Source organism: Taudactylus pleione, unplaced genomic scaffold (assembly GCF_031769625.1).
Source record: "Taudactylus pleione unplaced genomic scaffold, aTauple2 ptg000517l, whole genome shotgun sequence".
Lineage (NCBI taxonomy): Eukaryota > Metazoa > Chordata > Amphibia > Anura > Myobatrachidae > Taudactylus > Taudactylus pleione.
Genome location: NW_028284919.1, coordinates 6905533 through 6977621, shown reverse-complemented (window position 1 = coordinate 6977621; position 72089 = coordinate 6905533). Strand labels below are relative to the sequence as shown.

Here is a 72089-nt window from a genome sequence, read left to right as displayed (position 1 = left end):
GTCCAATTGTTGATAAAGCTGAATGTGAACATATTATAAGAACTGTGCAGGTCACAAATCTTTGAGACAACCCTGTCCTGTCCTCTGTGTTTCACTTTTATTTTAGCCTGTTCATCAATAGGAATGTATCATCCCATGAGACTATAGGGCCTTGTATGAATGAATGTTTCTCATGGTTCAATATTATGTTACTAATACCCTTTTTCCACCAAAAAACCCAGGTCTGACTTGGGTTTTCAGACATGGTTCCCACCCAGGTCTGATCCCGTTTACACTGCACTTTCGGTCCGGGTTATTCCTGGGTTACACCCATTCACATTGAACCTGGGTCTGCCCTGCTAAACTTGTGACGTCATGAAAACTATGGTGACTGCTCCACAGCTCATTTTAGGCATCGGGTCGGATAACCTGAGTTGCGCCATTTATACCCCTTTTACACCAGAGCAAAAACCTGGGTTTTTGCTGGGTCTACCTGGGTCGCAGCTCAGTGTAAAAGGGTCCCTGAAAAATAACCCAGGTCAAGTGACCTAAGAATCCAACCAAAGTAGCTATCAGGGTTGGACCCAGGATGGACCCAGGTAATGGTGCAGTGTAAACGATGCGACCCAGGTTATCCGACCTGGGTCATGAATAAAATGAGCTGATTGGTGGTTGTGGAGTAGTCACCTCCCACTTTTTATGACCTCACAGGTTTAGCAGGGCAGACATGGGTTTAGTGTGAACAGGGCTGACCTGGGAGTAACCCAGATCAAAAGTGTAGTGCAAATGAGGTATGACCTGGGTTGGAACCATGTCCAAAAACCCAGGTCGGACCTGGGTTTTTGGTGGAAAAGAGGTATTACACTGCACCATTACCCAGGTCCATCCCAGGTCCAACCCTGGTAGCTACCTGGGTTGGATTCCCAAGTCGATTTACCTGGGTTATTTTTCAGTACCCTGGGTTATTGCAGCAGTGGAAAAGGGGTATAACACAGCTACACAGAAATGTATGTGGATTGGGAATTTGCACTAAAGAATAGAAGGTTACTTATACCCCTTTCACACAGAAAAGTAAATTCCCGGGTCAAGCAATTGGACCTGGTAATTTGCGGATCAACACGGGTCCTTTTACTGTGTGAGAGGGTCAACCCGGGTCAAACTTCCTGGGACTTCGAGCATGTTTTTTACCAGGGTCAAAGTCCCGGGAATTCCAACGCGTGTTGACCCTTTCACACAGAAGAAATACGAGGGTTAATCCGCAAATTAACGGGTCCACATGCTTGACCCAGGAATTTGCTTTTCTGTGTGAAGGGGGGTACAGGCTGGGACCGGCAAGAAAACCTGTGAATCAAATGCCAGGTAAATGCTGGGTTATTGAGGTTTCCTGTGTGAAAGTGGTATTACTAAATCCAAAATGTGTGGAGTTACAGAGGATTTGTGCCTATTTATTCGCTAAGTAGATACAAAGTTACGCACCAACATTCCGCTTTTGTGAACTGCTCTGTAGAATAAGGATGCATCTACTTTTTTAAAAAGTTTAAAAAGTCACTTCAAAGTCCAGGCTTCTTCCACCTTAGGATAACGCATTAATTAATTCCTTTTTTATAAATTATTCTCTAAAAATACCTTGCCTGCATAAAACATACCTGGAAGGCATTATAGCGATCAAGCTGAAATAAGAGGACAATTCTCAATTATTAGCCCCTTCTGAGAATTCTTGAAATCAAAGTCCTTCTGTGTGTGTGCCTGGGGTGGGGGCACTGTCTAACCAGGAATCCTTGTTATTATTATTATTATTATTATTATTATTATTATTATTATCCTTTATTTATATGGTGCCACAAAGGTTCCGCAGCGCCTTACACAGTACCTAAATGAGCACACAAGAAAAAACAGTTAATAGTAATACAAAACAATACAGGACAAGGACATGGTTATAAACATAGCTGCATAACACAAGCAGCAGGACATGAGCAACCAAGTGGTAGGTGCTGTTGTGGGCAGTTAGGAGTAAATGATACTATATGTAGGGGGGAGGAGAAGCACGTGAGGGAAGAGGGCCCTGCTCGTGAGAGCTTATATTCTAAAGGGGAAGGGCAGACAGACAGGGGCGACACAGAAGGGGTAGATAGTGAGGAAGGAGCATGGAGCAGTGGATTAGGATATGTGCTGCGGAATGTGTGTGTATAAGATGACCTGATGTCATGTAAAAATTAAGTCCTTCATACATCTATCTCTATGACAGAAAATAGATTGTTTGTGTTATTTAAATGAGAGATGTATAAAATAAAGTTGTAGCACTTTAATGATTGTGTGTTACATTTTAGCATCTATACAGCCTGATAAAAAATGCAGCTATTATGGGACTGTCCCGCCATCCTAATACAGTAGTGACTACTTTAGTCCCAGCTGCTGGGTGCTATGCCATGCTCCTGTGAGTGGGTGCATCTCACATGCTAGACCCACTCAGAAATGGGTAAACATTGTAAACATCCCCTCTTCACCCATTCAATTTCATTCAAATGTTCTCTGGCAAATCTAATTTACCTTTTTGCACGTGGGTACATGAGTGTGTCCAGCCTACAGTTATGTAAACATATCTGCATGACCCCATAAAATGACATATGTGCTGCTAGCAGGGCCGTAACTAGGGGTGTGCACAATGCTCTGTGGGCAGCACCATCGCCGGCCCACAGCTATTGCTTTCGGCTGGTATTTCGGCTGGAATTGCACCCTGCAGCCAGGGTCACTGCTGCTGCATCGACAGAGCATCCAATAGACGCTCCTGCCAGGCACCCTGCAGCCTGTGCCGCTGATTACAGCATCCTTAAGATGCTCCAATCAGCTCTGCACTTATGGGTGCTGCCAGCCCCGCCCCCTCCACACGACGTAGTGATGTCATGAGCTAGACATCATGACATCAGACGCAAAAGGGACAGGCCAACACAGGGTTCTATTTAGCCCTGTTACGCCGCTGGCTGCTAGGACATGTTTGCGCACATTCTAGGGGGAACCCTTAACACATAGAAGAAAATAGTATTAATGGCCCCATTTAATATCAATGCTTAGGGGTCTATTTACTAAGCTTTGGAAGGAGATAAAGTGAACGGAGATAAGGTACCAGCCAATCAGCTCCTAACTGCCATGTCACAGGCTGTGTTTGAAAAATGACAGTTAGGAGCTGGTTGGCTGGTACTTTAACTCTGTTCACTTTATCTCCATCCAAGGCTTAGTAAATAGACCTCTTATTGCCAGCAGCATATTTTGTTTAGTATTGCAGTGATACTAGTGAATACAATGTTGGAATGTAACATTACTTACTTCTCAGACTCAGGTCCAGTTACCTGACTCTCCTCATCGTCCTCTGCTCTATTGCTGGCAGCCTACCGCTGCCAGTGATGGGCTTTTGTGTCATCTGCAAGCGCAATCGCCAGTGTGTGTATGTGCATTACACCTTCACCCCGCAGGGACTGAGCAATAAAAAATATGCTAAAAAAATCACTGGGAGTAAACAAAATTGTCTAAAAAAAAAAAGGAAATGGAAATAACTTTTTATTGATATTATTATTATTATTATTATTATTATTACAATAAATTATATTATATGTGTATGCTCTATGAAACTATTAAGGTGCCCACACACATTCCGACTTTTCATCCAATTAGGCTGATTTCGACAAATCGTGACGACAGATCATGTAAAAGATAGATCTTAAAGGTGCCCACACACATACCGATGTCCTCACGATACGATTTTATGGCCAATTTCCTCATGAACTTTCACAGGAGCTCCCTTGCCGTCGTGATCACAATTTGGAGTTAAAAATGTCCAATCTGACTAAAGATCTATCTTGCAGCCAATGCATTGTATCCCAGATTGGCTAATCTGCCCTACAGCACGGCAGATCAGAAGATGCGATGTACGACGAGCGGAGACGCGCATCGGCATCGTGCTCGTGAGTATAAACTCACGATTTGTACTTTTTTTACCCAATTCGTCGTTACATTTCTTTGAAATCGGCCAGATCGTGTAAAATGTCGCTATATGTGTGGGCACCTTTAGTCAGATTGGATATTTTTAACTCCAAATCGTGACCACGACTGCCTGGAGAGAGTTCAGGGAGAGTTTAGGGGAAATCGTGTACATCGGCTGATTGGGAGCAAGGCGATATGTGTGTGGGCACCTTTAGTATTATAAGAATAATAATGTAACTTAAAAGCACCAACAAAATTGTTGAAACACAGTAATAGTTTTCTGGGCTGGCTAACTGCCAAGTTCCATTGTAGTGAACAGGGAAGGGAATAAGAAAGCCTTGATAAGGTTTGTTTCACATAAATTGTTTTGTGGTCAGTTTAAATATGTTGAGTAAAAACAACAGGTAAATTACACATCATGTTGCGTGTGTGTGTATAATATTCTTAATAGGGTTGTGTCATTAAACATTTCTCCACAGAGATAAATAAATTCCTGCATTCTTTAATATGTGAGTACTGCAATTATCCTTTACACTGGACTATGGAGCATATTTATCACAATCTACATTTTTTATGCGGATGTGATAAATATTTTTTGCATAAAAAATTAATCATGCAACTCTTGCCCGGAGATTGGCTCCTGGTTCGGGTCCCCGACGTATGTGTTACCAGGGGGCGATGACTCCCTCTCCGTAAAAAGGTGCAAATTAGTAGCCCATAGGCTACTATAAGGCAACGGATTATCCTATTAGGGCCAAGCTCCAGAATGCTTTGAATTCAGAAGCTTGGTAAATACGGTAGCACAGCAGCCCTCATAGAAACCTATGGGGGCTGCATTTGAGGTCGAAAATGGAATGATATCTGCTGCGATCCCTCCATAGTGCATCTGGGGGATACCTAGTATTTGTTGGAACCCCCTGAAACTACTGTTTTCAGGGAATATTCCACAAATATTATTTAATAAAAAGGCCCCCATATGAGTGGTTTCCGGACTCTGGGCCTGATTCAGAGCCGCTCGTAAGCGGACGCTTGTTCGCTCCGAGCGATGTTTGCCCAACTGCACATGCATGCGCGAACCAGTCAGTGCGGCCGAAAATCGTTTGTTCGCTAAATAGCGAATGCCTGCTAATATGAGTGACAGGAGGAGGCGTATGTGGGTGGTAACAGGGGAAGGTGCTTGAAAACGGGGAGTGGAAATCAGAACGCAGGCGTGCTTAAAGGTCAAAATGGGCGTTTTAAGGGTGTGCATAATTAATACTGGAGCGTCATTGACCACATCACTGGGTTATTTTATACCCAGAACTGCTCGCAAATTTGTGATAGCAAACACCAGCCACAAGAATAGCGAGCAGTTCATACACTGTTCAATGTACTCGATTAATCTAATAAATAGCGGACATGACGTATGGTGCGAGCGGCCAGGGGGCGTCTTTTTCAAAATTACAACCACAAGTATTGTTTGCTCGTTCAGACATAGAGGCGTCAACAGTCCGCAAAGAGCGAACGGTTCATTTGAATAGCCACCCCTTTTTGTTGAACGAACGACCTCAAATAGCGACCGGCTCTGAATCAGGCCCTCTCTCCTCTACAGCTTTCAGCACTCAGGACCTGATTCACATTTGGGAATAGAGTAAGGGTGCCCACAGACATAGCGATGTGCTCACAATCAGTCGATGTGTACGATTTCTCTTGAAACTCTCCCCGGCAGCTCTGCACACGATCTGCACACGATTTTGGTGCCCAATCTTCATACGATCTCTCCTGCATCCAGACTTTACAGTGCATCGTGTCCTAGATTGTCAGATCTACCCTACAGCACGGCAGATCTGACGATGCGATGTGCGACCAGCGAGGACGTGCATCGCATCATGATCGTGAGTGGGGACTCACAATTTGGCCATATTTTACACGATCTGTCGTTCCAATGTGTCGGAATCGGCCAGATCAGGTAAAATATCGCTATGTGTGTCGGCAGCTTAAGATAGAGCAAGTAACTGTGCCCCTTGGTAAACCCATGCTGCACTGCAGGTAGGGCAGATGTAAAATGTACAGAAAGATTTAGATTTGGGAGGGGCATGTCCAAAATGAAATCTAAATTGCAGAGTAAAAATAAAGCTGTCCAGCATTTGTGGGCTACATGCAAAAGCAGCCAGTATTTACTCCACATGCAAAAAAAAGTATGTATTTGCACTCCTTGCATTGCAACATAGTTTGTCCAGGTACACAGTTACGTGCTCTATTTTACTCTGGCCCTGATTCAGAGACGGACGCTAATGCGATCGCAGCTGCGATTTCGCACAAAATGCTTCTGCAAAAATGTGCTAATAGTTCCAAAGCTTTCCCAAGCATAGTGACGCCCACTGCTGCCTTCTCATCTGCATACAACGGTGAGTACCAGTGTAAATATCGGTAACACTGACACACATCGACCATCCATGCAGCCCTTGTTGCAGGACTGACCTGTCTCAAATACAGCAGCTTTCTGACATGCAGAGAGCTCTCATGCTGCATAGGACATCGTAATGGCTCATTTATGCATGCACATGTAATGGTGTTTAAATGGTAAATGGTAAGACACGCCTGCGTTTTTCTAACCAACCCCCTGTTACCTCCCCCAAATGCTGCCTACCTGTCACTCACTTTACGAATGGGTTCTCTGTGCATGCGGAACCACAAGACAATGGATGCGCGTGCGCTGTGCGACTTTGACGTATGCTCATTGCGTACATCTCTGAATTGGGCCTTCTATTCCCAAATCTGATTCAGGTCCTATATCCTTTAGGCGATTTAGGTAATAAACCGCTATTCACAAATTTAGAACAATTTGCCAACACAGGTAAGTGGTCGAGTGGAATGAGAGTCAGCTATTCATCAATTCAAGTGTCATAGATGACCACCTTGTCTCATTCCCAGTTCACTCTCCAACTGTTCTCCCCTTCCTTTTAGAATGTAAGCTCTTGGGTAGTGCCCACTACCCTCTTGTTCTACCCCGTGCACTATCCATGCGACTAGAGCCCAAATGTCCTTGTCTACTTGTCTTTTTCAGCAACTATCATACTGTATGCTTACCTATAAATTATGTGGGGAGTTTGTACTTGCATGAGTTTCCTCTGGGTGCTCCGATTTCCACCCACATTCCAAGATGTAGTGGTAGGTTAGTTGTCCTAGTGTGTATACTGTATGTGTGCACATTTAGTAGGGAATATAGGCCCTCATTCAGAGCCGCACGCAAGCGGGCGCACGTACGTTAGGCGTACGTACAAAAATATTTAAATTCAATGGCTCGCTCGTATTTTCGTTCGCATCTAAAATTCCTCCCTAAACTCTGACGACCCCTCCTCTAACTAACGAGCGTACGAAATAGCGAGCGTACATCCCCGAAATGGCTTGAAAGGAACGCACGCACAAGTATAAACAGGAAGTGGCCTTGTCAGATGTCGATTACCTGCTCCTTTATTCTGCCTACCTCCATCAATCGTATCATGCCAATCAATGTATCAATTAGCTTAATTGTTTGTTTTTTTTCAACACAATGCAAGAAACTTTACTCTTGTCTGTGTTTGTGTTTACCCGCAGAATACGTACGGATGAAACATTCGCTTTTATTGTTTAAAAAACATGTGAACCACAATTAAACAATTGTACTATTGCTGTGTATCCCCGCATATTTCCCTGGGTTCATTTCTTTATTTAAATTTGCTTACGCATGTCACTGCATCAAGCCTATCCTAACTCTCCAGAGATTTCTGGCCCTGTCGAACACATGACTCATACACTAACCAATAAAATTGCTCCTGTTAATTTCCAAAATACATTAGCCAATCAGAAAATTTTTACACACTTTATCAAAAATGATTTTTAAGAAAAACACCATTGCCATCATGAGAGCCTCCGCATTCACCAGGCGTGAGCTTCTGGTGCTTACGGAGGTCATGGATCGCCGGATCACCAGCCAGCCAGAACCCATGACCAACCGGCAGAAGCGCTCCGCGTATGCGGAGGTACGGTCCCGCCTGCGGTCCTTCGGATCACGCCGCAACATCGGGCAGCTGGAGCGCAGGTGGTCCGACCTGCAACGGCGAACGCCCCGCTTGCTGGCATGCTTTCGCATGCAGATCCTGGCAAGTAAGTGTTATGTATTGTGGTTTTAATGTTTGTGTTTGTGGGGCAAACTGCGTGTGCATGTTTTCCTGTCTGTTCTATTTATTATTTGTACTCATATCTGCGTGTGCATGTTTTCCTGTCTGTTCTATTTATTATTTGTACTCATATCTGCGTCTGCATGTTTTCCTGTCTGTTCTATTTATTATTTGTACTCATATCTGCGTCTGCATGTTTTCCTGTCTGTTCTATTTATTATTTGTACTCATATCTGCGTGTGCATGTTTTCCTGTCTGTTCTATTTATTATTTGTACTCATATCTGCGTCTGCATGTTTTCCTGTCTGTTCTATTTATTATTTGTACTCATATCTGCGTGTGCATGTTTTCCTGTCTGTTCTATTTATTATTTGTACTCATATCTGCGTCTGCATGTTTTCCTGTCTGTTCTATTTATTATTTGTACTCATATCTGCGTGTGCATGTTTTCCTGTCTGTTCTATTTATTATTTGTACTCATATCTGCGTCTGCATGTTTTCCTGTCTGTTCTATTTATTATTTGTACTCATATCTGCGTCTGCATGTTTTCCTGTCTGTTCTATTTATTATTTGTACTCATATCTGCGTCTGCATGTTTTCCTGTCTGTTCTATTTATTATTTGTACTCATATCTGCGTCTGCATGTTTTCCTGTCTGTTCTATTTATTATTTGTACTCATATCTGCGTGTGCATGTTTTCCTGTCTGTTCTATTTATTATTTGTACTCATATCTGCGTGTGCATGTTTTCCTGTCTGTTCTATTTATTATTTGTACTCATATCTGCGTGTGCATGTTTTCCTGTCTGTTCTATTTATTATTTGTACTCATATCTGCGTCTGCATGTTTTCCTGTCTGTTCTATTTATTATTTGTACTCATATCTGCGTGTGCATGTTTTCTTGTCTGTTCTATTTATTATTTGTACTCATATCTGCGTCTGCATGTTTTCCTGTCTGTTCTATTTATTATTTGTACTCATATCTGCGTCTGCATGTTTTCCCTCTTTTTATGAATTTTTAATTCTACTGCTATTTTTTTTGGTTTTATTTCTTTTTTCTTTTTTTTATTTTGTTTGTTTGCCCGGATTTGTCCATAAACTAAACGCAATTTATTTGACATATTTTAGGGGGACAGCCAAGACTCCGCCGTCAACGTCGGCGTTCCCGCCCACTCTCCCCAACCCCCAGCCAACACTCCACCCCAAATCTTTCGCCTATTCCCCACTCCTCCCCATCCTTCCCAGACCCTCTCCCGGAAATGTCGGGCCTCCTTCCCCTCCGTCCCACTTCCCCCTCTCCTCCACCCACCCCTCTTCCAATTACCCCCTCCCCGGAGTCCAGCATAACTCCGCCCCATTCTTTGGGGAATGACGGATCCTCCGAGGAGGATCATGGAGGTTTTGCCGGAGCTCCCGATTTGTTTCCCGGTATGTTTTTTATTATTTTTTTTTAAAGCACAAACTGTTTGTATGTAATCATGTGTCGTGCCTTTCTTCGTGTTTTTGTGGCTTGACTTTTGTTGATTGTGAAGGTTTGCCTCTACCTCTTCCTGGTGATTTAAGCATACACATATCATACCTGTGGGAATTTGTACCTAGGCCTTGTATTTTTGCCAGCCCACCCTTTTTATTTATGTTTTTGGGTTTAGGAGTGATTTCTTTTTTTTTTTATGTTTTTCTGTGGAGTCCCTATTGTTGTATTAACCCACACACTTTTCTCACCCACAGAGGAACAGAGGCGTCGGCAAGAGGTGGCGGATGTTGTGGGGCAGATGCGCCACCATGTAATCGGCCTTCTGGTGGCCCTCGACCGGCTGTCTGGCCTCCTTCGGCATTAGTTTTTTTTTTTTTGTTGTATTTGCCAAATAAATTTTTAAAGACAAATATACGTTGTGGCTCATTTTTAAAAACCAAAACCAAGATAGTTTAGCCTGACATAAGTTCCTGCAAGGATTTCCCTTTTTTAAAAGTTAGATTGTGTTTTGTCTTTGTATGTCAAACAGACACCAGAAACACATAACAGTAACAATGTAATTTCCCTTTTTGGGTGTAGTGTCAATTTCAGATTTCTACATTTTCCAGGTTCCTACTTGGTGCGCAAGCTGCTTAGGCCAATCTTACAAATCCCAAGGTTGGGCCAGGCTTCCTTTTGGTGTGGATTGGAAAGCTGAAAACATATTTCAGTTTTGCTCAACTGGCGTCAGTACTGGTTTACCCCTTAGTCAAATGTAACTTGTGTTAACCTGGTTACACTTGCTGTTAACGTCCCAAAAAAGGAAGACCATTTCACTCTTCAAACATTTATTCACCACATAACAGAGAAAACAAAGTGGTCACTCCCAAAAAAAATACACAGTGATAAATTCAAATACAACACATACCAAGAAAAAAATAAATAAAAACACAAAATCAAGAACTGGTTGACGAAGGACCATGCCAACATGATTCCACAAACATGGCGTTGCGATATGGGTTCCAGAATATATGCCCAAAAGGACCAGATCCAGGTTTGGTAAGGGTAGCAGGAAGTAGTGAGCGTTGGAGTGCCAAAGATTATGTGAACAAACAGAAGATGGTGAGAAAATTAAAAAAAAATTAGATGTTTGCAAAAAAAAACAAACACATTAGGTATAAACACTGGAGTTTTGAACAAACTTACCTAAAAAATCTGGCCACCACATCATCGCGTATGGCCCCCCCACATACTGACCTTCGACCAACCTCGGGGGGGCCATCCTCAGGTAAGGCATCCTCTGGCTGCATTGGGACACCACTCCTTATGGCAATGTTGTGAAATATCCCACACAGGACCACAATTTTAGACACCATATCCGGCACATACATGAGCTCGCCACCAGAGCGGTGGAGGCATCTGAATCGGCCTTTTAAAAGGCCGATACAGCGCTCCACCACTTGCCTGGTGGCTGTAAGTGCGGAATTATACGCACTTTGTGGCCCTGGTGTGGGAGCCAAATAAGGAGTGAGCAGCCAGGACATGCAAGGGTATCCACTGTCTCCTGTGAACAAAAATAGACCACATCAGGAACACTGTGTATCAAGCTTAACATTGTTATGTACTAAAGGTCTCCACTTACCCAGAAGCCACGCATCACCAGCTTGTAGGTTGGTTAATTTCTGTCATATCCCTGATTGCCGGATGACGAAGGAGTCATGTGCACTTCCTGGTAATTTAGCATTCAGGGACAGGATCTGGAGGGAGGCATCACATACCACCATTACATTCAGGGAGTGATAGTGTTTCCTGTTTCTAAATATTGCCTCCAGCCGTGCTGGAGGCTGAAGTGGTATGTGAGTACCATCCACAACCCCTATGATGTGTGGGAAGCCAGCTATTTGGTAAAAATTGGCCTTGGCCACACTAAGGGCACCCATATCCAAAGGCATTTTAATAAAATGATGGAGGTGCTTGAAAAGTGCCTCCATCACTGCCCTCAGGATCCGGGAAAAGGAGGATTGGGAGATGCCCGCCACTATTCCCACCGTTGTTTGAAACGATCCTGAGGCACAGAAATGTAACACCGCCATAAATTGCGTCAGTGGTGGTATTGCTGTTGGACTGTCAATTTGCCGCTCAAGATCACTTTCTATTAATGAGAGAGTGTCTATGATGATTTTGGGAGGTAGACGGTAGCGTCTTAAAACCTCATCATCGGGCATTCCAAAAAGGGTGACACGTGTTCGAAATATCTGGGGCCTTGCATGCCTACGATGCCTACGCCTGGGACGAGTTTGAGGTTGGTCGTCTTCCGGGAGCAGGGCCAGAACAATTCGCCCCAGATCTACCTGAAATTCAAAGTTTACAATGTAAGGCTTTTGACCCACCACAAAAGTAAGAAAAAACAACTTAGCTTTCTGATACCATCCATAGCTGCTTACATGCCGGGGTATTGTCATGATACGTATAAACTGTAAAAAAGGCAACAATGAGACTTCAAAAATTTAGAGGGTGTTTTTTTTGTTTAAAAATTGTTGCAAGCCAACACAGAAAATAGCGGAAAAACACATTTGGCCATCGATGAAAACTACATTGCACACCGTACGTCAAATAGGGTTCAAATGGACCCAAAAAATGGAAAAGGGAAAAGCAAAACTGGATTATATGATGAATAAGCCGTCAAAAATGCGGTAAATTATTCGCAAATGCAAGTCACTACACCAACAGTCAAAAATGCGGTAAATTATTCGCAAATGCAAGTCACTACACCAACAGTCAAAAATGCGGTAAATTATTCGCAAATGCAAGTCACTACACCAACAGTCAAAAATGCGGTAAATTATTCGCAAATGCAAGTCACTACACCAACAGTCAAAAATGCGGTAAATTATTCGCAAATGCAAGTCACTACACCAACAGTCAAAAATGCGGTAAATTATTCGCAAATGCAAGTCACTACACCAACAGTCAAAAATGCGGTAAATTATTCGCAAATGCAAGTCACTACACCAACAGTCAAAAATGCGGTAAATTATTCGCAAATGCAAGTCACTACACCAACAGTCAAAAATGCGGTAAATTATTCGCAAATGCAAGTCACTACACCAACAGTCAAAAATGCGGTAAATTATTCGCAAATGCAAGTCACTACACCAACAGTCAAAAATGCGGTAAATTATTCGCAAATGCAAGTCACTACACCAACAGTCAAAAATGCGGTAAATTATTCGCAAATGCAAGTCACTACACCAACAGTCAAAAATGCGGTAAATTATTCGCAAATGCAAGTCACTACACCAACAGTCAAAAATGCGGTAAATTATTCGCAAATGCAAGTCACTACACCAACAGTCAAAAATGCAGTAATTCATTCGCAAATGCAAGACAAAAAATGGACTTACCCAACTCGAATATATAAGATGTCCTCAAAAAACTTCTTTGGGTCCGAAAACAAAAAAAAACTAAAAAAGATGAAATGAGTGTTAAACAAATTAACTAACCACAAAACAGAAGAATACACCAATTGGCCACAAATTTGAATGCACAAAACTTACCAAATCAGGAAAGGATGTTGAAAAAATGAAAAAAATGCGAACGGAAAAACCAAAGAAATGTAGCAAAAACAAACAAAAAAACAACTCTCCAAAATCCTCCAAACGCAACCAACCAACCAAATCCAAACCACTTAACCGACAACACTCCAACAACCCCACCTCGAATCCACACACACCAAGCCATAAATAGTGTTTATTTTCCCGCACAAATTAAGGATGAATCATAGGGACGCACAATCAATGATGCGGCCGCAAACTAACAACGCATGTATAAATACGTCACGAAATCACATAGAATTTCTGGATGATTTCATGCTGGAAGCAGAGACATGGCTTCAAACCAGGGAAACAATGGTCAAAATTGCGGCGGTAAGGCCTTCATGCATTTTGTGTCAATGAGTATTTTAAAACATAATATTGTGCAAGTTGTGAAGTGGTTAGATCTGCATATTTACCCAAATAGTTGAGGAGGATGACATGGAAGAGACTGCTGGCCCCAGTCAACCCGCCAAAGCTGCAAAAAAAAAAAGGCAGCCACATTTCACAAGCAAGGAGATGGAGGTTTTGATCCAGAAGTGCGTTGACATCCTGCCCCAGGCAGCCAGGAATATGAGCCAAAGCCAGAAGTGGAGAATGTGGGAGGAGGTCGCCGTTGCTGTCAATAGGGTGGGTGATTATGTCCGTCTAGCCCGGGATGTCAAACGGCGGTAAGTAAACACTTTCCCATCCTATAAACAAACCCCATTGTAAAAAAAAGGATAATGGTTCCAAATTCATTCCACAGATGGGCAGACTTCAAATATCGTCTAAAACAAAAACTTGCCGACAGGGCTAGGCATGCAAGGGGGACAGGTGGGGGTCCCACCCCTGTGTCATTGGAGTTGACAGACTTAGAAGAGATGGCACAGGGGTGTGTGCAGGCTGTGGAGGTGTTTGGCGTGTCCAACATGGATATGGACATGCCAGACTTTGCGGCTCCTCATGTTGGCCAAGGTAAGTCTTGTGATGTCACCAACTCAGAAATGCTATTGTGCCAATATGTAGATTCTAATGTGAGTCTTTTCTCCAATTTCCTAACAGAGACAGAGGCGGATGAGTCTGCTCCAGAGGGGAGCCTTGGCCGCAGAATTTCTGCTGACTCTGCAGGGGAGGAACCAGTACATCCGGCTGAGGACCCTGCAGAAGCCAGTCCAGGGCGTGCCCCCTCGCAGGCAGTGGGCCTCCTCACAGAACTCAATTTTAAATCGGATTGCCATACGGAGATTCTGCAGAGGATGGACGCCAGTCTGATACGGGTGGCTGAGGCCCTGGAGCAAAATGCTGCGGCCAACGTGACCATTGCTCAGGCCCTGGCGGAAAATACCAGGGCCAACATCCGCATCGCCGATGCGCTGGAGCAGCTCGTTCGCCAGCACATGGTGGAGCCGACCTCCCTTCCTGCCGGAACATCCAGATCCTCTACCTCTGGCACAACATCAGGCAATCCTCCAAATGTGCCTAGCCCTGTGCCTAGTCCAGAGGCCACAACATCTGCCTCTGGACAGGCCAGCCCGATGGCATCCCGGACCCGGTCTGGCGCCCACCCTCACCCAGCCAAACGGGCGAGAAAACGGTGACAGCAATGGCGACTTTTCCCACTTTCCTTCTGTGCTTGGCTCATATTCCTTTCTGGTCAAAACTTCCCTCTCCTTTCTTGTGAAATGTTTTTAAATTTTGTATTTACGCTTATGTTAGTAGTTATGTTTTTTTTTTTTTTTGAGCAAATATCTTGGCCACAAAAAAAGGCAATACAATATTATGCCAATTTGTTTGTGTGTAAACAATAAATTAAAAACAAAACACTGACATTGTATTGTGACATTATTGTACAAATGGGTTACATTTAATCCTGGCCTTAAACGCAAAAACTGACCCTCTTTTTAAAAAAAAAAGGCCTCTTTAAGGAACGTTTAAAAAAACACATAGCGATGCAAATTCCACAGTAAACAAAAAAAAAGGGGAGCTAATTAAAAGATGATGACATTATTGTTAAAATAGGCCATAACCACCAAATTGTGGCCAAAATAAAAGCCCAAAAATGTACGCTAATTGATTATGTAATCATGACATTAGCAGCTCTGATTTCCACCTGCGTACGCTTTTGTGCTATCCCAATAAACTGCTTTCCAAACACATACCAAGCCGGATTTCAATCCAACACTAATTACTTTACTGACCAGCCACGATTAATCGCTGCACCATCGTGGAGTCCCGGGACGGAGGAGAAGGCCATCGCCAATGTGGTCGAGTAATCCTGACCCTAAGCTGTGCGAGCATTTTGAAGGGAAAGCGGATGTTTCAGTGACGTATGAGACGGTCCGAACACATTTGACGTTCGCATCTGCTAATGTATGTACGCCCCAAAAACGCCTCGCCACGCCTGCGTTTTTTCATCTCCACCCCCGTCAACACCCAAAAACGCCCTGTTCTGTCAATCACATTTGACATGTCACTTCCTGTACGCTATTTTAGGAACGAGAGAAAAAAAGCTCGCAATCTGCCGTACGCACATGCGCGGTGTAACACCGACGCATGCGCGGTTAGTCAACATCGGAACGCAACGAGCGTACTGTTGTTAACGTGCGGCTCTGAATGAGGGCCATAGACTGTAAGCTTAACTAGGACAGGGAGGGATCTGAATGCCTGAAATACTCTCTGTAAAACACTGTTATATGTGTGCGCTGTATAAATTACTGTTAATAATAAAGTAAATATTATTAAATGTAATTGTTTGGGTACATTCAGACAAGCACATGTGTAATATATGTAAAAAAGGAAGGCCACGTATATGGTGCGCAACACCTGCAGCCCCTATAGGCACAAAATAAGAGTCCCACAAAACTCAAAAATTACAGTACAATAGAAATCTTATTGTGCCCTTAGATGGCGCTGGATATAAAGTGAAAAACACTATAAGATATTAAGACAATACTTAATCCTTTTGAGAGGTGTCTTAATTGTCTTTAATCGCCCACAATCCTTTTTGTGTAGTTTCAAATAATCACAGAGGGCTCCACATGATGCATATGTGAAAAAACATATAAAAAATAATTCTTAACAATATGGAAATAAATATATATATCTTTCAACTTCGTCTATATTTTAGATCAGAAGATCATAAATATTTTGCGTACCAGACTCACATAACAAAGTGTGAATCTGTATGTATCTGGGTATCTTTTATCTTCCCACTTTATATGACAACCGTGCATTTAATCAAAATAAGTGATCAGCCCAGCGCAGAGACGGTACTGCGTACCTTACTCACATTCAGTGTACGCTAACAGTGCCTGTAATGGTTTCTTTTTAGGTGTCATTCCTTAACCCTTCCATCTTCCATCATTCAGCCATGCATCCTCATCATGAAAAGAAAGGGGATGATATATGTAGCTGAACAGCGATTTTATTACAGAAGACAAAACATAAATATAAACAAATATGAAAGATCACGACCTGATACGTTATGAAAGTGAAGTCCGGAATTCACTATCTCCTCCAACCAGGTTGATGCATCCAATGTCAAAATTTTTTTATATATATAGGACAAAAGGAAAGAGGGACTTATATATCCGGGAATGTGGATTTTTAATACTTCTACAATATATGTGGGGGAGTTTTCATATATATATATATACATGGTGAGGTCCAGTATTTAGTTGGTAATTGACTAATTGGCAATTGACTATGTGATTGAAAGGGGTACTTAAGGTATCCATAGTTAGTGTGTCCCATACACCTTGAAAAAGATCCGAACGGACGGGTCGAAATGCGTTGGTTACGGGACTCTGGCTATATAAAAAAAATTTTAACATTGGATGCATCAACCTGGTTGGAGGAGATAGTGAATTCCGGACTTCACTTTCATAACGTATCAGGTCGTGATCTTTCATATTTGTTTATATTTATGTTTTGTCTTCTGTAATAAAATCGCTGTTCAGCTACATATATCATCCCCTTTCTTTTCATGATGAGGATGCATGGCTGAATGATGGAAGATGGAAGGGTTAAGGAATGACACCTAAAAAGAAACCATTACAGGTACTGTTAGCGTACACTGAATGTGAGTAAGGTACGCAGTACCGTCTCTGCGCTGGGCTGATCACTTATTTTGATTAAACGCACGGTTATCATATAAAGTGGGAAGATAAAAGATACCCAGATACATACAGATTCACACTTTGTTATGTGAGTCTGGTACGCAAAATATTTATGATCTTCTGATCTAAAATATAGACGAAGTTGAAAGATATATATATTTATTTCCATATTGTTAAGAATTATTTTTTATATGTTTTTTCACATATGCATCATGTGGAGCCCTCTGTGATTATTTGAAACTACACAAAAAGGATTGTGGGCGATTAAAGACAATTAAGACATCTCTCAAAAGGATTAAGTATTGTCTTAATAGCTTATACTGTTTTTCACTTTATATCCAGCGCCATCTAAAAGCACATGTGTAAAGCTTAAGGGACAGTAACAATTTTCTCTGTGTCGTGGTACATTCGGTAAGAGCTGCATTTCCCGAAACACTGCTAAGCTAACACTATGGAAACTGAATAAAGCACAGTGGCAAACGCAGGATTCTAGAGGGGGGTTTCCAAATGCTTGATTTTAGAGTGAGTGTGGCCTGTCCATGAAGAGGGCATAATTAGCACTTATCCAGCTTTAATATGTTACATACAAAGTATATTGTGTTGCATAATTCCAGCATATACAGAACCAGCAATCACAGTAAGTCATCAGATGCGGTAGTAGGCCATCCTGCCTGAGCAGAATTTTTTTTTCAGATGTGGGCATCATTCCTGAGCATTGGAGCAAGTCCGGGAGCCTGTTTGAGCAGCAGAAGAACTTAGCACTGCCCTGGACATATATGTACATATTGGTCTCCTTATGTACTGGATAGTGTATTATTATACAGTATTAATTATTAACCCTATTGATGGTTTATAGCAGTGCACGCCTAACAGTGCATGTTTTCAACATCTCCTAGTTGGTGCACAGATATATTTATTACTGGCTGACACATTTTAAAAGATCCACAGTTGGTGCTAATCATTAATTTGTGATACTGAAAAGAACATGCAGCACTAGTAACATTCTATTATATTACTATTTCTATTGTGGCCATGGTGTGTGCTGGGAAGGGGGGTTTCCAGGCAGACGGAAACCCCCCTGCGTTTGCCTATGAAGCAAGTTAAATTGAAGCAAACTGAGAGTGTACATGAATGTTCAGAAGTTCAGATGGAACCCTGGATGGATATGGATGTTAGGGAGAACTTGCTGCATCTATTTCCATACTCTGAAATCCTCAACCATCCCCAGCCTTATTTCCCTTGTGCAGTGTGACAGGGAAATAAACATTATTGGGTTCCCCTGCCATAGTGTATTACTGGTACCAGACCCACTATGATAAGCATTGCTGTTTTTGACAACTCCTCAGGGCTATGGGTACTGGGGTAATGAACAATATTGGGACATCTGTAGTGTGGTTTTGCCACCTGAGTGGTCTCTGAAATACGACTAGAGTCCTAGCATATTATACCATTGAATAACCTTTAACTGAATAAATACTGGACTCCCCAAACCCTATGTAACCATTCTTAGGTAAAAGAAACATCTTATGTTCCTCTTTTTTTAGTCCAAATGGAAAAGAAAAGGAAAGTCTCCCTAAAAATGGGGTCACTCACACTATCGCCAGCTGAGCTGGATGGTTCACTCCCAGCTTTAGTAATACCCCTTTTACACTAAGATTACATCATCTCCAAGCACCCACAGGAAGTCACCATGCTGTAAATGAGACCCAAGTCGGACAACCCGGGTTACCCGTTTACACTGCAGGGTTGCACGGGTCGTTCCTGTGTTAACCCGGGTTGGATTGCAGGATCACTCGACCTGGGAATCCAACCTTTGCCCCTTTCAAACCTACCAGCAACTCGGGTTAACCCTGCAATGACCTGGGATTTTGCTGTCAGTCCGTAAGGGGTATAATTTAGTGTCACTTGTGGCTAGTCTATGAGTTTACTTTTTTGTTATTGTTGTTTTTTCCCCTCTATTCGACGAAATTGGATCAAGAAAATAGAAAGGAAAAAAAACAATTTATTAGTGGAGAATGAGGGTTTGGGGAGTGGAGTCTTTTACTGGATTAGTCTATTTTAAACTTGTGTATTTTTAAATTACTTTTTTGGTATAACAGTCAGTGGTTAGAGGAATCCATTACTCTATATTGTGGCCACTGGGTTGGCAAAGTTGTAGGTTCCCTGTGACAATTTACTCTTCCTTGTTATAGTGAAAACCAGACCTCACTACCTGGCCTCGGGGCAGGCTGGAGATTTTGAGGGGACAGCATGCTGTTAGTATTTTTCATTTTGTTTTTCTTTTACTTTAAACAGATATCGATCCCTGTGAAACCAAAGGGGGTCATTTTCCAAGTTTCCTTTTATCAAACATAATTTCTGGCGTATCATACAACCCAACTGTTGTATAAACATGTACGTGTGTGTGTAAGGGAATTAAGAGTGCAAGCTCCAATGAGCCAGGCACTGATGTGATTGACACATTGGGGTCAATCCAATTACACGCGATGTACTCGCGGGTGCGAGTTATCACGACAACAGGCGCACTTGACAGCAGCCCGAATTTGCAAAAAAGTGTTCGCAGTCCCATGGCGCTCTGAGCAAAATTATTTGTGCCATACCGGTGCCAGCGTTTTAACGCCATGGCAACGGTAACTCGCACACTTTGCAAGCAATTGGATTGACCCCATTGTTTGTAATGTTATATACGTAAATGATGATGATAATAATCATACATTATGTACATACTGTACATACTTCTGTTGCTGGGGTTGTATTTGTCTTTAAAATGGTCCCAGAGGCATATGGGAAACACTATATGCTGTAACATAAAACATTACAAGCTGAGCAGATGCTGTGAGGGTGCTGATTTTGGGCACATTTGTCCTGGGCCTCACAGAGAAACAATAGTTCTCTTTTTCATGTAGATGAAACAAGGCCAGAGAGGGGCAGGCAGGAGTCTCATAACAGAAGCAAAAACCTTTCAGGGCAATTTCCCTAAAGAGCTCAAAGCTGTCCAGGGTTACACGGGCACCTTTAACGAGTTCATTAGTCAGATTAACCCAGCCAGTAATAAACAGCCAGCAGTGTCATGCAGAGTACACACAATTCATCTGCAAACAAATCACCAGCATATGCTACAGCTACAAGTGATTAGAATACAGAGGTACCTGACAATCACTTAACTGGATTGGCTGGGGACACAGGGCAGAGTCTCTATGCATGATTACTGTGTATGTGTAGGCAATGGGTGATCAATGGTAGCAAGGGTTTCAGGTTTATAAGTAATGTGTTTTGCCCAGACTCTTTGGCAATGCAATGAGACTCCACAGCCCACCCACTCCTCAATACTCTCTCTCTCTCCCAGGGGGTAATGCAATAGATTGCAATGAAGGGCTTCTAAAGAGATGAAGTGAATATTACATCACTAGGGTGTATTAACTATTAGAAAAACGTGTCTTATTAAGATACATAACTGATATACCATTCATGGTTTTCTACCTAGACATGTTCTAAGTCTATTGGCTCAGTAATATTAGCAGAAAGAGGGTTCATCACGTAATAGATCAGAGTTTATTTATTCCTACCTTAGATGGGACTAGTTTCAGCACAGACTGTTGATCCAGTAATGCTTGCATTGTGCTAACTCTAAGAGGTATATTTACTAAAGTTAGAGTTTTTATAAGTGGAGATGTTGCCCATAGCAACCAATCAGATTCTACTTAACATATAAATAGCAAATTCTAGAATATGATTGGTTGCTATGGGCAACATCTCCACTTCTAAAACCTCTCACTTTAGTAAATTTACCCCTAATTAATTATAAAACTACATTGGATTACACGAGGATTAATAGTAATTCATTGGTGTCGTCATTTCTATCACTTAGGGAAGTTAAATCCATGGAATGATTATATAATATCACAACACTGTATTAGAAAAGGGGGTTTGGAAATAATAAAAATAAATCTCAGTTACGCCAGGGGTGGCATAGGTTAATCAAAGAGTCATGGCTCATTTACACTAGCACATGCAGGGGTTAATCTGTCAGAAAAACGAGTTGGCTGATGACAGCCAGTACTGTGAGGGGTTAATTCAGCAGTGTCTCAGTAATAGGTGACACTGGTCCTCTCTAATACAGCTCTCAGCTGCCCCTTTTAGCTGTATCAGCACCACTAAATATACCAATTAAATGTGTCTTCCTGTCATTAACCACTGCTGATTTCAACATTATAGCTGTTCACTGAAATCTCTCAGCTCTTCCTTTGCTGGAATATCCCAGGTTAAAATGTAAACTTTTAATAAATGAACCCGTTAGGAAAAAAAGAAAATCAATCATATGCTGATAGAATTATATAAATCAATGGGTAATGCGACTGTAAGCTCCTCAGGTCCAACTTGTTAGCCCATGTAAATAAAGCATTAGATATAGATAGTCTTAGGTAATGTAATATTAATTCTTCATAGATAATGCAACAACTAGGTGATGTTGATTTTATTTGGCTAATGTATAATTTGAAGAAAAATAATATTGTTAAAAAAAATTCTTATTACCAAAACGTATAAATAATAATAATAATAATAATAATAATAATAATAATAATAATAATTTAATTCATATAACACATTATATTCCACACGTTCCACAGCACTTTAGGATTGGGAACACAATATTTATACAATACTGGGTATTAAGAAATAGACAAACAAGAGGATATTGTAGACAAACAAGAGGATTTTGGTTGCAGACTTTATATAGTACAAGAGATTTTGATCCATACCTTGGTCTGACCTGATTACAAGGGTATAAACTGCTTTATGGGGCTATGTGATCTACTAACACAGCAATTTAGTTTAGGTCAACAGGGGGCTGTTTGATTATAAAAAGAGAATATGTAGCATACTGAATCATAGAAAACAATCTAATTGAAAACCTCTGCAATATTATATTATTATGACTTTGACAATATATTTTCGTTGTGTGCTGTATTGCTTTAGCTAATCCCAAACTTATAATTGATCCCTAAATACATCACAGCATCCATCTGCCATATACCCCAAGTTATTGCAAGATGTACCAATTGTAGTAACCTTCCATCCCAAGAGAATTGCCCAGGTGATGGACATTTATTGCTTTGTGGGGACGAAGGGGTTAATCCTGCTTCTGATTATTAAGTGTTAATTGGTATTCATTGCGGTTTGACTTGTAATGTGCTAATTGTGAGGACAATAGGTTGTGGGACAATAGTGGATTGTATTCATTAATGTATTTGCATTTAGGCGATAGAGACTAGACCTTAAAATTTCCTAACAGATTAAGAAGTGAGAGGAGATTTGAGCAGTAAGTGGGCAGATAGCAGAGGGTTGGAGGACAAGATGACTGGATGCTTGACTTGAATCCCTGATTACAAGGCAGACAAATATCCTTATGACTAGGACAGTGCGAGTGAACATAATCCAATGTACGATAGATAGATAGATAGATAGATAGATAGATAGATAGATAGATAGATAGATAGATAGATAGATAGATAGATAGATAGATAGATAGATAGAGTGTGTGTGTAGTGAATCTGGCGTGTATACATTATATTATGATATATTGTTTCCATGTTTGGATACTCACAACTATGGGGATATTTTTGTTGAGGATCCTCCGACCCAGGCACTTTTTTTCGTGATCACCCAAGCAGCCGAATGAAGTGGGGAGATTGCAAGCTCTAAGTCCCATTACTTTAGCATATAATGTTATGCGGGTATATACTGTATAACTGTGGTATCGAATTAGTAATGATTTAAAGAGTCATTTAGTGACATTATTTTAATATTATGAGATTCCATTTCTTAACATTGACCCAACGCATTAAATATTATCATTTGTTGATGAAGATATTAAATTGACTATTTTTACTGGTCGCTAGCCCTGAAATATAAGCAGTATACCACCAAGGCATCTGGTGACTCTCCAACTGTTCATAAACCCAAGGATGCTCTTTGGATGTAAGGACATTCTTGGACTTGTTGTACCACAACTGCTGAAGAAACATGGATGTGGCATTGTATAAATACAGATATGGAACTGCCTGGAGCAGATGTGTACATGTTGCATTTGCGCTATTTTATACTGTACCATAAATAGCTTTTATGTACATAGAAGTGATAGCAAATGTATCGTGTTTCATCATTTTGCAAACATGCTTCTTATGTTCTTGCATTAGCACTGTGTAGTCTACAACACTTTTCTTTTTGCTGCATTTTTGACCTTAAAAGCAAATATTGATGTAGAAGCATTAATGCGTTGTGTTTCAGACTGCAAGATTTGCTCGGTCACTGTTACCGAAGTAAATGTTCTATTATATATAGTGAATGAAATAAAAGGCTATTGGAGAGCGTATTGCGACAATGTAATGCATTTCTATATTTGCTAACGGGAATGATAGACTTTACTATGGAATCACATATACAATATACTTATTATGTGTTTCCTGTGTTTTCACTTTCAGAAAACATTGATACAATCCTGCTGTTTTATGAAATGTATGTCACTTATATATTGTATTATAACTGCATTGTATATAGTGTAGATGTGTTGCCTATATTGTTCTATTTGCCAAAAGTAATAAAACCTATTATGTTACCAACCTGTACTGTGTATTTTATCTCAAGTACATTGATGTGGATGTGTATCCGTCTGTAAATAGACTGTTTCCCTTACAGGTTCATATTATGCCTCTATGTACACTGCTGAGCAGTCCGTAGAAGAATAGATAATGGATTAATCTGACGAGAGATTCGCCCAGAATGGTTTATTCACAATTTACATTATTTTTTTCCTTTCAAATTCAGCTTTTAGCGCCATAATTTCCATATCGCTCAATGTAGTGGGAACAGGGCTTTTGGGCAGTGTCTAGTTTGTCAGGATGTGCCAGACAGAATGATGGTAAGGAAAGACATAATTGCACTCATGGGACTATGTGGCAAATGTTCTACAAGTCTTTTATTCTGCATCAGTGCTTCAGCTTCTCTATGGCCTTCATCAGGGAGCATCCGAAACGCGTTGAACCTTAGTGAGCATTTGCTGGGAAGTCAGAGGCAAATGCAGGGGGGTTTCCAAATACTTGATTTTAGAACGAGTGTGGTGAGTCCATGTAGAGGGCATAATTAGCACTTAACTGGCTTTAATATGCGTCATGCAAAGTGTATTGTGTGTCATAATTCCAGCATATACAGGACCAGCGATCATAGTAAGCCATTAGATGCGGCAGTAGGGCCATCCTGCCTGAGCTGAATGTTTTTATTTTAGATGTGTGGGTGCCATTTTAGACTACTGGAGCAAGTCCAGGAGCCTGGAGAAGCAGCAGAAGAACCTAGCACTGCCATGGACATATATGTATATATTGGGCTCTATAGCAGTGCATCCCTAACTGTGCATGTTTTCCAGATCTCCTAGTTGGTGCACAGGTTATTTATCACTGGCTGATATGATACATGTTAAAAGATGCACAGGTGATGCTAATTATTTCATTTCTGATACTGGGGTCTATTTACTAAGCAGTGTTAGGAGACAGAGTGAAAAGTGATAAGGTGCCAGCCAATCAGCTCCCAACTGTCATTTTTCAAACACAGCCTGTGAGATGACAGTTAGGAGCTGATTGGCTAGCACCTTATCACTTTTCACTCTGTCTCCTAACACTGCTTATTAAATAAACCCCACAGAATAGAACATGCAGCACTAGTAACATTCTATTATATTATTACTTCTATTCTGGTCATGGTGTGTACTGTGGAGGGAGGTTTCCAGGCAGCCGGAAACCCCCACTGCGTTTGCCTATGGAAGCCCCGTGACGTCAATCCTCCGAGTGTTTCCTACTAGTCACTGATAGGACTAGGAGACATTTAGCTGTGTGCTGCAAAGGAGAAATTGGTTGAAAAACAAAGACCGTTTCTTTAATAAATTATACCAATGTTACTCCATTGATTGTACATTTGGCACCTTAATGAGTGAAAACTCATATTAATATTTATCAGCTGGAGTAGGGCAATACCAGTATCCGACTGTTAATGGCAGGTAACTAAAAAGTGGATTGGTAATATTCTCAATTAGCGAAATGACTGTTATCTATATTGTATGCAGTGCAATATACAGTACATGTGAGTCATAAATCATCTCAGTCTCCAAGTTGTAGAGGGTTCAATAACCAACTCAGTGCATGCAGTATGGATAACCCAGTATATCAGTAGATCCCTTATTAGGGAAAAAAAAAATATTGAAAAGCTAATTTCCTGTTAGCAGCAATATACAGTATTAGGCTACAAGTTTCACTATAATGTTTTGATACTGAAGATTCGTGATCACATGACAAGCTAATCCTGGAACCCCAGATTAGGAAAACCCAAGTCATCCAGCGCAAGCCCCTACAACGACCATTACTGCTATGTAATATGCACTGTACGGTTTACAATGCTGCACATTACCTATACTGTACTATTCCATTGCTGTCTCTCACACGGTGGTTTGAATGACTGATAATATATGTTTTATCTTTTTGATTAGTGTAATTAGTTGAGCAAACAAACGTGTTAGCATTGTAATGGTTTTTCCCTCTTTAGATATAATACAAGAAATGATTGGGTACAGACCCATCATTTACAGAAAATTAATTACGTTGAATAGTAGTAAATTAAATAAATAATAAGAATAAATAAAGCAAATATAAATCTGAGAAAAATAAACAAAACTAAAACAAAAGGACAATAATGTAAATAACGAATTCATATTTGTGAAGAAGCTCTGATAAATCCTGTATGTCCCAGTCTACTGCTGGTTTACATTGTCTTCTCTATCACATATGCATGATCCCAATATTTATATGACATTACAGTGCTAGGGATAACCAGACATGGGGAAGAGGAAGGGGTCAATCTCTATCATGCTAAAATGACCCACACATAATGACCCACACTTAATGACCCTTTATCACTGTGACGGAGATGAAATGGAAACAAACATTGTATCGCTATTTATATTATTGTTTCTTTTGTGCCAATAAATCGCTTTAGCTGACCTACAGTAGTGGCCAAGGCAGAACACATTAAGTAAGAAACTGTTTTATTTTTGTTTTTGTTTTGTTTTTGTTTTCTAGAATAATGCAATATTAAATATTAAAATGTATTAAACTACAGTCTAGCACAGATTTGTCAAAAATATAGTAAAAATATAGTTCTCACATACCTTATATCTTACATATAAATTATTATTATTATTATTATTATTATTATTATTGTTGTTGTTGTTGTTGTTGTTGTTATTATTATATCTATGGCTGTCACGTTCAGCTATTAGCCATTTGCAATACACATATTTGCTATTTCATGAAGGCCATATTATAACCCATAGCAGAGCCATTTAGTAGAAGGTATAACGCATTTAAAACAAAACGTGAGATTATGATTATTTTGACAAATATTCATGAGCATAATCTAAGGGTATGTAATGTATAGATAACACGTGACAGATTATATAGCAAAAATTAACATAACATGAAACATTTGTCTGATGATACATTAGATTAATATATCATTTCCTCCAAAACAATCTATTTTTCACATTTCTATATATTAATACATTTACAGGGAGTAAATCCATTGAATAAGGAGATTGTGTGGAAAATCATTAAACTAAACAATCTAGACTAGAGCTACAGAGTGTACGATTGTAAATGAGAACAGTATCAGCTTCTACGAGCAACAGTTTTAAATATAGCGTGTATTATACATTGACATAACATCCCAAATATCTGCTCTAGATAGATATATAGATAGATAGATAGATAGATAGATAGATAGATAGATAGATAGATAGATAGATAGATAGATAGATAGATATTTAGCAATTATAATTAAGATAATATGATTATTGTAATTATGTGTATGAATTAAAGCAAAACACGTTGAAGGTCAAATACAACCTATGGGTCTCCAGCTATTCTAAAACTACTGGTCCCAGCATGCTTGTGTCAGCCATAGGCTGCGACATGTCAGCAAACAGCTGGAACTATATACTATATAATAGTATATTTCTGTTTCCTATATACAGAAAGGTTTACACTACTCATATCTACTCCCCCTGAGATGCTCAGCACATTCATAACAAATGATCTGACATTTACCCTTTGGTACAGAAGAGCTAGTATCACATGTATGAGCACATTAATGTCATGTATTAGCAGTAAACTTGTGTATTGCAGAATGCAGGAAAGTGTAGGGTCTGTATATCTGACAAAACATGTATAGGGTCTGTAATATCTGTGCCTGGACTGTATCACATATTGCTGGTGGATCCCTGTGCCACTCGTCTCAGTACATGTGCCGGCGACTGTGCTTTATGTAATTGCACATTATTGTATGGGACCTGCCCAAGTTTTGTGATTGTGCTAATACGTTGTATATGTAGATAGATATAGAGATATATATGAAATGAGGTATATATCTCCCAGTGGTGCTGGTGTTAGTGCCTAGCAGTGATATAGTAGGGGGTAGGTAGGTGCAGACACGTGATGAGGGGCTATCTGTGTCCCCTGCCTCAGTGTTTGGCAGGTCCCCTGCCTGGAGCTGTCCCCACTGATGGGCAGGAATAGGTCAAAGGCACCGCCCACCAGGCACCGCCTACCAATCACAGGCTCAGGCTCAGCTGACCAATAGACGGGCCGGACGGGCCTTGAAGTGAGAAGAGTCTCTCCGGGCCGGTGACACCTGGAGCTGCTCACACTGCGCTCACCTGGCCGCCGCCCGGGACTCTCCTGCTCCGGATCCACCGCTGCCCTGTTCCCGGTTCCCATCAGCAGGATCCATGGAAAAGTCCAAGAATTTCCGGATTGATGCCCTGCTGGCCATAGATCCCCCCAAGGCTCAGACGTCCCCCCTGGCCCTGGTCACCTCGCTGTCCTCCTCGCCCCTGTCCGCCTCCGGGAGCCCGGTCTCCGACCATCCGGACATGAGGACTGAGAGCCCGTCACCCCCCCGGAGCTGCGGGCTGGTGCCCAAACCCGGCTTCCTGAGCAGCCACCAGCACCCTGGCAGCATGATGGGCTTACACCACCCGGGGGGCGCTGGCATACACCCGCAAGCTGCTCTATATGGGCACCCGGTCTACAGCTACTCGGCAGCAGCGGCTCTGGTGGCCGGGCAGCACCCAGCCCTGTCCTACCCCTACTCCCAGATGCAGGGAGTCCACCATGCCCACCAGATGGATCCCATCAAGCTCAGTGCGGGCACCTTCCAGCTGGACCAGTGGCTCAGAGCCTCCACTGCGGGCATGATGCTCCCCAAGATGGCAGACTTCACCTGTAAGTACCCCGGCTTCTTCCCCCCTGTGCCCCTGCTGAGGATGGAGGCTGTAACATCAGCTTTGCCATATACTTATATAAAGGGTAAGCACGATGATATGTCAGGCTTTATATGAGAGTTATATTTGGTGACTTGGAAGGTGCACTGTACTGTACAGAATCATGGTTTCCACATATAACACTCCTCTAAAGTCTGACACAAGTCTCTGCCTCACACATATAGACATCCTGTGCATTACATGTGTGTACAAAGGGGCCCGTCACCATTCACTATGCGATCAACCGGGTGTGTGTCCACAGTATGGCATGTTTTTTAAATATACATATTACACATTAATATTATACATTTTATATATATATATATATATATATATATATATATATATATATATATAAAGTCCTGTGGCCCGGTACACCTAATAACAAGCCACTTATCTGCTAAATGTGCATTCACATAAATATATATATATATATATATATATATATATATATATATATATATATATTTCATGCAACTACCCGTTAACTACTGCTACAGGAATGAGTGTAATATATACGATATTATCAATGCTTCTCGGTACTTAGGCATAGGACATAGCTCTGAATGAGTAATATATATATATATATATATATATATATATATATATATCAAATGCTGTTACAGAACTGCATGTATTGCACATACTGTATGCATCTAGATGATATGTCTGCCACAATCTGTGATTTGCTGTACAGAGCAGACTGTGTGCTTATACTAGCAGTTGATACACAAGCCATGTAGTAATCTGTGTTGTTGGTGGGTGATGTTTGCACTGGGAGATACCACAGAGGTGAGAGATTCTGTCCTTGTACAGAGGGTGTGCTCCTCCTGAAGATGGGCCAGTGTCCCAGATACCTCACGTATTCTGCCCCCAGCCCATTCCCCCCCAGGATGAGCTCTCTTCTCCTACCACTGATTGTGCTGTCACAAGGTCACTTCCCCTTTACTAACCACTGCAGATAAAGCTGATAGCAAAGGCACACAGTGAGGCTTTGTCACCTTGTGGCAGGAGAAATGACACATTTTCCCATTTGTGTCAACAATGCAACTGTCACTTACTGCACAACACTTCCAGGGACCAAGGTCCCCTTTAGTTTCTTTTCAGTTGTGATATAGATCAAGATGCCTGTAATGATGTGAGGTTTTATTACATGTGCAAAGCGTGTCAGAGCTCTCAATGGCATTCTTTTTAAAGCAATGCAAAATACCGATATATACACACGCATGCTCTTTGTATGAATTTACAGATCTCTAGAGAGAGTTAATCAGTGAGTGCAGACCCAGCCTCCATTCCAACCCATAGCACTGCAGTGTATTTTTCCTAAGTGACACTTTAGTTTATCTTTTAATTAATAGCTTAATGTATTGTCAGGTGGGGAACTAAAATGATCCGGTTACCTAAATCTAGACATTCGCAACTGAATCAGACAGATAACCTTCCACAAAATTGAGATCAATGTCGTTAGTTTGTGATTTTATTTCCTTACGTTAACATATTTTCCCGTGTTATTTAAACACACACACACACACACACACACACACACACACACACACACACACACACACACACATATATATATATATATATATATATAATTTTATTTTTTATTTAATTCTATTTTTCCATCATTGCTTTAGTCTTTATCTTTACAGCTGTTTTGATGGGTAAATACGATAACTAGAGGTTTTTAGACTGGATTAAAATCCAAGGATCCTGTTAAATAAACACAGTGTTTATCTGCCTGATTGAGGGTTACAGCAAGGAGTTACATCTTCGAACAAGGCTCTATCACTTATCAGGCTGATTACAAATCAAAGCCCCATTTATACCTCCCTTTCATGTTCTCTAATTGCCCTGAGACAGATTCCCAGCAAGTCATCATCTAAGTGCTAGAGAAATGCTATATATTTCATTGCGATTTCAACTCCCTAAATTAAAACGCAACTGTAACTGAATATTATTTCCTATTAAACTGACACACATATGTATTATGGCTTCAGGGAAGCGCCAGGCGTCCAATATATTTCTATAATGGATAATAGTGAACGCCGACAGATACAAGTTACCTCTTCTTCATGTACTGAAGGCAAAAATGTGTGTACAGTGCGTTATGTGTTGTTTTAGATTTTCTGTTTATGGTATTTATTATTACGATTATTATGATTATTGTTATAATTTTTATTAGGGTGACAATGATGATTATTATTGTTATTATGATTATTATAGACTGGGTTTGTTTTATTTGCAGCCCAGGCTCAGTCCAATCTGCTGGGGAAATGCAGGAGGCCGAGGACAGCTTTCACCAGCCAGCAGCTCCTGGAATTGGAGCATCAGTTTAAGCTGAATAAATACCTGTCTCGGCCGAAACGCTTTGAAGTGGCCACGTCCCTGATGCTGACAGAGACCCAGGTAACAGCACCGTACAGTCTCCCCGTCTGACCCTCTCCCAAATATTTCTCTTGGCTCCTTATTGCTGATGTGTGACAAATGTTAGTATATTAAGGATATCATTGGCAATTTTGTTGATATTCTAGATTGTGTTTTACTGAACTATTTTTCTGTCACCCAACACGTCCCTGTTAAAGTGAGGTGTGTACGGATAATCCATAGTTATATATATATATATATATATATATATGTGTATATATATATATATATATATATATATCACCTACTGCAATCAGACACCCAGGGAATGGCCACGTGACCCATAATAGATCCTAATGCGGACCCGAATTTTACTAGTTATTTATTTCACCTTAATTACTGAAATGTTGTGTGTGCTGAGTGTCACCCTGAGATCTCCCATGCCTGGCACCTCAGTGACCCTAATGGTGACCCTCCCCCCCACATACACACTTGTAGATTGGCCCCAAGTCCACCTTGTTGAGCAGCCACATGGACCCCAGTAACCCTAATAGTGTCATTAGCCAATAAGATTCTGTTGTTTTCAAGATGATGCCAGTCTCTGTATAATAATGTCACCACCAGTACCACTTTATAGCATTAAAATGACCAGCGGCCAGGGATAACAAGGTGTTCTAGAGGTCAGAGAGGTCTGTTCCATCAAACACTGCGCAGAATCAGTCTTATTTATACAAAGATAAAACAGCATTTATGTTATATCATTATGCGACGTTTATCAATAAATGTATTATAGAGTGACGTCTGTTAGAGTTGTGTGCCTTCCATAATTGTACATTGACAGGGAAAGGCGTAACACAGCTCTACGTTAATATCTAATACACGTGTATATATGTATAAGAAGAGTACATTAGTTTTCCTGTATTCAGATCGCGGGTACAAACAGCATCGACGTTTCAGTGGACCGAAAAGTCGATGCCGTCTGTACCCGCGATCTGAATACAGGAAAACTAATGTACTCTTCTTGAAGTCTGGTGAGTGCGCCTCAATTTCCATCTATGCACTTGGAGCCGCTGTGCTCACTTAGGTTGTCATCCCTACAATATTTGGATCTTTGAAGACGTGAGTGTGGACCTACGAGTTGAATAAATATATATGTATATATATATATATATATATATATATATATATATATATACATACATACATACATACACACACACGCGTTTAAATACATCTAAAAGATAAAATAGATTTTGTACTAGTGACACTGATTGTTTGCGGAATGTAAATAAGAATAATGTGTGCAATTGTTTTTGTTGCTTAGAAATAACATGATTAATTCACGTTCTATTAGAATAGGAGCATATTAGCATCTAGTACATACGCAGTTCTATTATATTGTGGAATAATGCATCGTTTCCAATCAAGATCAATCCAAATTTTATAGAGTTAATTAGCTTCCTCGTTATGCATGATTGGTAAGGTTGCTGGTTTTGGTAGTAGTGTGATAACATAGATCCAGCTATATAGTATTGGCCCGAATATGCAGTATATCTCCGCCCCATTATCCATAAGTGGTTATCAACACACACCTTAGTGCATTAGGTTTTTTGAAGAATATTACATATAGTCGTAGAGCTGGGATCTGTCCTCACTAATAGCCCCCTCATACAAGTAAGAGATATATGTGGGTGTATTGTGGATAGATAGATAGATAGATAGATAGATAGATAGATAGATAGATAGATAGATAGATAGATAGATAGATTAACATCAATTCTGTGCAAATTGTAGAACAGCAAGTCCCAGCATGAGCTGTCAGGCCGCCAGGGATTGCTGGAATCTCTATTTCCCCGGCACCTGGAGGGACACTTGTTGCCTTGATTGGCACTATCTGTGCCGGTGCTGCCAAGCTCCGCAATAGTCTTTTTGTTGCGTAAATAACTATAATGCAACGTGTCAGCATGCCGTGCTTGGCAGTGTCAGACAGTGCTCATGTACCATCTGCAGCTACCTCAGTGCGGACCTGGCCTTTCTCCTAACTCCACATAGGGGCGAGTGTTTATTTTATTCATACTAAACTATGCTATTATGTCTAAACCCAACAAACGCTTATACCTTTGGTCACCGTATCCGGGGTTGTCCTGCTGCGCCCCTGTAAGTGTGTGTGTATATATATATATATATATATATATATATATACACATATATGTAAATGCATGGATTTATATGATGAAGATATCTAGATAGATGCAGCAAATGCCCAGTGTAATGACTTAATTACTGGCATTGTTAGGCCAACCAAGTAATTAAAACAGAATACAGTATATTTACAATTGAATTCCTCTCTTTTCCAAGTGTAGAACAAGCCTCATGCAGGCAGATTGGATGGAGGATTGACACACACTCAGGCACCTTTCAGTACAGTATAGAGAATGGTTCTAGGTCTTGAAAACTGACCACTTGGTCAATAGTCTATTTTTTTTCATAATGTCTAATTAATAAAATAGAATCATTGCAGATAAAATGACATAAATTATAAGTATTATATTTTCTTTATAAACGGCTATAATTTTTATATATTTAAACTCCATAATGTTCCAGAGTTTCGTTTGCTCTTTTTTGCTTTTTGTTTTGTTTTATTTATTGTTGTAGCATTAGAGTCGGTTTGGGGTGAATGATTTGTACTTCAGTATGATAGTTTAACAAGGCAACTGTGGATTCAGTGTAACTGGCAAATGCAATATGGATACACAGTTAGTGACTACTACATATAGTACATATACTGTAAGTATGAGCAGATGTACATCTCTATATCTTACTGCTTATACTTCTATATACACATGACAGTGTCAGCCTGGAGTATAAAAGGCTCACTGATAAGTATGTGTATTGTTTGTAAAACGAATCAATGAATAGTGGAATTCAGATCCAGTAAAGGTCTTTCGCTAGGGATATACAGTACATGCAATGATTACTAACAGTAAGGAGGTCACATTTGTTATCATAAAAGATCAAACCAATATTATTCTTGTGCCACACACACACTAATTGTTGCACTAACCATTAATCAAATTCAGTTTCCTATTTGCCAAATTTCTGTAAATGAGAATTGTATATTAGATATTCTAGAAAGTGAAAAGTTGAAAAATAAACATAAACATTAACTTAAATATAATTTAGATACACTTCAATTTAAAACAGTTAATTCACTATATTTTGTTAGGAAAGAGGATTCATTACAAAACAAGGTGTCAGAATATAAATTATGACCTTGTTTACTATTGTTTTCCGTGAAACAGAGGGAAAAGTTTGTTAATCCATTTGAAAATAAGACAATAAAAAACATATATTTTTTCATTATTAAACCCTCACCACCTCATTTGTATGTGTTTCCTACAGTATGTCATAGTAATAATGAAGAGAGGGAGAAGAGAGACCAGTAGGAGATCTCCTCCATGTTCATTATCTATTCACCAACATATTAATAATTTGATAAACTGATTTCTATGATGAAAGTGTGGGAATTATAATCATGCCATAAAATAACATCAGATATTTACCAGAAGCTTTAATCTATGACAAGGTTCCCTACAGAGAACAACAGACATTATGTTGGTGGCACACGCCAACCCTGCCTGCCAGTTTTCACAGTGTGTACATATTAAATGCTTTTGATTGGAATAGGACACATACTGAACACCAGGCCTAAATTAATGTTTATGCAATGTCACATAAGCTGTTCACATCAACAAAATACATAACTCTCTCTAAATATATCTATATATATATATATATATATATACAGTATGGGTGTATGTATATATATATATATATATATATACATATATATATATATACATATGTATATTTATATTTATATATATATATATATATATATATATATATATACACACATACATACATACACAGTACGCGGTGACTGGCACTCCCAGTTAATCGATACAGCTTGGTGCCCCTCCTAAGAATAGGAACAAATCGCATGTTACGTCTTTGAGTGCCGTCCATACCCGTTATATATATATATATATATATATATATATATAGCAAAAGTTCCTGCACTCAAATCACAGAGTCCCAGCAGCGGGGTGCAGCCTCCCAAACCAGTAAACCGGTCATTTTATAGAGCCAGAGTATTTCCCAATATAGGAAAAAAAACAGAGGGCACTCAGCAAAGTAGTAATGCTTTTCATTTAATCATGTAGAGACAATTCAAGCAGCATCATAGTATCATCAACGTTTCAATCCCGTAAGACCTTTGTCAAGACTGCAGCATATTATGCATCATATAGCCAAACATGTGTGCTGCTGTTTGGCTATATGATGCATAATATGCTGCAGTCTTGACAAAGGTCTTGACATTGCAAGTGCAATGTATTATTATTTATTTATTGCCAGTTATTTATATGGTTCACACATATTCCGCAGTGCATTACAGAGAATATTTGGCCATTCACATCAGTCCCTGCCCCAGTGGAGCTTACAACTGCAGATTCTGCATAATTTTATGTATTGTTGCTGTGTACTAATGCAGGAGATTTCTGTGAAATCTCTGGCAAAGTGCTAATTAGCACTTCAGGTCGCAGTCCCCATTATTATCAATGGGGTTACGATCTGACCTCTATGTACTAAACTCCAAAATGCAAAGTTTTTCGGAATTGAGGCCCGGTAGCTTACACCATCTTCAGATGGTGTAAAGTACTGTAATCCTATGGAGGCTCCAGGTGCAGGAGAGAGATATTTCGATCTCTCCTCCGCAAGCCCCTGGCCGGCTCCAGAAGCTGATGTTGTGCGCATGCGCAGTATCAGCTTCTCCCAGAAAAGTCCAGCGCCGGGGGTAAGTAGCGATGTAGCCGGGGACGGGGGTTAGGTTTAGTCCCCAGGGGGACTTAGGGTTAGGCACCCTCCCGGGGAGGGTTAGGGTTAGGCTAGGGAATGGGGAGGTTAGGTTTAGGCACTAAAGGGGGAAGTTAGGTTTAGGGTGCGGGGACGGAGGGTTGGATTTAGGCACTAACGGGGGGATGTTAGGGTTAGGCACTAGCGGGGAGGTTAGAGTTAGGCACCCCTAAATGTGAGTTAGGGTTAGGGGGGTAGAGGGGAAGGTTAGATTACTTACCTCCATTGTCAGGATTTCTTCCGCTTCGGGCTAGCGCTGTCGGGATTTGAACCGGCGGCTACACAGCCGTCGACATTTCAATCCCATTCTGCAGGGACAGCAGTTACTGCCCCTGCAAGTTCCCCTTTATTTGTACATAGCGGGGATATCTTAATTAAAAATGAAAATATCCCCTGCAAGATGGATACATAATAATCGTGGCTGTACCGCGATTATTAGTACATAGACCCCTATGTGACTTTACTAGTACATTTATCACACCTTATGTCAGTTTCAATAACATTGGTCATTCATTTTACCAACTTTCCAGTGAGTGGTAGTAATAATCACAGACTATTCACTGCAGTCCAAGTAGCGATTCAGAACCCTCTTTCCATAATGCAGTCACAATAGGCCCAAATCCAAGCTCTGAACTTTGAGTAACTCCATTATGTACCTTGCCAAATCCTTTGTTTGCCTCACACCAGATAGTCTTATAGTGCAGCGTTCAGCACCAAATAAATATGATCATAAAGCTAAAATTTGTAGAAATAAATATTCCATTTGAAATCTATATTTTTCACATAAAAAAAACAAATATTTGAGTCAGACTTGCTGTACAGAGTATGAGTGAGATATATCAAACCTTCTAAAAAGTGGAGAAGTTTCCCAACCAATCAGCTGCTACCTTTCATTTTATAGAATGGACGTGATAAATGATAGGTAGGAGCTGATCGGTTGCTATGGGCCATTTCTCCAATTGTCCACTTCTCAACTCTTTATAAGCCTTGATACATATCCCCCCCTATATGTTGGCCACACATTATATTATCAAACTCTGTGAGAGTGCATTCATGTGATCATACCAAATGACAGTCACTATTTTTGTCCAGATTAGTCACGATTTCCTATTTTCACAACAGGTAAAGATCTGGTTCCAGAACAGGCGCATGAAATGGAAGAGAAGCAAGAAGGCAAAAGAACAGGCTGTTCAAGATGCAGAGAAACAGCAGAGAGGAAGCAAGGGCAGCTGTGAGGAGAAGTGTCCAGAGGACAACCAGGAAGAAAAGACCTCCACCTACCACCTAAAGTCCAGAGGGGAGTCACTAAAAGCGGGCAGCCGCCTACCCAGAGACTATACAGACAGTGAGGAGGAGGAGGAGGAGGGGGACCAAGACGATGAGGAGGATGAGGAGAACAGAGAGGACAAACACTTCTATCATCATTCATCTGACTGCACATCAGAAGAGGAGGAGAACAATCACCAACAGAACAGTCAGTTGCATTGAGCCCTGTACTGGGACAACAACACTCTAATGGAGAACTCACATAGTGTCCACAAATCTGACCTCTGTTCAATGGCATCTGGTCACAGTATTGCACAGGCGAGCCAGACTCCCTGTCATCATATATATCAGGAAAATTAAAGACAAAGATATTGACTACATTTTATTTTAGCCTCATAATGGACACCCGATGGTGACATTTAATCAGTGTTTTATTTCACCAGTGATCCTCAGTGAGCTTCTAAATATTACCCACGTACAACTACAGTACTACTGGAGATAAATGAAGGACGACATGTTCCCTCCTGCTTTGTGCAGGAGATGAATGTATATAAATGGACTCTATAGACAGTGAGCTATCAATGGAACATGGATTCTCTCTGTCAGAACCACTTGTGCTCACCCTCTGTATATGTTTACTTCATGAATGGTAAACCTGCTGGAGATATTACAGCTATATACTGTATTTTTGTATATTGTATTTATAAAAGAAAAGATACCTCTACTTATGCATGCTAAATTATTATTTAGCTTTCTCCATCTTCATGATGGTGTGTAAAATAAATTTGTTTTATACAAGAACTGTTTATCTAGACTTTTCTTACATGAGATGATTGCACCAGTATTGTCATCAGATCATTGTCCATCTGTTTGTGTGTCTTATCTACATAAAACCAGTTTGTTGGTGATTGCTTATGGAAAATACGATCTTTGGATCTTTTTTTATGAAATCCTATAGTTCATGAAATTTAATGGAGTGATTAGAGAAAACTAGTATCTACAACATTTTTAATATTCTGTGTAAGATATATAGTAAAGCTTTGTAATTTATGCCATTAGGGAAGAATACATGTTCTATACATTGGTTATTTTGTTTCATAGTTAGGGTCATATTTACTAAAGTGCAGTTGTAGAAAAATGGAGCTGTTGCCCATCCCAACCAATCAACAATCATGTAATAGAAGGCACTTGGTAAATGTTAGCCAGAATCCGATTGGTTGCCATTGGTAACTTCTCTACCTTTATAAACCCTAATTTTAGTAAATTTACTCCTTACGGTCTTATTCTGAGTCACAGGCAATCCGCACACAATTGTGATGTTCACCTACAGTAGTTGAGTGATTTTTAGAAAAACATTTCTAAAAACCCCTATGGAGCATGCTTGAAACAGAGTGTACGCACAAGATTCTGTTGCAATCAAGACAGATGATAATGGGGCATTCCTGGGTAGTGACTGGGAGGGGGCCTGTAGTGAACACAAAAAGGGCGTGTAATGGGCGTGTAGCAGGTGTGTCAGTGAAAGCCACAGCCAGGGGCGTAGTAAACCCATCCAGGCTCGGGTGAAAGGAGGGGGCGTGGCCTATTTGCGGGAAGCATGGCCACACCCCCTTAGAATTTTTTATTTAAAAAAAAAGACTTTTGCAGCGCTGCATGCTGGGGAAGGGGATGCTGTGAGCTCCCCAGCCCGGCGCAAATCGCATGGGGACGTGATCAGCATGATCGCTCCCCCCCCCACAGGCATAGCAGACTGCTGTGGCTGCTGCTCAGCAGCCACGAACAGTCTCCAACTGCAGCCCAGCACACAGCAGCGTGGGCTGGGCTGCTGTGATTTAAGAGGGAGGGGGAGTGGTACTAGGCCCCTTCAGCAGCCTGGGCCCAGGAAATTAGTACCCACTTCCCCCCCCTCTCGGCGCCTCTGGCAACAGCCATAGGAAGCCAGAGTCACAGAGACTCAGAGTCAGTGCAGTGAAACTGCACCTGCCAAAGAGCTGGCCCAAGTGTCGATGGTGCGAGCGATGGTGTGCCAATGGTGGAGTCTAAAGAATCACCAGCAGTATTACAGTGTGCAGAGACCCACAAAATGGGCGTCTTAGTCCTTGCACATTCAGATGCTGGCTATTACAGCAGGGGAAGGACTAATACTAGCATTTACTGTACATATACTCACAGCCGCGACTTCTGCAATAGGCGCAAGGGCGAACGTAGCTGCCTCCATCTCTGAATCAGGCCCTAAGTCTCATGCCTGGTCTGCGTTATATCCTGCGAGTGTTACTGACAGTCCTGCTGTACACAGCATGGTTAATTGTTATAACCTCTCATCAAATAATGAAGTCCTAAGAGGAGGGACATGAAAAGAGTATAGCAAAGACATGGGGTCTATTTATTAAGGGTAAATTCTACAAAAATTGGGTTTTCACACGCGGTAACATCATCATGAACATTCTGCATTGCTTCTCTGTGCAAAATATGTACAGCGGTAGTACACATATCTGCGCTGTCCTGAGATCGATGGTGCCATCTCAGGAGTCTGGGCCTCCAGTACCAGTGTGCATGTGGATCTGATACCTTACCCATGAGGTATTTGATACCTAACTGGCCTGCCAAGCTATGAGCGGCAATAGAAAATCTGTCTTTTCAGATCAATTTGATAAATATGCCCCAATAATAAAAATTGTTCCAGATCGTCATATAAAAAAAAATATAGCAAAGTTGAACATTTTTCAGATGCGTGTTTTCCTTTTTCTCTGGTGATTTTAGTGGAAATGCAGGTGGCTAAAGTACTCCCAAGATAAAATATATTGTCATTACTTCCCTGATGGCAGAGCCTTGCCACTGACCATACATATGTATATATTATTTATTGTCTCATATAGTATAGTCTGCAGAATACATGAACAAGGGGTTCCTACATACCATATTTATGTCTGTTACATATTTACAGTGAGATATGTGAAAATAAGTTGTTGCACGTTTTATACTTGGTGCCCCAGCCCCCAAATCAGCATTTATCCTTGGGTCTCCATTATTGATTATATACACCCTATTTTTATGCTACCTTATGTAGCATTACACCCAAGTCCTTTTCGGTCAACATTTAATATTCTTCTTAGATATTACAAGTCACTCAGGAGCTCCGTGACCATATAAAACAACAAACAATAACACAGTTCTATAGTATTTATATATGTTATGGCAATCCAATGTGATTTAACTATAATAATTAAGGTACGTAAGGAGGGGGTTACTCCTTTTAATTCTCACGTTTTCCTAATGAACTCTGACCACAGAACTCACTGCCTATGCAGCTATAATTTACAGGAGTTTATACATTCTAAATGAATTCTATTTGTGGTACTTGTGTATTATAACATGCTATTTCTTATAGACTGTATTATATATTTCACTTTACGTTCCGATACTCATCACTATATTTTAATAGGTAATAAAATATAATTGACTTTGGAGATAAGGGTTGATTACTATCCGCCGATGATGAGAGGTTTTGACTGATGGTTGTAAAACGCCTACAGAAATAAATGCTAAACCAAAATATAATAGGGTGAGAGTTTAGAAAAAGTGAGATTTCTCTCACACTTTGTAAACTCGGTCAATATAATAGAGTCCGAGAACAGGCAAACTCCCATGTTTGTCAGACACAAAAAACTCTCACGATTTAAACTTTCATCCTGATGTTTGAAGATACAACTCGTAATAGTGTTACCGCTAAACTCTCACATTTTCTAAACTCACCCTATTACATTTGACCCCAAATCTGTCAATAAAACAGGGTACTGGGGAGATTGGGGGGTAACATTTTGCCACATTCCATTACTATTCCATTACTATTGCAAAATCATACCTTCCAATCTGCCTCATACACACGCGTGTCTGCTCTGGTTTTCCCATTTTCTTCCTATTGCAATAGCCTGTTCAATCCAAGTTGTTACAATTGGAGAATGAATAATTGGGAAAGCAATCACCTGACCCTAATTTGAGCCATGTGAAATGAGTCAAGTTGGTCGGTATAGGTGCATTATTTTCAAAAATAGCACTACAGTTGCATTTGCTGCTGAGGCATTATGGCAACTGAGAACCTCTCATCTGTAGGACTGGAATGGCTGCTGGTGCAATCCGTGGCTCAGGCCATGATGTAGAAGAATCATATATGTGAATGCCTGCATGTGTACAGCAGATTTGCCCAGGCACTGACATCAATTATCCCTGTAGCAGCGGCATTATTACACAACTTTACTCATGTCATGTTTGGATTGAACGGAAAGAAACGTCTACCCAAGCATTTATTTTCAACTGCCCATTTAGGGGTTAGATTACCAATAATCACTTGACCAGGTAGTAAGCAGGCTTGTCATGGCTGGCATTGAATTTGTCCATTGCCCTCATCACATCTAAATACTGCCCATGTCACATGGAACCCTGTTCTCATTAACATAATCACACAACTGGGGAAGTCACTGCTCCTTCCAGTATTCCAATGTTCTCACTGTGCATTCCGATGATCTGATTGGCTAGGCTGTGTACATTCTGATTATCTGATTGGCTATGCTGTGAACATTATAATGATCTGATGGATAATAAACAGGGCACACTAAGATGAGCAGAAGATAAAGATCAAATACAATAAGTTACTCAGACCCTAGTCAAAAACACCTCTATAACTCTGATTGTTGTCCCTGACCATATAAGTCCATTGTTATTTACTGTTAACTCCTACTGTGAAAAAAAAATCTCAGGTAGGCCCATCATAAAACAATCTAACACTATGGTATTGTTGAGAAGATCCTTGTATAGTCCATTAGTCCATTATAGTGACAAACTGCTAAATATTCTACAGAAACTCATATGGTTCCCCATCATCATTATGACAGTGTTACTAATAGTCTGTGTACAATTGACAAAAGCTCTCAGCCCAATAAAAACCCATTTGCAGCCTTTATCAACTGTTGTTAACACATGTGAGAGATTCCCAAGCAGTAAAGGGGTCAAAGGGTATTTAAACTTGTACAAGGAGGTCATTGTAAGCAGGCACGTCTCACCGTCCATACAATCAACGTGCACTCATTTTATTAACCTGACATACAGCTGTTACTACAACAAGTTTCTCTCTTATTCCATCTGTGTAGTCATTCTGTAACATTTACTAAATACTAGCACAATGGCACTGGCAGAGGTGTTATTCTACGCTGGAAGTCAACATCAATTAGCACATTTCTTTAAAATAACAAGAGGTAAGCAAAACCTGTAATATTGCTAGTTTTTATATATAAGGAACAGAATACAACTGTATATTGGAGAATCCTGTATGAAGAATCTGCAAAGACCAGAGAGTAAATTTACTAATAGGAGTTAGCTTAAAATCGACCAAAATAGAACCAACATCCTCACAAAATTGACCCCAGATCATTTACTAACAGTCGATTTTTGGTTCCATTCTGATTTCGATAGTGCATTGATTTCTATTTAACATTCTAAGCCTGTTCCAATCACACTCAAATAAAAATGGACTCAAAGTCAACTTCATTATACAAATGCATCCCTATTGGCCAAAACAGGTCACATTCACTGTATTACCCACAAACACCTTCATTCGAGTACTAATTTGCATATTTCCAAAAATTTTAAAGCATTACATGCCATAGTTTGGACACCCAGAATGTCCCACGTGCTTGTTTCCCCTGTTATAGGCATCATAATGAGGTTTCAGAAAATTGCATATTTTAGAAGTTAAATAGACCTGTTTCAGATGTTTCTATTCATTTGAATGATTTTGGGTCCATTTTGCGTCGGTTTTCAAACAGAATATTAGTAAATCAGAGATTTGTATAGAACTCTATGTTAAAGTACTAATGTTTTGAGTCTATTTTCTGGTGATTTTTTTAAAGTCAATTTTCAGGTCCATTTTGCCTTTAGTACATACCTGATTTTCAAAATGTACAGAAAATAGACTGAAATCACCTGAAAATCAAAATCAACTATTAGTAAATATTTCCCCAGGATCCAATCTGCTTGAGATACACAGAGAATTTGTCAGACAAGCACAATCACAGAATATTTGCACTTTTTTACATGCACTATTTTATGTTTCATTGGATTACACCAACACCAACAAGTGTGGTTAAATACCTCAGAGACTCTGGACATTTTTAACATTAATAAGTAGATATTAAAAGTTGACTATTGTTATTGATGCATTCATTCACTACATGTTCATCAGTCAGGGGAGCGCAATCCAAATATTTATATTAGACTAAGCTACAATAGAGGAGAACCCTCTTATTTGGTTATGCAGCCACTGATTTAATTATAGTACATTCTATAGTACATTAAACCCGTGTTTCCCAATTTGGGACCTGATTCAGAGTTGTACGCTAATCCTGTCACAACTGCAACATTTTACGCAGCTGCTATGCGAAAAAATATGCAGTGTTGCAGCTGAACATACATATATGGAGACACCCACCAGTGGCGTTCCAAATCCAAGCATCTGCATAAAATGACGTAAAATAACGCAGCGTCTGTGTAGAATGTAGCCACATTGGTCGTAGATCAGTTGATCACCGGCGTTCTGAGTAAGCCTATGGTCCTGCAAAATGAATGACTGAACTAAGATGGTGGCTCAATTGAAACAGCGTTCAAGAGGCAGTCCCTGGCTCCAAAATGCCTATGAAACTGTTACGACACGCCCGCGTTTTTGTAACCACCCCTCCATTACCACCCACAAACGGTCCCTAACTGTCAAAGTCTTCATGTAAATCCTCTCGCAGAGGCACCGGGACACATGCACAGTGCGACTTAGATACATGTGCTGTAATAAAAACATCGGCCTACTGCGTAATATTTGTATAGCCTACAACTCTGAACCAGGCCCTTGTTCCTCAAGGCACCCTAACAGTCCAGGTTTTAAGGACAACCATGCATGCACACAGGTGACTGTGGGCCTCGTTTATCAACAAGTTTTGTCAAACACAACGAGTGATAAAACTCGTTACATATGATAATGGTGCACCAGCCAATCAGCTACTAACTGAGATCTGTGTGAAAAATGACAGTTAGGAGCTCATTGGGTTGAGCACCATTTATGATAAAACTCGTTGATAAATGAGCCTCTTAATTAGTACCTAAAGATGGGTACACAGTGACAGATATATTGGCCGATCAATTGATCTGCCAAAATATCTGGTGCCTGTTGGCCAGTGTGTATGTATATTGTTAGGGTGCCTTGAAGACAGAGTTTGGGGAACCTTGAATTACATCAGTGGTTCCCAAACTGTCTGCCGCGGCTCCCTGGGGTGGCGCGGTGCTCTCACCAGGTTGCCACGACGGCCGGTGGCCTAATGAGGCTGACTATATATATTTTTGTTTAATTTTTTTTTTTGCGCATGGGGAAGAGGGGTTCTGGTGCTCAGCGATGGGAGTGTTCAGGAGTGGTCCTGTTAGTGGAAAGCAGTAGATTAAAGACTGTTTAGACCTTAAAATTCAAGGGCTGGTAAATAATATCTGGACTGATACTTTATATTGCTGGGACTTTAGCGGTTCATTTATGTGGTTACAAATGAGATCTGAAATCACGGTTTTGCGCAAATATATTGCTGTGCATATTTGAATGTGTGCTAATTTGCCTTTTTAATATTGACCTTTTATGTGGAACATTTTATTGTTTTTTATTTAATAAATGCAGAATTATTATTCATATCAGTCACACCATTATATTTATTGAATATCTATATATTTTTATTGGTAATATTCATTAAATTTTTATTAGCAGTTTACCCTCACTAGACCTGTATCTTTACTCCTACTGTGAATTGGGAGACTGCCTGTTGGTAAATGAGGTCCCACAATGTAGTGCGTATTTAATCTCACTTAAGTTAGGTAGACACTGAGACGCAGTGGCGTAACTTGGGTCTTTGGTGCCAAGGGCAAGATGAAAACTGGATGCCCACCAACTGTGTACGTCTGACAAAGGTGCATGCCAAAAATGGGCATGGCCACATGCCACAAGGGGCAAGTCAACATGACATGCCACCATTTCTCGTCACTGTGAGAACATTCCTTTCCATATCAACCTTAATGCCCCCAGTAGTAGTACGACTTATGCAGTGCCCCTTATACAGTGCTCCAGTAATAGTCCCCCTTATACAGTGCCCCCAGTAGTAGTGCCCCTTATACATTGCCCCAGTAGTAGTGCCCCTTATATAGCACCCCCAGTAGAAGTGCCCCTTATGCAGTGCCCCTTATACAGTGCCCCAGTAATAGTGCCCCTTATGCAGTGCCCCCAGTAGTAGTGCCCCTTATACATTGCCCCAGTAGTAGTGCCCCTTATATAGCACCCCCAGTAGAAGTGCCCCTTATGCAGTGCCCCCAGTAGTAGTGCCCCTTATAAATTGCCCCAGTAGTAGTGCCCCTTATATAGCACCCCCAGTAGAAGTGCCCCTTATACAGTGTTCCCAGTAGTAGTGCCCCTTATGCAGTGCCCCCAGTAGTAGTGCACCTTATGCAATGCCCCTTATACAATGCCCCCAGTAGTAGTGCCCCTTATGCAGTGTTCCTTATAAAGTGTCCCCAATAGTAGTGCCCCTTATACAGTGTCTCTCCCATCACCCACTGCAGGAGCCAAAAGGCAAAGCTCATGATTGAGCTCCAGCCCAGCTGCGGCAGTGGGCACAGCATCCAAAGAGTGTCAGTCTGACTCTCATTGTCTTCTGAAACACACACACCGCCGCTGGGTATTACAAGTGTATTACCCAATTCCGGCGGTGGTGTGTTTGTTACTGTGTAGTGCGGACTGCACGCCGTGCGGTCTGAACTACACTGACTACACTACAGTAGTAGTAAGATAGATATACTTGTAACTTAATCACAATTGTTTAAAATGTGAAGAGATTAACAATACATATAACAAATCAGCGGTATATGAAACTTTGGGCCTGATTCAGACCCACTCGCGAGCGGCTGTCCGCTCGCAAGTGGGTCGATGTTATGGACTGAGCATGCGCACGACGGAGGGAGCTCCGTCGTGCGCATGCGCCAGACGCGACGAGCGAAGGAAAGTCCTTCGCTCGTTGTGTCCGATCAAAGGGGGCGTGCTGTCAATGTTGATTGACAGCACGCCCCCTTTGGTGGGCGTGCCGGGGGCGTGCCTCCCTGACGGGGGCGTTCCCACGGGAACGCCTCCCGTCAAAAGCCGGCCCACTGACATCACTAGTGATGTCAGTGGGAGTGATTTTGGCTCTGATAGAGCCAAAATCACTCCGGAGCTTGCGGTTGAAAACCTCAACCGCAGGCTCCGGCTCGCAATTTCGTTGGTCGCGATGGTCACGACCATCGCGGCCATCACAATGCACGCTCGTATAGCCTGTGGGTGGTGACCCACAGCTATACGAGCGTCCAGGAGGACGCTCCATTTTCATGGAGCCCGGCCCTCATTCAGAGCGTGCGCTCTGCTCAGAGCGTACGGCTCTGAATGAGGGCCTTTATTTTTAAATACACTTTTCATATCTTTTTGCACACTATAATAATATCATTTTAACAAATATTTCACCCTTAATGTCCTGAACAATATATTTTAAGAAATATCAATAAAGATTTATTAATTTTTAGTTCAAAATAATATTACTAAATAACTGTTATAATCAGGGATTCTCATTTGTGCACCACATACAATACCCCACTTTCTTCTCTTTTTTTAAAAAGTGCTGGATACAGTGTAGGTTGGATACAGTCCTGGTCGCATACAGTGGAGACAGTGCGGGTCAGATACAGTGCGGGGTGGATACAGTGCGGGTCAGATACAGTGTAGGGCGGATACAGTGCGGGGTGGATACAGTGCGGGTCAGATACAGTGCGGGGCGGATACAGTGCGGGTCAAATACAGTGCGGGTCAGATACAGCGCATACTTGCCTATACTCCCGGGAGGCTCCCAATTTTTAGGGTAGACCCCAACACCCCCGAAAGTGTAGGCAGATCTCCTGCATCCTGTCCACTTCCTAGTGAAGCGGACAGGATGGGGAGAGTTAATGGGGAATTTATGGGTCCGCAATGAGGGGGCGGGCGGTAAATAATGCGATTTGCGTAATTTAGCCCTACCCCCTGTTCACGGATCTGGGAATCGCGGTCTTTTACAGGGAAAGGGTGGGGCCTAATTATGTCACCAGCCTGACCCTGCCCCGAACTAGCCTGCAGAAGCAGCTGTCCAGGCTGCTCCCAGAAAGCTTATCTACAAAGTAGACAAGTATGATACAGCGTGGGTTGGATACAGTGTGGGTCAATTACAGTGCAGGTTGCATACAGTGTGGGTCGTATACAGCACAGTTCGTATACAGTGCAGGTTACAGTGCAGGTCAAATACAGTGCGGGTTGTATACAGTGCAGTTTGGATACACCAATGGTGCACTTACTGTGGCAGAGGGTGCTGGCATTGTCCTCAGTGTGGGGGTACCAACAGTGTTGGCTGTGTGGGGTGCTGGTGGTGTCAGACGTGAGGGGGGCTGTGGTGTCTTCAGTGCGGGAGTGCTGGCGGTGACAGTAGTTCGGGGGTGGCATCGGTTTCCTCAGTGCAGGAGTGCTGGCGGTGTCAGCAGTGCAGGAGTGCCAGCAGTGTTCTCAGTGCAGTGGTGCGAGCAGTTTCGGCAGTGCAGGAGTGTCGGCAGTGTTCTAAGTGCAGAAGTGCCGACATTGTTGGCAGTGCAGGTGTGTCAGTGGTGTCCTTAGTGCGGGGTTGCTGGAAGTGTCGGCAGTTCAGGGGTGGTGGTGGTGTCTTCAGCGCAGGACTGCTTGTGGTGTCGGCAGTGCTGGTGGGCAGTGGTGTTGGCTTTGCGGGGGTGCAGGCAGTGTCAGCCCTGCAGGTGGCGTTGTCCTCGGTGCAGTGGGGGCCAGCAGTATTCTCAATGTGGAGGCGTCAGCAGTGTCGGCAGTGCAGGAGTGCCGGCAGTGTTCTGAGTGCAGAAGTGTCTGCAGTGCGGGGTTGCTGGCGGTGTTGGCAGTGCTGGGGTGCGACTGTGGTGCCGGTGTTGTTGTCACTGTGAGTGGTGGTGTCCTTGGTGCGGTGAGGGCCGCCATGTTGAGCCCATTTGTCCCATTGAAGTCTATGGGGAAGCACTGATTGGCTGAGAGCTGTGACAGATGGCTCTCTGAGTCAATCAGAGGTCAGCCCATTGATTTCAATGGGACTTTAGAAATTGGCAACCAAGCCAACACTGCGAGATCCGACAGCGGGATCTTGAGGTTTTGGCTCGGGTAAGGGTCTGAGGCAGACAGGGAGATCTGAGCTGCAGATTAGATCGCCTTGGATCCCGGAAGTTCAGGCGTGTTCAAATCCGAACCGCTCATCTCTAATATATATATAAATATATGTAAACAAAACAATATCCCTGCTGGGGACTCCATAGGTTTCAGACAAATGCAAACAGAAAAGGAGGGGCGTTTACCCGCACAGATATTATTATAAACATATCTATTTTGAGTCCTTCCTTATCTTAACAAATATCACATTATATGGTAGACATAATGTCTTACAAATTTCACTACTATTATGAGAGGAGGTGCACCCAGGAATATGTATCACAATCTAGCTAAACCAAAGAGAAAAAAAGATAATTCTTTTGTGGGGCACTCACGGACTCAAAAGCTGTATCAATCGATATTAATAATATTAATCAAATTAAGGAATTGTCATGCAATTATTAAAATATAACTTTTATTGGCATTATTAATAAATAAAAGTAGTCTGCGAAATATAATATTACAATACAAAAACAAAAATCATATTAATAAAATTGTGTTGCAACCAAATTGTACTGTGTATTTAATGCTATTATATTACCTCTAAATGGTCATATACCTAGGTGTCTGTAACTAAGGGGACATAACCATTATTCACTAATCTTCATGATAAATTGGATAATGTCTCAAGGGTCCATGAGTCTCATATGCCTTATGATGAATATTTGTAATACGTATCAGAGATCAATGTTATTATCCTTCATAGATCTCTTAAATATAAATACATTTGTCATTAGACTAATATCCTTAGTCAGTGACAGGCTCCGGGCGAGTCTGATTGGCCAGTGAATTGAATAAAAGAACTGTCAGCCCGTGATACGGGTTGATCCTATGATTAAGCAGTTGTAGCGAAACGCGCGTCAGGAGACACTTGGTGCACAAATCACAATCAGACTCGCCCATCATAAGCTGTTGAACTAGACGGCATTTGCATAAAATATATCATATTAAATATATGGTTATTTTTTGTTGAGGTCATGTGAACATGCTTGGCCTATATGATTGAACATACCTAATAAAGTGTAATACTATATTTGAACTTTGTCAATGTTATATAAACTCGGGAATCACCCAAAGATATTTATGATATTGATTCTTTATAGATTTCATAACATCTTTCATAAACGGATGGCACTTGAAGGAAGATTAAGACACTTCCCTTTATTATTAGGATTATGTGAATGTATTTGGTTTAATCATGTCACATTGATAGATGATTAATATATCAGTGGGTGTTTTTCAATCCAGACACTTTTGCAAGAGGTGATTTAATTCCGGGATAATTAGGAGCAAACCTATGAATATTCAATAGTGGCAGTCTATTATTATCTTTATTATTACTATACACCTGATCATTCAGGCGTTTAGGAGTTTGTGATTCCGAATTTTATTCACATTCCATCGAAAATAATTTTCTTCATGATTGTAAAGGCATATGAGACTCATGGACCTTTGAGACATTATCTAATTTATCATGAAGATTATTGAATAATGGTTATGTCCCCTTAGTTACAGACACCTAGGTATATGATCATTTAGAGGTAATATAATAGCATTAAATGCACAGTACAATTTGGTTGCAACACAATTTTATTAATATGATTTTGTTTTTGTATTGTAATATTATATTTCGTGGACTACTTTTTATTTATTAATAATACCAATAAAAGTTATATTTTAATAATTGCATGACAATTCTTTAATTCGATTAATATTATTAATATCGATTGATACAGCTTTTGAGTCCGTGAGTGCCCCACAAAGGAATTATCTTTTTTTCTCTTTGGTTTGACTCCATAGGTTTAGCAGTGTGTGATTTTTGCATACAACCAGTATTCGCACCATCGAAACTTGTACAAGCCTCATGCCAGTAATGCTAAACACTTTGCAGCCCATTATCACCATCAGTGTGTGCTATCCTATACTCGTGCAAGAGATACTCCTTTCATTTACGTCCAACACTGCATAGCCCACAGTTGCGTTAACATGTTGTAAGAGTAGATGTGATCGAAATGCGTACAGCTGTGCAATTCCGTATTTTCTGATCATGTAATACATAATTATCTGTCCATGTAATATATGCAAGATACGTTCTGCATATAGCCATACATTGAATTCTCCCCCACAGTACAGAGGGGAAGCAGGATTGTGCTCACTGACATGTCATGTGAGGTAGGCAATCTATTTACAGACTAGGTGAAATGTCTACAGGTTCCCAGGCTCTCTGTGGCTGTTTCTGAGAAAAGTTGGTAATAGTCCTGTAGGATCTGTGTGAATGTGCAGACAAGCAAACACCAGAGCATAGTCAAACTACAGAAACATTTCACACCAAGGCTGCAATGGTTTTAGGTTAATAAACGACTGCAAAGCTGGCCATCAATCATACGAGAGCGGAAGGGCTGGGAGCAGATGCATTGCACGCTGACACCATAAACTGAAGGGGAACCTTTGTTATCATTATATTACATTAACTAAGAGATCTTAAACAGAATTCTCATAAGACCATCCCTTTGTATTCACAAAGTGCTTAATACTAACTACAATGGACTTTAACATGCAGTATACCATAAACTTCAAAATAATAGTGCTTATGTGATAGAAATACTGTATGGAGATGAGTATAGGATCTTTTTTTCAGGTCCTCCAAACGGGATTCTATTTGGACAAAGGGACAGACCAACTGGCAGAAGGTAAGTATGTGTGAGTGATGTAGGTGTGTAATAAACTTGTACTATTTAAGGTGTGTGTACTGTCTTTATTTAACTATTTATTTTACAGTGGAGGTCCGGGTGCCGACCGCCTGCTGGCACTTGTAGTTCCACAAGTGCCAAAGGGCAGGCATGCTGGCACCTGTAGGTCCACTGTAAAATACAATAGTTTACTTTGATTTTACACTTTATTACCCCCATACCCACAACCCAGGGGTGCGGGGAAGAGCCCCGGACTTCAGACCAAGCCTGGGGTTTTGGGAGAGGGGCGACCCCTTTTTTCAGGAGTCCCCACCTTCCCTGAGATCCCTGGCTTGGCTTGACCAGCTTGGGGTGAGAATGCTTTGGCCCTGGAGACCCAGTAATAAGGTCTCCTGGCTGTGGCATTACACCCCGGTCGGTTTGGGTCCTGTGCTGGTTTTAAATATAGGGGGACCCCTACGCAATTGTTTTCCCCTCTTTATTTAAAACCAGGACTGGCTCTGCAGCCTGGTGCTGGTTCTTAAATTACAGTAGAACCCTACTAATTTTGTTCCCCATAATTTTTGGAACCAGGACTGGCTGATAAGTCCGGACTGGTTAGCCTTTTGGGAGGGGACCCCACATAATTTTTTTAAAGAATTTAACCCATTTTTTACTGGTCTAACACACAAGCAGCCTGCACATATCTCACTGATATGTGCAGGCTGCTAGCTCGGGAGAGATTTGCAGAGAGAAAACACTGCAATCTCGGGTGAGTAATCTCATCTTCACTTGCAATTCGGGGGAGATATCTTGATCTGCTTCACCATCGGCCATCTCACTTTCAGCTAAACTTACTTCTTAGTAAATTTGAGAGATGAAAAATGGGAAAATCACCCGCGATTCGGCGATGCAAATTGAGATAAAAAAACTAAACTCGACCATTCTCGATTCTTAGTAAATTTACCCCTAATACTTTTAGGTGAATAAGGATTCCTTATTGCAGCGAATTGTGGGGACTGGCCGCACCTATTAATAAATATGCCCCCAATTCTCACATTTTTATATGACATCACTTTTGTCAGGAGTTACTTTTTTTTATTTGTAGCACTACAAATGCAATTTAATATAATTTTATGTGGTTATGGATGCACCATGCTGCACTGGCTCCCTGTCCCCTTAGAGTCCAGTTGAAACTTCTCACCCTCACATTTATAAAGCCCTTAATCACTCCTTCCCCTCCTACATCACATTGTGCACATAAGCAATGGAACTGAAAGCTCAGACTTGGGGTTTGAGTTTTATTTGTTAAAACAAATAAAGTATTAAAAGAAGCCACAAAAACATGTACATATAAACAACATTGTATGTAACATATATCTTATTTTAAATATAATGTTGTTGTTGATTTTTCTACATTTACAAGCATGGTCTGATTGGCATATAGAGCTATCTGATGGGTATTTGTAAGAAGTTTTGTGAAGGAGGCCCGATGCACACGAGAAGGTTTGATGGTCATGTAAAGGGATTGTGAAGTCTGATGGGCATGTAAGGGGCATCTGGGAAGGTTTGATGGGAATATGAGGAGGTCTGGCGGGCATGTAAGGGGCATGTGGAGAGGTCTGGCGGGCATGTAAGGGCAGGGGCGTATTAAAAGAGGAGGTGGCCCGTGTGCATTTTTCACTGTCCAGGGCCCCCTCCTCTCTCCCCGGTGGCCGAAAGCAGACTCTGGGCACTAGTCTGTGCTCGAAGTCTACTGCACATGCACAAGTCACCGGAAAAATTATGCAGCCACCATTTTACTGGCAATTTCCCCACTGGGTATGCGCAAAATGCTGGGAAAATGGGCGTGGAGGCATTGTGCAGGAGTTTTGTGCAGGGCTGCAGCACCCGACGAAGGACTTCGGAGCGGTAAGTATTAAAAAATATGAATGCAGGGTGTGCGGTGTGGGCCCCCCTGGACCCAGCGGCCCGTGTGCACCACTTACAGATACGCCCCTGTGTAAGGGGCATGTGGGGAGATCTGATGGGTATGTAAGGAGCATCTTGGGAGGTCTATTGGCATATGGTGAAGAATGATGGACTGTAAGGGGCATGTGGGGAGGTCTGATGGGCATGTAATGGGAATGTGAGGAGTTCTAATGGGCATGTAAGGGGCATATTGGAAGGTCTATAGGCATGTGGTGAAGAATGATGGACTGTAAGGGGCATGTGGAGAGGTCTGGTGTGAATGTGTATTGTGACTCAGAATAATACAGCTACAGAACCTCTGTATTAGTATTTAATTAAGCCATGTAATTTTACAAAGAACTAATGTGACTCTCCAAAACTCCTGCAGGGTGATACGTAATTATGCTGTGTTGTGCTTACCTGATTATGTCATTTTGTTTTTAGCTCCATTAAATCGTTTCACACGATGGCAAAAATTCATCACATACAAGAAACTTTATCTTCACCTGACTTTAAAAACACAGCTGATCCAACAACCCATTTATGTAATGCATGTACTACTCAGTTTACATAAATATAACCTCATATAAAAATATATAAGGGTGAACATCTGTTTTGACTACAAATAACAAAAAATAGATATTTGATGTACTTCTGCATAAATTTTTTTATTAATATACTTAATAGTTTGACTTTTCATTTTATTCATGTGGTATAGTATATTTGCTGTTTGGCTCCAGGCACTACATCCTATTGAGTTATGAGGTTATTGCCTATACTTTCAGGTGTTCGTGTTCATAAAAAATGAAACCTGCGACTTGTGTAAAGTTTGCGGCAGCTCCTTCCACCTGTTCAATATATTTTTTCCATGTATTTAACACATTAGACATAGCACATGTTTTACATCTGGTGAACATTCTTCCACCATTTTTTTGTATTCTCCATAATGTTTTATTTCATTATTGATTAATAGAAATTGCAGCATTAAACTAGATAATGATTACAGGCGATGGGTGTTTTACCTTCTGATTAAACCGTCACATTTGTTTGGTTAGCCAAATATTTCCTTCATTTTGCACTGAATATGTAAAACAATTATAAACTACATATATTAATCATCTAGCTGCACCATAGGATTTTCCGGGTAATTGCACCATAAGTCACACATACCATGTATGGACTGTTTGGTTGTAATTGTAAAAGTTATCCCAGTTTATTCTCTATATGAGTTCCAAAAATCCCTCAGCCCAGATCTGGAATTCTCCTACATCAAAGACCATTTAAAAAAAACTATTTATTTATTTTATTTTTAAAAATGTTTCAAAAACTTGAGTGACTTTGACACCAGTATAGTGTTCACCTAGATTGGCAGGGTTAGCTGGCACCTAAACCACTGACTGGTGTGACATAGGGGCCTGATTCAGAGCTGCAGGAAATGCTGATGTTGACGTAGTTGAGTGTATTTTTTGCTACTCCGCGCAAATGAAAATCCCTAAAAATTCCTATGGTGATTGAGAAGCGCGGTCTCAGAGATGTCTTGAGAAAGTGCTGGGCGTTCCTAGGCGGTGACTGGGAGGTGGTGAATCAGGCGGACGAAGATGGTCCTTCCTATGAGGGTGTTGTGCGCACGTTGCTGATGTTTTTTCATATTCAAATGCTCAATTGATCACTTTGGAGGCCATACTCAGACTGCAAATCTGCACCTGCAAGGTTTTGATGGTACAACCGATGGTGCTGTGTAAAGATGCACCAGGGGTATTACAGCATCTACGGACACCAAAGGTGGGCGTCTCAGTCCTTGCACATTAATATGCACAGATCTACACCAGGGAAGGACTTTGTAGTGTCATTGCATAAAGTCGCAGATGGGTGACCGCCAATAGATGTAGCTGCATTTACGTCCACCTCTGAATCAGACCCATAATTCAATAGGAAGTAGGGCTGGCCGGCCCATTATGCCAGATACGCAGCCGCGTACGGCACCAAGCTGTAAGGGTGCCATCTACTGAGCCCCCGCAGTACCGGCATTACAATAAGTCACACTGACTTATTATACTGTATGCCGAGCTGGCCCGCTGCGCTGCCCGCCCCCATTGCTACAGCTGCAGCCTGAACACTGTCGGTGATTGACAGTACAGGCACGGCTGGAGGGGGAGGAGGGACCGCTCTCTCTTCTTCTCCCCTCTCCTCAGCTCCCCCCCCCCCCCCCCCCCCCAGAGTGACACAGCTTCTTACTGCAGTCCATGCTTGGCTGGAGGGGGAGGAGGGGCCGCGCTCTCCCCTCTCATCAGCTCCTCCCCTTTCCACCTTATGATCCCCCACCTTCCTCCCCCCTCTGAAAGGCTGTGCTTAGGTGCCGGGGATCTAATGTCACCATCTCGTGACCATCCCCTGCGTTACATCCAATGGGGAGCAACTATCCATGCACTGCACTGAAGTTCTGGGCCCAGGTAAGAACATTGAAATACAGTATTATTCATCCACTGGCTGTCACCCTCTCCCCATCACCCACTGCTGTCACCCTCTCCCTGCCAGCCAGTGCTGTCACCCTCTTCCTATCACCCACTGCTATCACCCTCTCCCTGCCACCCAGTGCTCTCCCTATCACCCACTGCTGTCACCCTCTCCCTGCCAGCCAGTGCTGTCACCCTCTTCCTATCACCCACTGCTATCACCCTCTCCCTGCCACCCAGTGCTCTCCCTATCACCCACTGCTGTCACCCTCTCCTGACATCACAGTATCCCTGTCAACCATTGCTGTCACCCTCTCCTGACATCATCCTCTCCCTGCCACCCGGTGCTATCACCCTCTCCCTGTTGTCATCCTCTCCCTGTCATTCTTTCCATGTCACTTCTACCTGTCGTCACCCTTTCTCTGTCACCCTCTCCCTATCGTCACCCTCTCCCTATCGTCACCCTCTCCCTGCCACCCACTGCTGTCACCCACTCCTGACGTAACCCTCTACCTACCACCCAGTGCTGTCACCCTCTCCCTGTTGTCTCCCTTTCCTTGTCACCCTCTCCCTGTCACCCATTGATGCCGCCCTTTCCCTATCAACCGCTGCTGTCACTCTCTCCTGATGTCACCCTCTCCCTGCCATCCAGTGCTGTCACTCTCTCCCTGTTGTCATCCTCTCCATATCATCAACCTCTCCATGTCACCAAGTGCTGTCACCTTCTCTCTGATCCAGCTGTATAAGGACCCTATAACATTCATACATTTTGATGTGGGGCCTAAGTGTATTTTGATTTTCCTGCAAAGTGCTATGTGTTTTATTTTTACGTGGGGGCTAATGTGTTTTTTTTTTTCCATATGGAGCCTATGTGTTTTATTATTTTCATGTGGGGGCCTATATGTTTGATTTTTTTCGTGTTGTGGGTGGGTGTTTTTTATTTATCATGTGGGGATACTCGCAGTGGGGGTTAATGTGTGTGGGTTATTTCCCTTTTGGGGCCATTGTATATTATTACTAAGGGTTCTGTATGGTGTGATGCAGGAAAAGGTCCGTGAGTTACTGCCCTCGGTTACACCAACCCTAGTGACGCCACTGAGTATAGTATTAAATTATAACCATATGTAGGTCTTTTGATCAGATTCCCTTTTGGAATTGTTACATCATTACATGTACTTCCAATATTTCATACACTGAAATATGAGGGTTCATTTCACCAGGGGGCGCCAAAATATATATCCGCTTACCAATAAAATTAGACTCGGGCCGGCCCTGATAGGAAGCCAAGGGTGTCTGCGCCATCTCTGTGTGTAACCAACAGAAAGGTCCTTTTTTAGTGTCTCTTACAACTTTATATGTGTATAATGGGCCTGATTCTGAGTTACACACAGAACAGAGAACCAAACAGCTACTGCAGCCAGATTTGAACCCATATGCTAATGTCAGTATATGCAAGGCTTCATGCTTCTATATCTATACCACCCACTGCTTTCCTTTCCGCAGCCGCATCCATCATCATTAGGATCAGCACTTACAACTACCCCATACTGGGTGCAAAAATTGTCTCTGAAGCAGGTGTCCCTTTGCCATAGGCACGCTTCAGAATGGCATGGAACTCTGGGCCTGATTCAGACATTCTCGCGAGCGCTGAGCGCTCGCAAGTGGGTCGATGGCGGGTCGATGGCCTAGTGTGCATGCGCACGACGGAGCCGGCTCCGTCGTGCGCATGCGCGAGACCCGATTAGCGACGGGCAAGCCGTCACTCCGGATCTCGTACCAAAGGGGGCGTGCTGTCGATGGTGAGTGACAGCATGCCCCCTTTGGAGGGCGTGCCGGGGGCGTGGCTACCCAGACGGAGGCGTTCCCATGGGAACGCCTACCATCTGGGGCCGGCCCCACTGACATCACAAGTGATGTCAGTGGGAGTGCTTTCGGCTCTGTTTGAGCCGAAAGCACTCAAGGGCTTGCGGCAACGAGACCCTACCACAAGGGTCTCGTTGCAAGCCCGATGGTCTTGACCTTCACAACCATCTTCCTGGCCGCTCACTATAGCTGTGGGTGGTCACCCACAGCTATACGAGCGGCCAGGAGGCCGCTCTAAAAATCAGGAAGGACGGCCCTGATTTAGAGCGAGCGCTCTGTCAGAGCGTCCGACTCTGAATCAGGGCCTGTGGCTACAAACCCATGACATCCTCATGAAACTCCCACAAAACAGTTTTCTTGCGTGGTTCCGCAGGCTACGCGCCCATATGTCACCCAGACGCTGTCTCACAGACAGAGAGATATGGCAGAGATCTGTCCGACTCCAAATCGCACAGATATGCTAACAGCATCAGAGATTTGACAACCCAGTCATTTTGATACAGGGGTCTATTTACCAAGCCTTGGTTGGAGTTAAAGTGAACAAAGATAAAGTACTAGCCAATCAGCTCCTAACTGCCATGTCACAGGCTGTTTGAAAAATGGCAGTTATGAGCTGATTGGCTGGTACTTTATCTCCATCCAAGGCTTAGTACATAGACTCCACAGTCACTTAGCACCGAGCATCCAGATATGAAACGTTTGGTCATCTAGAAGGCAATGCTACCAGATCGGCCCATGTATGGACAACTTTACCCTCTTATCTGAAACAGTGAAGGATAGAACTTCAATGAGTTAATATAAAAAAAAATGTCATGTAAAAGGTCCAGTCAGTTTACTTGTGTCATGGGAATATCACAGCCATTAGGGACCCCAGAGGTTCCATTTAACAGTGCAACCATGGAAGTACAATTTTGTTTTTATTTACCTCATTGAACACCACACAGAACATCACTTTTGGATGGACGAGCCCCTGCTGCTGAGTGACAGTTGGGGAGAAAACAGTTAATGAAATTCTGGAGAAAATAGTTCCATTCACTACTCATGATCCACACAGCCACAACTGCCGCGGCTGTCACCACAGGTTGCCACAACTGCCGCGGCTGTCATTTGGTGAAACATTCATGCGTCATTCTGAATCACAGTTTGAGAGTGCAAAGCAAGTTGCTAAATGTGACAAGATAATATAGGATACAAACAGAGCCAGCCCTAGGCATAGGCATTATAAGCAAATGCCTAGGGGCATCCGACGGCTCTACTGCTGCCCTCCCCCTGTCTGCCGCAATCGGAGCTCAGCTTTGATCGGCAACTCAGTGTTTGGCCAGGTCAGAATGAGCTCCTGTACAGAAGATCATTCTGGCAGGGCCGCAACTAGGGGAGGGGGCTGGAGGAGCATGGGCGCCAGTGTCCTCCAGCCCGGCACCTCAGGGGGGCTCCAAGCCAGACGCCCGCTGAGATGTTATTACTAGCGGGCACCCAGCTCTTTCCCTGCAGCATCGCAATAGCCGGAGGCTGGAGCTCTCTCCTGAACTCTGGCTTCCGGCTCTCCCCACGGGCACTATAGGAGGGACGTCATGACGTCTCTCCCATAGATCCGAGGAGCCGGAGCTCACTCCTGAGCTCCGGCTACCGCAGAGAGCACTATGGGAGGAACGTCATGACGTCTCTCCCATAGTTCCGAGGAGCAGCCGGGCAGACAGGACAGCGGCGGATGCAGGAGCGGGGATTAAGGTGAGTGGTTTTTTTTTGTATAAGCGGCACAATAGGCAGGGGCGTAGCGTGGGCGGAGCCATGGAGGTCATGCTCCAGGCGACATCTACGACAGAAGGCGCTGAATGGGGGTTATCAGACAGCAATCACTTTTTTAATATACCGCCGGGGATCAGTCCCCGGCAGAGTGGGTGCCTGCAATCCTGTTTCTATGGTGCCTAACCAGTCCTCCCAAGGCCCGCCTTTCCCCCTGCACCCAATCACGATGCCCCTTTGAATGATAACCATGGGCCACACCAGGCATGCCCCTCCTCCCAGCATTAGAGTGAAGCAGGACCGCTCCGGGCAGCCCCATCCTCCCAGCATCAGAGTGAAGCAGGACCGCTCTGGGCAGCCCCATCCTCCCAGCATCAGAGTGAAGCAGGACCACTCCAGCAGCCCCATCCTCCCAGCATCAGAGTGAAGCAGGACCGCTCCGGGCAGCCCCATCCTCCCAGCATCAGAGAGATGAACTGGGCCGGGACTAGAGGAGCCAACACTTCTCTGACTGCAGAAGCTCATGCAGCCAAACAGAAGCAGACGCCCAAGGGAGAGGTGAGCGCTCAGCACCTGCACATAGCTGTGATAGTCTGCAGCAGTGCAGACTTCAGAAGAGCTCACATTGGGAGGTGGGCCTGACCAGGCGTATACTCACAGGGTGGTAACCCACAGCTATGCGAGCGTCCATAAGGACGCTCCATTTTCATGTAGGAGGGCCCTGATTCAGAGCGAGCGTCCGGCTCTGAATCAGGCCCACAGTTCCCAGTGAATAAGGGAGTCAATATTACATAGTCTGTGTCAGGATTCAAGTGGGGTTTCCCCTGTATGATCATACTTGCAGTAAACAATGCTTTATTTAGATTAATTAGTAAGATTTATTGTCATACAGGGTGGTGCAATATTTATGCAGGAAGATAAGTAAACAGGTAACAATGTTCAGGAGGCATTTCTGAGTAACTGGTATGCGATGGTAAAACAGGCCTGGATAATGCAGGGAATAGAAACAGACTTTAGGATAAAGACAATTGCTGGATGAAGTATATGGATACACAAAGTCCTGGTTGACAAAAAATAGCAGTGTTGACTGAAATGTCCAGAATATACTATAAAGTGTTGACTGAAATGTCCAGAATATACTATAAAGTGCTGGTATACTAGGAACTTGATTAACAAGAATGCACAGGTGAGAACAGATGATTGGAGGCTCTGATCTAGAATGCTGCAGAGCAGTGCAGATAATCTGGAAGGCACTAGTAGTATAATATGCCTTGGCAAACACACTGGATAGCAACACAAAACAGTCCCAGATTGTAAGCGCAGTTTGACAAGCAGGTGAAATAATAACTGGACAAGTCCTGGATAGTGGAGCTCTGGTAAAGCAGATAAATGTCCCAGACAACTCACATGAGACCCAAATAGGATATCAGGTAGCAGGGATCAGGCTCTGAAACAACAGGAAACACAAGGAATACTAGCTGCTTGTATAATCCGGAGTATAGACACTGAGGCAGATTTGACTTGATGAACTGGCACCAGGGAGCTTGTGTGGCTGGTCTATATAGGAAGTTCAGGTGCAGCTCACAGCTGTTGAATCAACTGATTGATCAGTTGATACTAGACCAGAGTGCTGAAGTACCAGGGAAGAGAGTGACACCCCAGGCAGGGAAGAGAAACTGCAAAGTATCAAGTGATGAATTTGATACATCGTGGGTGCCAAAGTAGTTTGGTCACTGCCCACCCTACCTAAGTTGTTCAGTCAGCAATGGACAAGTTGATTAGCCAGATTAACAGGACCCATTATTGGGGTTGCTATCTGAGTTTACAGGACCATAGGTATTCAGTCCTCCCTAATTGGGGATGAGGGATATGAAATGTGGAGAGACACTGCACTTCAGCACTTAGAGGAGCGTCATTGCCATTCAAAGCATCAGATGATAGCAGAAAAGCTAAAGGGTCCTGCCATGGAGAACATCCAGCCACTAAAAGGAGTGAACCCCAAGCTGTGACTTGAAATGACATAATATCACTGGAGATGTATATGTAACCCCAAAGGATGTGATGGACGTGCTCCAGCAGGTGTGAACCACCTGTAAAGATCTGGGGTAGGAGTTGTGTGAGTACAGCTGGTCATACACGGGACGATTTTTAACACGATTTTGGCAGTTTCTACAGGTTGGACAGACCAATCCTTTGCAAATAGTTGTTTTTTTAGTCTTCTGCGACCCCGATGTGCGTCCCCGCTGTCGTCTAGTTGGATCGCAGATCAGATGGTTTTGCAGAGAGATCTCAACTGATCGTGTACGATGTAATACACTTCTATGCATCTTATCTTACCTCAAATCATGGAGAAAGGAAAAATCAAACCACGGAAAGTGGACCCAAGCCAAAATAAGATAACCAGCTAATTAGCTGAGGGCTAACACAGTATCCCATCACTCAAAGCTGCAGTGTTGAGAATGAGAGAAGATACCCCAAGTTAGATGCAACTATTGATACAAGGGAGCAGATGCTGGAAAAGGTAGTAGCTATAACCCCCTAGCATAAAGTATCTCATCATAGAAAAATAACTTTTAAACACACTACTCAACTACTGGCCATTCAGGCAAAAAACCTGTCCCCATTACCATGTGTGAAGGAATCCCTGCGAATAATGGTTTCCCAGGAGCACACAGTAAGGGGGAAGGGTAGGAGACAGGGGCACAGATTGTTGATTTTAAAGTGGAAGAGCTAGACCTATGGAAACTCAGGGCTCAAAGTATTGGAGTCAGAAGGAGTTTTCATCCCCAAACCCACAAGATGATCAGCAGTCAAGAAATGGGAAACCGGGACTGGAAATCCTGCATTAACAGACTGCTGTCCCTAAATCTGGTAGTGTTAGGATCCGCAATAGCGGATCATCTTGGCGGCAGGTCCCAGCTATACTAGTCACTGGGACACTGCATCTTGTCCTGATCCATGTTCCGGCTGTTGCAGGCTGCCGGATTCCTTTCTTGTCTATGTTTAGCTCATAGCCTGTCATTCCTGTCTGTGTGTGTGTTTGGTCTGACGTGCTCACTAATTTATCATCTGTCTCTGTGCTGAACCCAGCTGCACATTAGTTTGTCATTAGGGAGGCTTGCAGGGTTTTGCTCTGCTTGGATCCTGCACCTGTTAAGTTACAGCCAGCCCTGCACTCCATGATAGTTATACTGTCTGACATGTTTTGTTAGTTGGTCTGTCCTCAGAAGTCTGAGTCCTAGCCAGTCATCCAAGTTCTACAGTTCCTGTTTATGGAGTTTTTCCCCAGTGTCCAGTGCATGCCTCTTTGTTCTGCAGCACCCATGCATCAAACCTTGCCGCTTCCTGGGGAAGTTTCATACTGCAGTCCTGCTAAGCTGTGTTGTTCGTGTCCACCAGAGTCAGTCTGCAGTGTTCTCATCCTTGCTGCTTCCAGTCAATATTCCTGCTGTGTCAAGTTCAACTGGTTCCAGTCATGCCACGGGCCTTAAGCCCTCATCATCCAGCTTCAGTCGTACCTCGGCCCACAAGGTGTCATCACAGCCTGAACATCTATCAGCTCCCAAGCTGCATCTCGCTGGCATAGCCGCACCTCGGCCGCAAGGCCGCATCACCTGGTTCCAGTCACATCACGGGCCTCAAGTCCACATCGTCCTATCCCAAGTCACATCTCTGTTTTCAAGTCCCTATTTGCACTTCAGCCCTCAAGGCTGCTTCGTCCAGTCTCAAGTCCAGTCTCAAGTCGCACCTCAGTTCTCAAGTCCTGTCTCAAGCTGCACCTCAGCTCTGTAGTCCTGCAGCACATATTGCACATTACCTGTCTTGTCTGGTTCACTTTGTCTGTATTGTCTTTGCCTGTGTTTGGCCTTTCTAGTCCTCGTCTAGTCCTTGCCTGTCTTGTCTTGTCATGTAATCCTGCAATATCCTCAGTCCTGGTCATCCCTGCCATGCAGCTAGTTTAGCCATTCCCTGTCTGACTACCCAGCTTGCATCATAGTCCCTTGACTATTCTGAGACCTCTCATCTGCCACTGCAAGTGTACCCTGTCTATTATTACTGTGCTTGTTCCATTCTTCTGCAGCCACACTTGGTCAGCAGTCCTGTGGTCTCCCATCGATTGTGTAAGCCTCTACTGCTGGAGGCATAAGACCAGGCAGCTACCTAAGTACCGGTGTGTAAGTAAATCACTAAGGGAACAGCAGGTTGCTGTTATTGGTGGAAGATCCTCTCCCTGGCTCTAGAGGTCTTACACAACCATGCAAGAACCATAACAGGTAGCCATTGTGTGTGGCCCTTCCGGCAAGTCCTGGCAGTTTGAGTGCAGTAGAGCCACTCTGAGTGGCTCAGAACTCCTCCCTTGATGGCCATGTAAGGAAGTTTCACCAAACACAAGGAAATAGGTGAATAAACTTCCTTCCAGATGCTTGCTTCTTAACTCCTGTTACCGCTCTCATAGTATACTTATTTGATTTTCTTTTAATTTGATCCCTGCATTGGATTTGATTTTTGTCTGAGCAATTTAACACTATTGAATATCTTGGAGGCTGGACCCCTGGACTAAACTTGACCTGCTTTTGGGCTGTGATCTGTGGACTTAATTGCTTCTGCCTGATTCCTGAAGCTATTGAGTATTGGGCTACCCAACTTGAAGACATCTAGCAGATGAATAACTTTCTGTTTTATCTGGTTGATCGCTTCTGTTGCCATATTGTGCAAAGTTTCTGCTACTAGTATCCTATCTGAACAGTTTTATAACTCACATATTTTGTGACATTGGTCCTCTATAAAAGACAGGTGTCTGTGTGTGCTGTGGTACAACTCCAGAAGACCTGGTGGAACAAGATTTCAGCTGCACTGGTGGGTCCAGGTCCATATATGATGATTTACTGTACTTAAATGGACACCCATGTACTTCTTTTTTAGATTGTGGGTTTCAGTATCCATTGTGTTTAAAAAGTGGTACTGTGGATATCTGCCAAAAGTGCCCTTGCAACCCTTGTCTGGGATATTCATTTGGGATTTGATTGACTAGAGTTACGTGTCTCTATCTGGGAACCTATCTCTATCAGGTTCCCAGTGATGGGAGTAGCCAGTGGCTAGCAGACAGCAGCTCTAGTGTGCACAGCAGTTGAGACTGACTTCAGGGTGATAGTTTTCATCATAGACATGCATGCAAACATTTCTGGGACACAAGCTCCATGCAATTAGAAGTTTGATGGAGAAAATTACCCTTATTCTTTAGCCATTCATCCTGTGTGCCTTGACTCTTATACGACAAAGGAGAGGGAGCTTTGGCAGGAAATCCTCATACCCTGTTTCCCAGAAAAAAAATTCACTTATGAAGATAATGATTGCTGGGAAGCTGGTCTTTTCCCTACAAGATTTGGGATCTATGACTTCCAGCAATGCATGCACAATGTCATATGAGAAATGAATTAGTCTACCTAGATAATTTGCAAGAACACAATGTTTGGCTTTTCAAGATAGTAAACTGGTTGGTCCAACGTAACTTGAACAAGTGCAGATTCTGTCAGACCACTTTGAACTATGTGGGCAATATCATAAACCAAGAAGGGGTTACAACTGATCCTACTAAAAGAATATGTTTGTTATTAATTAATAATTGGCTGCATTTTAGTAAAAATCAGGTAACTGCATTTTGTTGCTATTGTTTTTTTCTCTGTTGGAACTTTATTTTTATTCTTACAGTTTCATGATTTAGTTGGCTGGTCTTAGGCTGGGTTCCCACTGGTAGCAACTACTTTAATTATCAGCATTTAGCACTAGTACCTTGCAGGTTACAGCATTTATAAGCTACTGTTCACATGCTGCAGTGTTCCTGCTAAGACTGCATTGTGAGTTCAGCTTGTGACCACATGTTGCCTCAATGACCTTCTTGCTTGTAATGCCTAGTCTAGTCCTGAAGGTTGAAGGAGAATGCATACTTGGAGAGGCAAGAGTAGAATGCAGAGGAGAGGGAATTGTGAGTGACTATGATGAATGGAGCTGTGACACAGGAAATTAATTCAGCGAGTTTCAAAAGTGTGATGAAGTAAAGAGGAGAGCTATGAGGCAAATAGGAACAAGCCCAAAATTTGGAAAATCAGAATTGCCGGTAAAGTTTCATGGGAGGGAGATGTTAAAACGGAGGATCGGAGAAATGCCCTGGAGTGAGATGATATGATTGGGAAGCAATTACCAGGGGAAGATGAGGGACACTCTTTAGCCAAAACAAGAGAAGAGGCACAAATACCCCAAGGACACTCACTTGTGACTAATTAGATGGAGATGTTAAAGGACATTAGAGTACTGTACTCAGGGAATGTATGCTCATGGCCGTACTTTAGTTTCCCACTACTAACTATGTGTGGGGTGTGTATGAACCAGTGGGCAGTGGCAGACAAGAGTCATGATACCCTTTTCAATTGGCCCATAGTTGGGAAGAGAACAAAGAATTAGGGAAAAGATGGTTGATGAGATGCTGGGTGATCTGAACATCAAGAAGAGAGCTTGATGAGCAGCAAGAGAGAGATCAGGACAGACAGGTGCCTGAGAAACATCCTGAATTGTAGCATGACCAGAAGGCCCCTGGAAGAGCACCTGAGTAAGCCCCATGAATACATTCTTTAATATTAAAGATAAACTTTCTCTTAACTACACAGATTGGCTTGCTGATGAACTGTGCACTTAAGTTAAAGCATAGAATGAGTAAGGTGCTGGAGTTACGCTACTATACTGCCTATTTGGCTGCATATATTTTGCACCTGTCATAGGGTAGGCGTAAGTGCACATGAATGATGGGGACTAGTAGCTAACTATACACACGTAGAGGTGGCCAGATCTCTATGCATATAACTCAGCACACATGCTAAAACTTTATACATACTCTTTCGGCGCATACTTCTTTTCAGTAACATACGTCCAATTGCTTCTTTTTGCATCATGCCCAGGATGTATAACAGTGTATTTCTAGGGTTCTATTTAGTTACTTATTTATAGCAAAATTGTTAATTACCTGATATATGGTTAATGCTGTCTAACATTTGTGTTTTCATATCTATTTTCCATAAAGAAATATTTGTCACTTCTTATTGAGCCATATATCCATCAAATAGTTTTACCCCATTTGCATTGTGTGGTGTGCTACGTATATCTGTGGGGGATGTAGCTACCATCCTGGTGGTTGAGATGCAGGCACTCAGAATACCAGCACTGGAATCCCAACAGCAGTGAGAATCCCGTCATCAGAATCCCAACCGCCGTCATGCTAACGGTAAGTATTAGGATTAGGGGGAGGGTTAAGTTTAGGGTTAGGGGTTAGGGTAAGGCACTAGGGCGAGGGTTAGGCTGCAGGAAAGGTGGGTTAGGGTTCGGGGAAGGATTAGGGGTTATGATAGGGGTACTTACCTGCAGGCATCAGGATTCTGACTGTCTGGATGCCGCTGTTGGTATTCTGACTGTCGGCATCCCGACCACCGGCATCCTGTACCCAACCCATCTGTGGTGGTTGCAGCTGGACAGGGGTCTCGTGTGTCAGCTCCTGTCAAAAAAATCATCCTGTTGTGACTACTCCAAGCAAGATTCAGATGGAGACTGCACCACCACTTATACAACCCATAGGAAGACAAGATTCTAGGGTGTTATTAAACTTATAATAATTGTCAATGATATATTGATGTATTGTATAATGGAACTGAGACCCTTTATAACAAATTTTGAGGATTTAAGGAAAAACGCCCCCCGGCCTGAACCAAATCTTATTCCTGTATTTTCCGGTGTAGTCAGCAAAATGTTTCCATTCAAAGCCTTAATAGCCATGGAATTTATATCTCTAATAAATTTAATGATCAATTCATTCTTGTCACCACAGCTCTCCCCCAAATCAATTATAGCGAATTTAAATATAATCACTTGCTCATCCTCGCTAACTCAGGGACCCATCTAACAATTAATTTCCATTAATGAATTATTGTCCCTGACTGATCTCACTTTATTCAAATGTAATACTTCTCAGGTTAATAGATATGTAAATCTGAATTTTAACCCAGTAGCATTTGTTAGGACCAAAAAACCTGGATGGAGAGAGCTTGAGAGATGAAAGATATTAAAGGAATATGAAAATAAAAATTTATCAGCGTGGAAAATAATTAGTATTATTAGAAGAAACCATCTTAGTTATGGAGGATATTATGGATATTAGTTACTGAGGATGTTATGGAAATAATGAGTCTGTAATTTAAGGGTATTTGTCATAAAGGGTTCTAATAAATATGGTGGAACAACCACATTGGGCAACGAAACATCTCCATTGTGACAGCAGTCTGAAATATGGCCGTTAGTCTCCTCTATCAAGAAGTGTAGGGCACCACAGTCATACAATGCACCTCCATAGGACCCAAAGAGTAATATTGTGGTGAATATGTCATGTCCAATGCAAGCGGCGCATCAGTTGATCTTGTTATATGTTATTTAAGATATAAAGGTGCATACACATGTAAAGATTTTCTGTCCAACCATCCAACTAGTTGATTGGTTGGAATGAAAATCTGGTAAGGTATGAAAGCAAATGACAATCAGCAATTAGCTCCCAAACACCGGAAAATGGCCAAAAACTGTTGTTTGAACAAATTGTTTAGATCAAACATTTAACAAACTTGTCTGACGACCATTTTCATCTGTTTTCTGGCATTTAAGAGCAAATTGCTGATCATCAGTTACTCCCATCCATTACCAGATTTTCATTCCAACCAATCAACTGGTTGGATGGTTGGACAGAAAATCTTTATGTGTGTACCCAGCCATAAAAATGCACGCTCAGGGCGACTTGTAAGGGTTCCACCACATTAATGTCCTCGAGGCTGGTCTTTAGGTATGTTTGGTTTAAACAATGCGAGGTGAAGTGAATAATGAAATAACACAACAGTCGGTGATTGAGGTCCCCGCAAGACGTGCTGATATATGTGGCTTCAAATAACTGTCCCAGTTTCCAGACTACTCAGCAGGTCACTTGTTCCAGGTCACCCAGCAGGTGCACAGGGAGAGTTCAGTAACTGACACATTTTCCAGAGCCCAATGGTGACGAATTGTAAATGGCTGGAGGATGTTTGCAACATAACTCCGAAATGAAGTAACCAATTAAAACACTAATATTTTTCTGCAAATCTATGGACCAAGACTTTTAGTTTGGTATACGATGTGCCCTGCTCAGACAACAACATCAAAGAAATATGTCACTCATAAAAGTCGTCCTTCTGCTATTAATATATAGATAATTATAATAATAATAATAATAATAGTCATAATAATAATACTAATAACAATAATAATAATAATAATAATAATAATAATAATTACTATTATTATTATTAATAATAATAATGGTGATGCTTATTATTATTATCACCATGCAAACTTAATTTCATACACAAGAACATTTCATACATACAACATATTAATTATTTAATTTGCTGTTTTCACTGCAGTTGGCAGTTGGCTCTATGAACTTCTGTGTTGTACAGTATGTTGATATTTATGTCTGGCTATAGTTTGCGCCAACTCTGTACACATTCTGATGCTCGGAATGGTGCTTTAACTTTTTAAAAATTGTAATTCTCTGATTGATTATAGGTTGGCCTAGCTTTGAAATGTTTTGAACTGTTAAATAATCAACAAATGTGCAGGTTGTCCAATACAGTCAACAAAATCAATCAATAATCTGTTTGGATAAGGTGGTAAATCCAGAAAGATCAGAATCAATTTTAATGAAGTCTATCACGTAGTTAAAGTCGAATGTTACCCACAATCTAATAGTACAATTAATTTGACTATTTCTACATGATCTAGGTAAGAATTCTGAAAGTCAATTTTCATTTAAATATAAAATTGCAATTGGACAAGATAGAAAATGGTTATTTTAATATAATCACTTTGTATCATGTGAAACAATTTTACAGTTAATAAATCCACATTCAGTACAACCAGTACCAGATTGGTAATAACAAATCTTAGTGAAGTAATCTTAATCTCTTTCATATGATCCCGTTAATCTCAACATGAAAAAAATTTGCAATGTGTGTAGTGACATTGGGAGATTATTAGTGTTGATCAACAAAAAATATGAGGTCTTGCCAAAAAAATATATGGCATTAAAGTCAGGATTAAGCCACTCAAGGATGTCTATTTTCTCCTTTTCAAGACACTGCTGTGTTGTTTTTGCAGCACTTTTCATTGGATCATTGATCTTTAAAATACATAAATCATCCTCAGTTTGAATGTATTGGCAGAGAGTAGCAGGCTTTGGTTAGGATTTGTCTGTAATGTGCACCATCTATCTTCCCATGGTTCATGACAAGATTGCCACCATGTGGATACTAGATGTTATTCTCTGTATCAGGGAGGGTTGGGTATGTGATCCCGGCTGTCAGGATGCCAGCTGTCAGAATACAGACAGCGGTATCCTGACTGCCAGAATCCTGACACTAAAAGGTAAGTCTCCTACCGCTAACCCCTACCCCTCCCTCCCTGGTGCCCAACCTTAACCTACCCCCTAGTGCCTAATACCTCCAGGAGGTATACTAGAGCCGGGATCAGAGGCGTAGCGTAAAGCCATGGCACCCGGAGCATGCTATTGCTACGTGCCTTCCCCCTCTAATGAATTTTGCTAAACTGGTCGTGGGCCACATTTGCCAAAACAGGAGCTGAAACCTGTCAATTGCCGGAGCAATGATGAATTGCTCCGGTGTCCGCGGCGAGTCAGGGTGTTAATTATCGGGGTCCATTTGGGCCTCGATAATTAACATCTTAAATAGGCCACTAAGAGGTCTATGTACTAACCCTTGGAAAGAGATAAAGGGGCCAGAGGTAAAGTGCCAACCAATCAGCTCCTAACTGTCATTTTTCAAACACAGCCTGTAAAGTGACATTTACCTGATTGGTCGTTAGTACATAGACCTCTTAGGGGCCTATTCAAGACGTTAATTATCAAGGCCCAAACAGACCCCTATAATTAACACCCTGACTCACCGAGAATGCCGGAGCAATTCATCATTGCTTCGGCGCTGAGGCAGCTGATTCGAAAATCAGCTGCCCCTGCGAGCGGCTTTTCACTGCTTGCGAGAGCAGTGCGCATGCATGACCTGCGCCCCGACGTGATTTGTGTGTAGTATTTGTAGTGGAATGCAGGTTATAATAGTAGACACCAGCGGAATCCAGATACAGCAGGCAGCCGTAGTACTTAACCAAGTGTTTGGTTTATTGAATTGTAGTTATAGAAGCATTCATGGAGACAGCACCTTAGCGCATTCCATATTTCAGCAGTAAGACTACTGTATGTATGGGATTTGTGCACATTGCACATCTCCCTTACATTGCACCAAAGCATGCCATGAAAGAATCCTTCTAATTAAAGTGACCCCTTTAGGTGCCTCTGTAAAAAACCTAACTCAGCTAATTCAGATGCAGTCTGAAGCAATAAAATGTGAAAATACTGAATTTGGGAAGAGTCGATTCCTTATTACCAGACAAAGTCAACAATAGCAGAAACAGAGGCCTCTGGCATTCATCATGGACCAGCAAAAAAAATGTAGACATCATTAGTGAGTAATATGCAGGGTAGCGCCATCTGAACCACCCCTGTTGTGATAAGCTAGTAACTCCAGGATGCTGTATACCAAATCACTTTGAAGATGGGAAGGACTGGTGTCAAGGGTGTGCAAGGGGACACTTGCCCCCCCCCCCACACACACAGTTCAGAGCCTCTGACCATGGTCTGTACCTGTGCTGCTGGAGCAATCAGCATGATGCAGGCATGAAGGGGTCAGGGAGCCCATTTGCCAGCATTACGAGGCACAATAGAGTTGCTTTTTATTAGGCCATCGAAGGAAAAAGGAGTGTGAAGCCATCACTGCCACCATGGAGAGGAGCAAGCAGAAGATCCAAGGAAGGGAAGTATGAGCAGCTGAGGCTATGGAGAGACATGGGGGGGGGGTTAGAGACTCCTGAAGAGACACAGGGAAGGAAGCTGAGGCTTCTGGAGAGACGACAGATGCTGAGGCTGCTGGAGAGACACGGGGGACCTGTGGCTGCTGGAAAGACATTAGTGAGATGCCAAGGCTACTGGAGGGACATGGGGTTGGGAAGCGTAGGCTGCTGGAGAGACAATGGGGGATGCTGCTGGAGAGACATAGGGGGATGCTGCTGGAGAGACATAGGGAGGAAGGGGCTGGATATTTTCCATAAATCTCAAGATTAGAAGGACAATGCTGGGGCACAATAATCTTTATTAAGACACCATGATAATGACATTATGTTCCTATGCAAACAGGCATCTCCTAGACCATGTGATCTTCTACATCAATAGTGAATACTTACTGAAGTTACTATCTGCCCAGGGAGGTTCCGCATTGCAGAAAAAACACCATACAGGTATGAAAAGACTAAAGCTGGCTGGCTTATACCTAGCAGTAAGTGACCCCCCAAAAATGAGTGTACCAAGCCCCTAGATTTCTATTCTGGCCCTGAAGATGGGTCAGATGAGCCAAGGTCTAGGAGACTACCAAATTTCATGAAGTTGTCCCACTGTCCTGGGAGAGTATGGCACCCCCCTGGATCTATGGACATTTAACTGGTGAAGTATGTGCAGGGAGAGGGAGCATGAGGAATTTTGTGGCAAATTGAATCATATCTCCACCATCTGCTTTGTGATGCTGTGGAACATGGCATTGCACAATGGGGGGTGGGGCTTTGTCACCCACACTGCCTGCATTTACGACCCCTCCCTCCAGGATGTACCATAGTGGTTATCACAAAAGTAGGCAAATTATGACGCTAGTGGATAGGGAAGTGTAAAATAGGAATCCAGAAGTATTAGGAAAAGCCAAGGTCAGGAACGGGGAGAACCCAAATGAAGTGCTGAATAAAGGAACAAGAGGGAGATCCAACAGGCCGTGTCTGGTGCACA

The 72089-nt window shown here is 42.1% G+C and overlaps 1 protein-coding gene across 1 annotated transcript; it reads left to right on the top strand.

Annotated features, from left to right (window-relative positions):
- The first annotated feature begins 27979 nt into the window (after nt 1–27979).
- On the top strand, nt 27980–37818 carry MNX1 (motor neuron and pancreas homeobox 1). The gene is made up of 3 exons (XM_088450357.1): nt 27980–28563; nt 30853–31013; nt 37011–37818. Exons 1-3 carry the CDS (start codon nt 28068–28070, stop codon nt 37374–37376), a joined length of 1023 nt encoding a protein of 340 aa, XP_088306483.1. The 5' UTR covers nt 27980–28067; the 3' UTR covers nt 37377–37818.
- Nucleotides 37819–72089: the final 34271 nt, after the last annotated feature.

Coding starts and splice junctions, on each gene's coding strand:
- MNX1 (XM_088450357.1), top strand. CDS start 28,068: ATGGAAAAGTCCAAGAATTTCCGGATTGATGCCCTGCTGGCCATAGAT. Junction 28,564..30,852: donor CAAGATGGCAGACTTCACCT/GTAAGTACCCCG, acceptor TTTTATTTGCAG/CCCAGGCTCAGTCCAATCTG. Junction 31,014..37,010: donor TGATGCTGACAGAGACCCAG/GTAACAGCACCG, acceptor TTTTCACAACAG/GTAAAGATCTGGTTCCAGAA.